Raw genomic sequence first — 72,089 nt, forward strand, 5'->3', positions numbered from 1 at the left:
AATGACCTTCCTACCCACAAAATAATTGCAGCGGTCGGTAGAGGGAGTGCTCAGGAAGCAGCCAAAGAAGCAGCACTAGAGCCTGCAGGCCCTGTTGCCCTTCATGCTGGAGAGTGCGAGAGACCAGAGATCCCGGTAGCACCTGGCACAGTTGCACTGCAGCGTCTGCTCCTGTGGGGGAGAACCCAATGGCCACGTATGTACCCTCTGAGGTAGCAGAGGGTTCAGTGTTATCAGAATTGTCTTTTGCTGTAGAAAAGGAACCTGAGATAGAGGACAAAGTAGTTTCAGACCTCAGTGGCTTTCCAGAACTGACCGAATTGTCTTCAGCAGGAGTACAAAGCCAGGCTGACTTTTGAAAGGCACAGAGAGTCTGCCACACTCTGCAGCTCTGCAAAAGCAGGCAGAGGAACCTGCTCAGGGTTTAGGCCTGTGGGTTGTACTGGGAGAAGGGTCTCCTGTAAAGTGAGCCCAAAAACATCCAAAGCAGGGGCATGCTGGATTTTGTTTTTTCCACAATGCCACAGGAGGTCTCTACTGGACCTGGCTCATGACATTTATTTGGCAGGTTACTTTGGAGTGGCCAAGATAGCTGACATGTTGCCTGACTATTTCTACTGGCCTCATAAGAGTTCACAAATCAAGGAACATTAGTCTGGATGACAAAGGCCCCATTAGTTCCACTACAAGTGACTGGGTGGCCTTTTAAGAGGACAGGAATGTACATTATGGGTCCTTTGAATACCCACACCACCTCAGGGGAAGTGGCAAATGTTGGTAGTGGTTGGCCATGCCATACAGTCCCTTGAAGTAGTCCCCTTGAATAGTATCAATGCCCCTCATGGTGACAAATGCTCTGATAGGGATATACTGTCATGTGGGGTTTCCTCAAGAAGTAATTCCTGACAGGGGTCCAACTGCAAAGCTGCATATATGAAGGTGATGTGGACAGAGTGTGGCGTTACTTGTACCTACTCTAGAGCTTTGCATCCCCAAACTAGTGGGCGTGTGAAGCGATTCAACAAGAACCAGAAAGGTATGATAGGTGGCTTGAAAGAGCTCCTGTAGAGAAAATGGGATGTTTGCCTGCATGCCTGCTGTTCACCTACAGAGAGGTGCCACGTAATGGAGTATGCTTCAGTCCTTTTGAGCTCCTGTTTGGTCATACTGTTAGGGTTCCTCTAAATGTAGTGCGAGAAAGATGGAAGGGTAACCCCCAAAGTCCTTACCATGATGTGCAGAATTATATACTTGGGCTAAAATCTAGAATTGCCCAGTACATCGAACATTGTGCCAAGAATCTAAAGGCTAGCCAGGAGTTGATGAAATGTCTGAATAAGCAGAAGACCACAGTGACACACCAGGCTTTGGGACATTTGGTCTAGGTGGTGAAACCTGTCAAACCCAGTGCACTTCAAAACAAGTGTCCAGAACCCTGCATTGTTTTGAAAAAATCTTCATTGTTAAAGCCTTAAGGCTAACTCATAGGGTCTTTCATGTGAGTCAGCTGAAATCTCATTACAGCAGGGATGGCTTGGTGTTATCTCTGGTGACTCATATTGAGTCTGAAGCGGAGACAGAAGCCGCAGATGGGTCCGTAGAGGAGATGCAAATCTTCTCTGTCATGACAATTCAAGACTTCCTGTGGCAATCATGCCAGTTTGTGGGCCTATTCTAACTGACTCCAGGTTGCACGGGCTGGTGTGTCTATGATATTGATACAGGAAACAGTAAGTTAGTGAAGAGCAGAATTTACTGTATGTCTGACATGGGGCAACATCAAGGAGGAAGTCTCCAGGAGGTTGGGAGGTTGGCCATAGGGGTCATTGAACTGTCCAATTGTCCACAGACTCGTCCTGTGGTGCTAGTTCATAAGAGGTCCAGCAATTGGGCAGTTGTAGACCACTTTTGTTTGGACTACAGAGGACTTGTTTCTGTGACTAGCACAGGAGTATACCTCATACTTCATGCAGATGAGCTAATTGTTAAATTTGGAACTGCCTACTACATGGTTACCTTTGACCTCCTGGTGTCCAGATACTGGCAGGATGCCCTGACTAACCAGGCAAAGGAGAGGTCAGCATTTTCCACACAAGAAGGGCCCTACCAGTTCACTTGTATGACCTTTGTGTTACAACATGCCCCTTTCACTTTTCAGATAATGGTAGTCCAGGTCCTGTAGCTCAGAAGAATTCAGCATTGCCTAGTTAGATGATATTGAAGTTTCCAGTCACACCTCGGAAGACCATCTATCCCATCTGAAGCAGTTGCTACAAACCATGCCAAATGCTGGCTTGACTATCAAGGTTTCAAAGTGCCAGATAGCAGAGGGCACTATGTTGTAACTAAGACACCAAGAGGGTCGCAGTAAGAAACAACCTCTTGAGGCAAAAGTACAAGTGGTCAAGGAAATGGACATTCACACCACTCAGACGCAAGTGAGTGAGTTCCTTGGCCTTGCTGGGTGTTAATGGCGATTTATCAAGGGGTATGGGACTATAGCCCCTACCCTTGAATGATTTGATTTCAAAATGCCAAACACTTGTACTACTGCATGTGGGACGAAGTCAGCAACCTGACTTTGTCAAGAGAGGATGGGTACCCTTTTCCTCTGGGGTGGGATGTCTACCAGGGTGGTAGCCAGAGCCATTCCTGCCCCAGTGGAAGAAGGTTGCAGTTGGGAGGCGCCCACTTCCTATCCGCTCCTGAGTGCCTTTATATTTCTTCACCCTACCAATTTGCACCACCCCATACCTCTTGATAAACATGCTGGTCAGTTTCTTTCTGTTTCTTGCTGACCCAAGAAAGAGGAAGCAGAAGGCTGTGCAGAATGCCTGCAAAACAGCAACCCCCAGTGCCAAAAGTTAAAGAACCGCAGTCATCCAGCAGCTGGGGCCAACAGGGAGTGAGAGAGCTGGTGAATGAAGCAGCAGAGACCTAGCAGAGTCACTAGGGATGCAGAACATTGTTCCCCAACACAATAGTAGACACGGCTACTCCACCTAGGGGAATGTGCCTTGACAAAGCCCAAGTAAGGGTGAAACAGCAGCACGTGCAGAGAAATGTTGGCACAAATGTTTTTTTGTAAATAAACCAAGGAATAGCGCACCAATCACCAGAAAAGTCACAATTAATTTCACAAATGAACACACAAAGTGAACTAACTTGTGTAATAGTGATACCGGTGAAACAAAATAGAATGAGCATAAAGTGAATTAACTTCTGTGAACTACATGAACGAAAAATATACGAAATAAAGTGTGTAACATATATTCAGACACTAACAAGTGCATTCCTCACATATTATTGTACAATTGTGAAAGCTGTGGGGACACCGAAAAACTAAGCACAAAGGCTCAATAGAAAAAAACTCCATCCTTTGTAACAATCAGACCGACTGGTGAATATCGGTCCCTACTAATCCATGCAGCCTCTGACCCCCAATTAAAGGTGTACAGGTCAGCTACAAAGAATAACTAACTAACTAAACCAATGGTTGAGCGCACAGACTGGTATTACTCACCTAAAGCAAGAAAACATTATATTCAAAGGACTGTGCACTATTAGTACCCGGCAAGGGGTGTGGGGAGGCTCAGAATGCAGGCATTACCACATAGTAATCCCGCTGCCCTAAGCCTCCTCGTGGCTGGTGGCCGCCATCTCCCCTCGCCGGGGATTCAGGTAAGTCTTCTCTCACACCCCCACCCCCACGCCCTGAATTCCCTACAAGCCCTCCCACCCCTACTTACCTTCCTATTTTTCAATTTCGAGAGCGGATGCAAAGGAACACTTCAGTCCCCAGTGTGTCCGCTCCCGATCTGCGACAGGCCGTCATGGAAAGTGACAAGGGACTACACATAGTCCCTTATCCCCTTCCATGGTGGCCATTTTCTTTTTTACTATGGCTGCCGCGGAAAGAGAAAACGGACTATGTTTTCTGCCCGCAGCACCATTTTTTAAATCTTTTTAAAACGTTTTTTTTTCCGGCTGCGAAACACAACGCGTCTCGCAGCCGGGAGAAAAAAATATATTAGTACCCCGGTCTAATGGGCTGGGGTACTAATAGCAATAAGCCCCTCGACTGTGGGCCATTAACACCTACGGTAATGCCCCTGGCGCCTTTGTTAACTATGGGCCCCGGGGACATTACCTTAGGCGGTAATGGCCCGCAGTCTCAGGGCTTATTACCACATTATTCATCATGCAATACTCTCTTGCACAAAAAACATAAAATCAATTTTATTAAATATTTCTGCACCCAATTCTTGAACAATACATGTATTCATTACACAGATAAAAATCATACAAAATAGTAAAATTATTCATCTTTAGACATTACACACATATGATTTAAAAAAAAAAATAGAAACAGGTGCGATTTTTTACCCTATTCTTCACAGGTATTAGAGCACTGTACATCCAATGTGTACAAATCTTGATCCTTTACTAGCCCAACTTGCAAGTTTCTGTCCTTCAAGGTATCTTCCGATGGACACTCATTAGGGGCTTATAGTTCCTATGCATGTGACCTGCGTCACTGCTACATGCATCATACTCCTTTCATAGTCCCTTCAATTACAAAATAAATTCCATTAAAAGTTTAACATTAACTTATTTCTTTCAGCTTCATGACATCCCCTAGAATCATGATATAGAAAACAATTGCTCCACATCCTACCAGTGAGCCTTGAGTCCATCTTTAAGACCACAACAACGTTTAGTGTAGTTCACTCTTGTAAATCCACTTTTAGTACGTCCACTTTTTCACCCTCTCACTATTCTACAAAAACAGGAAACAGCCATGCTTAAACCACTAACCAGTACAACAGTCTCTTATTTCTAACTACACACTCTAACAGTTTCCCTTAGTGTAGGAAAACTCCCACAGCTTACTTTAACCCGCTCTCAGGCAGTAGGAAGAATATATCCCTCTATATCTCGCCTCTCGCTAGGACTTAATACCTAGCGCTGGATGGAGAAATAGGAAAAAGAAGGAAACCATTTGGTAATTTCCCATAGAAGCACACACCCTGTGAAATGTTTGTGTACTCACTTATTGAAAGGCGAGTCTTCCCGTAGTAATCTCTCCCATTCACTTTTTTGTGTGAGCGCTAAAACCAAAACGACATGGCCGTCCATAAAGATCTAACCATAGCGCTACATGATGACGTCACTGCGTTAAATCACATACGCGTCCGGCACGATAATACTTTTGTCCTCGATCTTGGAGTTACCATTTCGAATGAATAAGGGGAGGGATAAGGATACTGCCCTCTCTGTTATAGCGCATGGGCTACACTCTGCTTTTATGTATCTACACCTAACAATCAATGTGGAAATCGAGTGCATCATCCACAATGAATTATACGGATTGTTAAAAGAATGTCAATGCCTTATTGCACAATCATATTGCTGCGTTTCACAAGATACAAGATTTTTAACGTGACCAATGGAACAAAAAATCTCTCTGCACAACCTACAGTCACATTGTGACATTCCACATAATCATTTAACACATAAACATGGCTTTTTGTAAAAGAAAATAATGTTCAAAATTCAAATGTTTCTTGATAATAGCCTCTTGTGAGGGTCCTTTAACCTTTTTTAGGATCACCCATTGGACATATGAATAGCCATGACTTTGTTCCATATAGTGTTTCACAATTTGTGCCTGTACAATCTTATTCTTAAAGCAGCTTTTATGGTCAATTACTCTCTTTTTGCACTCTCTGTTTGTTTTCTCAATATACAATCGCTGATGTGGACACATGATTAAATATATTACATTAATTGAGTTACAGTTTGTGTGTTCCTTCAATTCCCATTCTATGACAAGACAGGAGGCTCGCATTATGCTTTACTTTATTTATTACTGCCATAATTAGCTTTTCAAATTAAACTTTTAAAACTACACATTTTGTAATGTTTTTCTGAACTTTCTTGAAAAATGTGCAAATTTTGGGTTTAAAAGTTCTGCAATCCAAGTAAAGTCTCAAAATCTAACTCCAAACCACGACTCCCATGGCTCTCCGGGGTTTGGTAGTCCTGACCTCTCCTCCTGCACCTATCCGCATGCAGGTCAGCCCTTAAGAACCCTCAACCCTAGGTCCTTTCCTCTTTCTTTTTTGCTGCCTTGTAGAGATAAGTACCTCAGTTTACTAAGCTGCTATGCTAATTATTTGTTTGGCTTTTCAAGCCGTGTAATATCGTATATCTCGCCTAGTCATAGTGCGCAGCTTAGGCGTTTTATATGGTGGATGCGCGACATATTTAGCGCGGTTGTAAAAAAAAAAAAAAAAGAATAATAATAATGATAAATACCGTCATTTAAAGCGTGTTCGTCTCGTCACGTAGGCAAGAGTATCGCGTTCGTTATTGCGCGTGTATACAGTTAGCCAATTAGTTTGTCGGTTGTCGGGGAGAGGCGGAGCCGACGCCGTGAGTGAAATTCGCTCGCCTCAGGCAGCCGGCCCCGCTCCCCCATGTTACGTGCTGGCGCCGTCAGACGCGACTAGCACTAGGACCCAGGGGAGCGGGAGAAGGAATAATCTCCCGGCTTTCCCTGCGCGTCCAACGCTCGCGCGCACAGTTGGAAGTGCGTTCGCGAAGCGTCATACACACGGCCTCCAAGCTTACATAAAAAAAAAAAAAGGGGATTTATATTTATAATATACAGCTGCTCACGTTGGTATTGAACATACAACAAACAGAGAAAGCTGGGCTTTATACAGCTCGAGTGAGAGTAGCAGCAGATCCAGACCCCTCGGCTGGCACACAGATTTGGCTCTGCCAATATTAAACATGGCTCAAAGCAGAAGCCCTGGCCAGACACCATCCACTTCGCCAGAGTGGTCTGAAGAAGAATGGGAGCACAGTCCTTACAATCAGGAGACAGACCTCTCCCAAAGCTTTAAGCAGGTGCTGGGAGACTCGCTTTCTAAAGCAGTCTCGCAGGGAGTACAACCTATTGCTAAGAGGTTAGAAGTACTGGAGGCTATTTTGGCGGAACAGCAAGCAAGGCTTGCCAGGAAGAGGAGAGCAGAGAGCCCCGGAGAGGGACCGTCAGCCAGACACCCCACTGGGGTTGAACGTGAGGGGCGTAAAACAGCTCGGAAGAGCAAGAACTCTTTGACCCCCCCGAGCAATATGGAAACGGAGGATACTGCTCCCCAAGAAATGAGCGACCCTGTCGCTAGGCTAAAGAGAGCCTTCCTGGAAAAGAAAAAAGAATGCCAGGATTGACCCCCTACCCCAGGGGTGGAAAATATAGGGGGCAACGACGAAGGCTATATGCCTGACGACGAGGGTGAGAATGACACCTTTCAACAGGTGGAAGAAGAGATCGATCCACAGGAGGTGGATAATACGACTGACATGTTTGATCCGGAGACAATCAGGCACCCGAAATCTTCGGAGTGGGTGCCGTCACCTAGAGTGGCAGCGTATATAGCGCAGCACATCCGCAAACCACTGGAACGAGACGTACGATCTCGTATGAGATCAGAATGCCCCAGACCAGACTTACCGGGAAAACTAACAGAAACACCAGATCTAGACCCCAAGATGGTCACTTTTGTGACTAAATCAGCGAAAGATATAAGGAAGGGAGTAGATCGGGCTTGGCGAGGGTGCCAAGACAAGCTCCTCGACCTGGCGGGACCATTAGCCAAAATAATGGACCTGGCAGAAAAGGCAAAAGATACTGGTACCCCGGTGGACGTCTCCGCACTCGCTAATTGGGCCCAACGAGCAGTGTGTCTCTTAGGCAATGCGAATTGTGCAATCTCCTCCAAGATAAGAAGAGGAGTTCTGCTAAAGATCGATAATAAACTAAGTGATCTCGCCTCCTACGAAGCAGGCGAAAGCGCCAAAGGACTCTTATTCGGTGAAGCATTCGCTAAAGAAATGGCGCAGTTTGTGGGCACCTATTCCGCTCTGGAGAGAGCGCAAAGCTCAATAAAAAAGATCTTCCCGAATCGTGTTTTTTTCGGGGCCGGACGCCAAAGGGGTCGCCCGTCCGGTCGATTCAACTACCATCGAAGACCCCAAGGGCCGCGCGCCCAATACTGGGAAGGGAAACAACAAGATACCTTCTTTCCGACCAGATCCAGGTTTCCCAGAGGTCGTAGAGGGAGAGGAACCTACCGTCAGCCCAATGTCTCAGGAGGTGAGTGCGATAGGCATAAAAGTAGGAGGGAGAACCCTTCATTGTCTGAGCGCGTGGCAAGCGTTATCGCGCGATGCATGGGTTTTACAAGCAGTAGTAGGCCTGCAATTAGATTTCGTAGGGAACCCAGTTCAGAGATCAGAGCCTCACCCCATTCACATGGCAGACGAAGAAGCAGCATTTTTGCACAGCGAACTGCTCAAGCTAAGAGAAAAGAATGCAATAGAAAGAGATGTTCAAGGAGGACCAGGGTTCCTCAGCAACATATTTCTAGTTCACAGAGGGGAAAAAATCTGACCAGTCATAAACCTAAAAGGTCTAAACGAATAGCTAGTGTACAATCGCTTCAAGATGGCAGGTATCCATCTGCTCCGAGATATCCTGCGTACAGGGGACTGGCTAGCCCGGCTCGATCTCAAGGACGCTTACCTTACGATTCTGATAGCTCAGGAGTTTTGGAAATATCTCCGCTTCCGCTGGAACAGGGAGACGTGGCATTTTACATGTCTCCCGTTAGGCCTAGCGTCAGCACCCTGGGCATTCACCAAACTAATGAGACCAGTAGCAGGGGCCATAAGAGAGAGAGGGATTCGCATCATTATCTACCTAGACGATATTCTCGTGCTAGGCCCAGACAAAGAGACCCTCACCAAGAGAGTGCAGTGGACATTTTCTCTCTTAACATCTCTAGGATTCTTAGTGAATTTAGACAAATCCCAGTTGGTACCGATCCAGACTCTAGAATTCCTAGGATTCAACATAGATACGCGCAAAGCGACCCTCGAACTTCCTCTTCGCAAAGTGAAGGCAATAAAGAAGGAACTCAGGCTAGTGATAGCGAGGAAAGTGATTTCCCTACGGAACCTCGCCAGAGTAGTGGGCTTGCTTGCAGTCTCCATTCAAGCGATTTTCCCAGGGCCCCTCCACTATCGAGCGTTACAGAGGTTAAAAATACAACACCTACAAGGAGGGCTAGGTTACCATCAGGTAGTGACTCTGGATCCATACGCTGTGACCGAACTACAATGGTGGCTCCAGAATATGGAAGCCTGGAATGGCCGGGCGATTTTCGGGGATTCCCCAAACATCATCATAGAGTCCGATGCGAGCAGATCTGGCTGGGGAGCACGGTGCGAACACATAGAGACAGGAGGGAAATGGTCGGAGCAAGAGTTACACCTTCACATCACCTGTCTCGAGTTATTAGCAGGGTAATTCGCAGTTCGCGCATTTACGAAAGACAAAATCAAATGCTGCGTGCTGCTCAAGATGGACAATATCTCCGCAGTGCGCTACATCAACAAATTGGGTGGCACAAGGTCCAAGATGCTAGCAGAACAACCGAAAGACTTCTGGCACTACTGCCTTCAGAACCAGATCACAGTCACGGCGGAATACCTGCCGGGCACCCTCAACGAGGTGGCAGACTGGAATTCACGATATCTAGTGGATTCCAGCGACTGGAGACTGCACCCACAAATATTCAAGAAGCTACAAGAACTCTGGGGTCCCCTCCACATAGATCTGTTTGCGTCCAGACTGAACGCGCAGACTCAGAAATATTTCAGCTGGAGGATAGACCCGGGTGCAGCTGGTACGGACGCGTTCCTCCAATCCTGGAGTGGAGTGCTCCACTATGCATTCCCACTGTTCCTCATGATCACAAGGACGTTAGCGAAAGTTCAGAGGGAGAAAGCAGAGCTTGTAATAATCCTCCCTTTCTGGAAGTCCCAGCCCTGGTTTCCAGTAGCGATGGAACTTTCTACGGATTTTCCGAGGATAGTTCCTCACCATCTAGACCTTCTGCTCGACCCGTCTGGGCATGGACACCCATTGATAATAGCGAACACTTTGCAGTTGATGGCCTGCAGGGTTTCAGGAGAAAGTGGGAATTGCCAGGCATTTCACAGCTCGCTGCAGACTGCATCAGAGATTCCTGGGCGCCTTCCACCATTAGGAGCTATAACGCAGCATGGAAGAGCTGGACCTGGTGGTGCTCGGAGCATGGTATGGATCCCGTTTCTGCACCTGTAGTACAAATATTCAACTTCTTAAAGGAGAAATTTCAAGAAGGTAACGCCTTCAGGACGATAGGAGTGCTTAGATCAGCAATCTCAGCAGGACATGACAGAGTAGAAAATGCCGCCATTGGCGAGCACCCCACGGTACTTCGTCTCTTGAGAGGAATGAAAATCAGAAGGCCCCCCGAGCCGAAATACGCGATTTTGTGGGATGTCAAAGAAGTGTTCCAACTTTTCCTGGCATGGCCGGAGAACGAACATCTTTCTCGTTCTCAGCTTTCAGGAAAGCTAGCAATGTTGTTATGTCTCACAGCGTGCCGGAGAGTGTCAGACGTGAAAGCTCTGGAGATCGATAGAAAGATTTTTTACCCAGACGGAGTAGCTTTCACCATAGCTAAGCGAACAAAGTCAGATTCCAGAGTTATCTCATACCCTTACTTTGTAGACAATAAGAAACTGTGCGTAGCTCAGTGCATTAAGGATTATGAAACGGCAACAGTACACCTAAGGCCTCAGGCAGTAACTCAACTGCTAATAGCGCGTAGAAAGCCTTATCATGCGGTAGCTGCAGCGACAATTGCTCGATGGGTGCGAGAGGTAATGCAATGGGCAGGGATAGACCTAGCTCAGTTTGGCGCACATTCTGCCAGGGGCGCGATGGCTTCTAGAGCGTTTTCAGCAGGAGTATCCCTTCAAGATATCATGAAATCAGCCGATTGGTCATCTGAGTCGACCTTCAAAACATTTTTATTTCAAACCTGTATCAAACATACCAAATAGAGTGGTAGCAAGCTTTGAACAAGCATAATGCAAGCCTCCTGTCTTGTCATAGAATAAAGATTGCCCACTCTTACAGCTCAGGAAAGTCTTCATTCTATTAAAGACAAGGAGGTGAGCATTATATCCCACCCAGATTATGGACAAAGATTGTTCTTGCATCGTGTATTAAATGTTCAACTTTGTTGGATACCCGCCCTGATGTGTTGTTTTCCATTTCTCGTAGGAGACGATCAAAAAGCAACCTGATCGTGAACAGGGAGATTAATGTGGACACAAGCACCTTCATCCAAGGAGTTCAGGCTTCAACAGTTCGAAGTCACAGTTACAGTTTGAAGATCGTTTTCTAGTTGGCATTATGACTGTTGCGGTTCATAGACAAGTTCGGAAAAGGGAAAGAAGAGGAAAGGACCTAGGGTTGAGGGTTCTTAAGGGCTGACCTGCATGCGGATAGGTGCATGAGGAGAGGTCAGGACTACCAAACCCCGGAGAGTCATGGGAGTCGTGGTTTGGAGTTAGATTTTGAGACTTTACTTGGATTGCAGAACTTTTAAACCCAAAATTTGCACCTTTTTCAAGAAAGTTCAGAAAAACATTACCAAATTTGTAGTTTTAAAAGTATAATTTGAAAAGCTAATTATGGCAGTAATAAAGAAAGTAAAGCATAATGGTCGCCTCCTTGTCTTTAATAGAATGAAGACTTTCCTGAGCTGTAAGCGTGGGCAATCTTTACTCTCTGGGCAATCCAATATTAACAGAGTCTGTTTTTTTAAATTTTTTTAGTAAAGGGCACATAATGCAATTCCCACATGGATGATGGCCCGTCACAGGTGGTAAGCCTCATAAGGTGCCCTGCTTCAAACATTTATCTTTTCTTCCTGTAACTTCATTCCCATTCTAATATTCCTGATGTTAGTACTTTTCCTAAAGGCCGTAACTGTCACGGGCATAGATTTAAGAAGAACTTTCTTCCAATTACTGGTTCCTGATTTTATAAGACAAGTTACTGAAAGTACTGACAAAAAAATAATCTTTATTCTCTTTTTTCCTTTGGCTGTTGGTCTAATAAGGCTTCCCCATGGTTATTGAAGGCATTGTTTTGCGGATTTCCTCACTAATTTAGTTGGATACCCCAGAGTCTCTAGTTTAGTTACCAATTTGTTAGCTTCCATCTCATGGTCTTATTTTGTGCTGCCATTCCGCTTAAGACTGAGAAATTGTCCAAATGAGAGGGTATCCCTCACATGTTGGGCAGGATGTCTCCCATAATGTAGAAGTACATTTTTGTCAGTTTCCTTAGGAAAGTCTAACCAACAATTTAGCCTCTGAATGATAGATCGTGATATCCAGATAGTTAACCTCTACATTGCTTACCACAGATGTACATTTCAAATACCTACTCTGGGTATTTAGCCATTTCACAAAATTCATTGCCTCTTCTTGTGTGCCTGACCACAACACAAAAACATCATCAATGAATCTTAGCCACCATTTCAAATGAGCTCCAAAAGGATTGAGCCCTGAATATATCACTGTTTCTTCGAACATATTCACATAGAGATTGGCCAGGTTTGGTGCCTTTGCTGCTGCCATAGCCGTACCTTCTGTTTGTTCATAAAAGGTTCCATCAAATTGAAAAAAAGTTATTAGTAAGTGATAATTCAGTGCCCCAAAAAATGAAAGAATTACTGATGGAGTGATCGTCATTCCTTTACAGGAGTGTCTCCTCAATTACTTCCAAAGTCGCTCTCTGGGGGATATTTGTGTATAGAGATTGGATGTCCAGACACATCAATATATTCTCAGCAGGTATGAAAAGGTTGTTTCTCTATCTTACACCAGTGCACACAGCGCGCTAACAGCTGCACTGGCCCGACACAGTCAATATAACACCGACTTGCGGTGAAGCGGTTTCCATAGCAAATCAAGGACTATAATTTAACTATTTTTGATTTCACCACAACGCAGCCCCTCACATGAACTGGGACATTCTGCATGTTGGGCCACCATTGACATAGCATAGCAGTCCTGCGTGGAAGAAAGGGGTAGATTTTTTACTCCTATTTGTAACCATTGTTTGTTGTTACACATACTGGGTGGGGAAGAAAGCACCAGATTTAACAGGGCCAGCAGTCCAATGGAAGAAGGAGAGGGAGAATAAGAAGAGTGACAGGAATCAGGAAAGTGGGGGTTGTTCCGGTGTGTTCAGAAGAGGAGAAGGTGGCAGTAAAAGAGCCCAGCAGGAGGAAGTACATTGAATTGGAGGCGTTTGGAAGAACAGGTGAGGCATTGGTTGGTGAGAACAAGTGATATTGTGTGGTGAATGTGCATGTAAGCTAAGTGAGTAAGAGTCTTAGAAAGATTAAAGAGAGTGAGTGGTGCTTGGAAGAATTACAGGAGGGTGACTAAGTAGAAGATGGGGTGGACTAGTATTATGGAGAAAGGAGTAGCAGACTAGGGGAGGAGAATAGTACTGGTTTTGAGAGGGAAACAAATAAGTGGTTGGGAGAGGGCAGAGGAGTAGTGGCTTTGAAAGAGGAGAGTTCTAAGAGAGAGTGTAGGAGGGAGTAACATCAGAGAGTAGAAGTATGAGTTTGAAGGAGTGCGACAAACACTGGAGAGTCAGCTTTAGGAAGTATTAGGATAGAAGGAGGGGAGGAGTTGGAAGGAGTAGGGTAGTGGGGGAGAGTGAGAGACAGGCTGATGTGATGAATCCTGCTGAGTCCTCCCAGAATCCAAGCCTAAAGTCTCCTCCCAGGTGGCCTGGGGAAGGCAGCCGCTGCCTGATCCTAACCCTAGGGGTGGTATTAGCCGGATGAATCACCTGGGAGGAGAAGGCCACCAAGGGGATAAGGTGACTCCATTAGGAAGGACACAGTATTCATCTTCACCAGGGGATGAACTTCAATAATACCGGAATACCTAATGGCGTGCTGCCAGAGTCAGACTTCCTTATCCAGAAACACTCAGTGTTTATAGTAAAAACCATCATGGTCAGCATGGGAATAGAACATATAAGGATAAGAATGGCAATAGCATTACTTCTGATATACGTGATTCCTGCTTTTATTTGAACTCTGAAATCAAGAATCAACCATTGAATACTTTAAAGCCCTGTTACATAAGTATCTTCCATAAACAAAGTAAGTTAGATAATGTTAATACTAAGACCTTTAAAATAAAGAGACCCAAACATTAGGGACTTCAAGTTCCGTAATGCCTTAGGTACTGGGACAAGGAAGAGATGCTTAGAGTCACAGAACTGCAGTATACAATCTAGTGTTTCTATTGATCCACACCTGAGCGGGACTTATGATTATTTAAGGCCCCTTCAGATGCATGCCATTAGAAACCGGGGTAGAAATTGTGGGAGAATCCATGAGCAGCCGTGTATGCAGAGAGGGCAGAGGAATGAAGACTATGGGACCACCACTGTTTGTATAGCAGATTATGGTGCCGAGAGAGTCACAGGAGTGAGCAACCTAAACTGCAGAGGTCGCACAGCAGCGGTGAAGTGACAGGCTGCCCCATGGGAGAAAGAAGTTCTTCATTGCCTGTTCTCAACAACATTGGCTGGTGAGCCTCCGAGAATGCCAGGAGCAATCCAGGCTCCCTCGGTCAGAGAAATGGGACACAGGAAACTAACTGGAGCTGTCAAAGGCTCAAAGAAGTTGCAGCGGGCAAAGCGGACGTGCCACCAGAGACTGGTGAGTTAGCCTGTAATAGGTGACCCCGGAGTGCTTTGTGTAACACTGCTGACTGCGTATAGTTGTTTTGAATGCCGAACTAATGATAGAAAGTCGTTTTGCAAAAATCCTTATGTAATTATGAAAAAAGAGGAGGTTTACAATTATTGCCAAAGCCAAGAAGGAGCAATATTAAAGTTAAGCTGTAAAATATATTTCCAAAGCCAAAAGGGGGCAATATTGACATCAAACTGCTCTTAAGTTTGCCAAAGCCAGTCGGGGGAAATATTGAAACCTAACAACAACCAGCATTGGTTTAACCAAAGAAAGTATATTAAAGAAAAAACGGGAAACTGTTTTTAGAAGTGGCAATTAAGTAAGTTGAACACACAACATCAAGAGGTGTTGTATCCTTAAGGAAGAAGTTGTAAATCTCAAAGTTACCGAAAGCTAAAGACTGTGCTAATGTTTGAATTTAACCTCATCAGCAAGTACTTATAGTAGTGGTAGCAGTTTTATCCTGGCAGGCGAGTAAACCAAGAAAGCCATTGTTAGTGCTATTCCTGGCAGGTTAGTGGGCCAGGAAGAAGATATTGAAGTACTACATTGTGATGAAAGGTTGTAATGAAAAGAAAGTGGCAATGCCACAGAAGTTTTTGATGAATTGTGGTAAAACCATCTTGACAAAAACATTGTTGTGTTTATAAAGAAAAAGTTATATTGAAATATTCATTGGAAGCATGAAATAAAGACTTCTTGTTTGATAAGCAGGAGCTTGTGGAAACTTATATTGTAGAGTGATGAACTTTCTATAACCTAAATGAATCCAAGTGCCAAGTGAAACAGAGCTTGATGTGGAAAGCAACTGTGTGTTGTCCTTGAAGTGGAACATCACCATTGAAAAGAACTGTGTTAATTGGAACTTTTATTTGGAGAATCCTACATTAATCCCTGGGAAGGGGATCTGACCATGGTTACAAGAATATTTTGGTTATAAAGTTTGCATTTGAAGATAATTGATATTTTGTTGAACTTGAACAGCCATATACATTCCTGTATGATTTTGTTGTATGCGCAAGTGTGAGGGACAGACACCTTTTGATGTTAGAGTATTTTCCTTTACTCTTAGTATTATAGGCAGGGAAATCCTCATTAGGTTAGGGAAAGTGAGAGGTTTATCTGACCCTCATATAACATCAGGGGTTGAGAGTAACAAACCAGAGTGGGGCCTCAGTGTCTGTAAGGCACAGCCCTGCAACCCTTTGAGCACTAACATTATTGTTAGCGTAGGCCTAGCCTAGAAAGTCCCTGAGGGGCATTAGATGGATAAGATGATTGCCTTTAGGAACTCAGTGATAGAAAGTTGGAACACAGATAGTAGGGGTCAATACACTCGATATACTAACATGAGGAATAAGGACACCAGGGTTGCAAGGACAATGCTTCAACTTGTTGAGGGAGTAAGGGATGGCCCTATTACCCTGCATAACAACTCAATAAAAATCCTTGAACCATCTCTGGGAGTCAAAGTGCTGTTGAGACCATCAGTGGCACATCCCAAACAGCTTTAAAGAACATAAAAGAGGATTTGTGCAGGGCCTCCGTTATAAAGTTACTATCCAGAAAGATGCTGTGAGTTGGGACTTGGATCCGTCTTAGCGCAGCAAAACTCATAAGAATGTGAACAGCTAATTGCCTAAATTAGCTAGCTGCTTACTAAGAGAGAGAGGGAAACTGTGTCAACATTGAAAATGAGGCATTTTCAGTAATTTGGCCCATGCACATTTGAAACCCTATATCTTGGGGTCATACTTTACTGTCCATAAAATCACAGGCCTCTCATCTGGCTAATGGCCATGCAGGGAAAGAATCCAAAGTTGTTGTATTCGGCCATATTCGTACAAGGATTGGATATGGACATGTATCACAAACCTTGATCTGAGCATTCTAATGCAAATGTCCTGAGTAGGTGCTGTTGCCTTGACAATGAGCCAGATCCTTAGAAAGAGTGTGGAGGGAGGGGCTCATCAATCATGTTTGCATGGGGGAAGAGGAGTGACATGTTGCCATTTGTCAGGGTGAAACTGTCTTAGCTTTTTTCATTTTCAATATGAAATGATGCAGGTAAATCTATCTCTGAAAGTGACATCTGCTAATCAAACCCCAATTTCATAATTTTCCATGCTTTAAAGAATAATGCAAACACATACCTTTGTTGAGCCTGTCTGCTGACACCTCAGCAGCTGCCTTGTAGTCTAGCAACATGGCAGTTAAAAAGTGACATGTGCTTTTCACGCATAGTCTGATGGAACCCAAATTGCCAGGAGCAAGGGTCTGTCTTTAAGCATGGGCAGCTCTGATCTCAGAATTGTATAATTGTGTGACCCCAGGCCCTGATGGCAGATGGAACTCTAAATATAAGACACGTCTGATTTTGATATGGTGGTGTGTGAGAATCTGCAATTATACTTGACCAAACCTATTTATGTCGTTGTATTTGTTCAGCTTGGTTTTTAGTGACTCAACTCAATGTTAGGGTTTGTGTGTTTCATCATCTAGAACTGTGTTTCTCCCAAAACAATTATTTGGGCTCAGCCCTGGAAAACCCTTTCTGATCTCTTTAGGAAGGCTTGTCACCTTCACCAGACAACAGCAAGTCTCCCCAGGGGGTTAGCTGGGACCCACTGCTTCAAAGGGAAAGCTATGTCAGGATCACAGAGAGCTCACATAAGCTTTGTAATTAACAGAGTATTTAATGCATTGCCGACTGGAGAGAGGGAGGAGTTAGAATAGTCAAGAAAGAAGCAACACATCACAGAAGGGTTCCACTATCTTGGATTATCCCAGGACTTCTACTTTGTCTGGTCCCCATCCCCACATACTGCAGACAAACCACTGGGACATTACCAGGAAAACTGCTGAAACAACAGCCATGATTGGACCTCTTAAAGAAGGCAAGAATGGACCCAATCTTCTGAAGAGGAAGGATTACACCCGAACTCTGGAGGGGTAACAGTTTTCTCCAAAGTCCTCTTCCAGTGAAGAAAGACAGAGCATTCTAAGAAAGGAGCAACCCCTTTCCCTCAGCTATTACAGAGGAACTTTTAATGTGATCTGCTGGCTGGACACGACTTACTGCAAGCTGAGATTGCTGGTACCCAGAAACCCGCTCACTGGCTGTGAAAGCCCCTGCAATTGCTCTCTGGAAAACCTCCTTGTTGGGAAGTGCAGAACAAGAACCCACCTTGCTTCTGGAGACCCTGCATGGGGTGCTTCAGAAGCCATAAGACAAGTACCTGCTCTGGACACTGTTGCCTGCTCTTGGTTCTATTTGTTTTTGCCAAACAATATTGTACCGACCATTTCTTTCCTGCACTTTCTTGACTTGATACCCTATTATTCACCTGATTTGAACCAATCACAGCTACAGGACCACACTGCACCACTGGTCCATCTCGAGCCTACTCAATGGTCTTGATGCCCACGATCCAGTGAAACGTCTTGACACGACCTCCAACAATTGCACAAGGCCTGTCTAGATGCGGTTGAGCCTGAAAACCTTGCATAGAAGGTATTGTAGTGGTTCTGTCCCCTGCCCTACCTTAAAGTCCTTGGTGACCAGTAAGGCTCCCCCACGCCCCTCTAACTTTTTAAAAGACATCTGCAGTGAACTTGACATTATTGCTGGAATAATTGGCTAAGCACCCCTGTGTTCAGTCCCAGAGTACACCTTTTAATTACAAAGCCTTAAAATAGTGTGTCTTCCATTACCGTATTTTTGATTGGTGTGAATTTTTTTTTAAAAGTTTAATTATTTAAGTATCCTTTTTTTTATAGAAGCTTGTTTGGCCATTGCTTTATTTTAGCCCCACAGCAGTATTGTTTATTGGACTGCTTGTGTGCTAGCTCGCATCCCTCCTCAAGAGGATAGCCCACTGTTTGAGTCTCGGCCCACATTACCAAAAGAAGAAAAGGAGCTATACAAGTCGGGCTGTGCCTGTTTCACCTTTAAGATTAGGATCACTTCTGATTTAATAATAATATGGGACTGAGTGGGAGTTTAATCAATTTCTTATCACTCTAGAGCAATAGTCATTTCATCACAGGTCGCTTGTTGTGCCCAATGGCCGATGGTCATTCTCCGGGCAGAGTGGAGTTCTGTGGTCTGATCGTGGCAGCAGTAGTGGAGGCAGCTTTTGGTGCCAGGGGGCACGGCTAATAGGGCGCAAGCTTGAGGTTGGGCGGCGCACTAGGCACCAGGGGGAGTAAAAAGGGAGCAGCTGCCCCCTGATCCCCCTGGCTCTGCCACTGCTTGGCAGTGAAGATTCTTAAAGTAAATATTACTATGTGACCACTGTGTATTTTTCATGCCCCTGGATAGATCATCATGAATTACTCACAGTAAAATGAAGAAAAATACGGCAGAGGAAAAACATTTGTACCGCAGGATGGTAGTGCTCACTTTTAATTTCATTTTAGGGCCAACAAAAAACAAGGCATAAATGTAATGTATAATTTTAAAGAGCAGATTTTTCGTTTCAGTAAGCACAAACTGAGATCTTATGATGAGATCTGCTAAACTGTGGCCGAGTTATAGGCGTTTTAGGAGCAATAACGTAACCCCCCTTGAGTCATACCTTTATTGCCTGGCTGATCTAGGACGAAGAGGTCCTTTAGGGCGAAGTCCCTTACCTGGTCAGCAAGTGGATCTGTGCCCTGGGGCCAAGAGGGATGGCAGTGCAGGGCATGGGCCATCCTACAGACAGGTGTCACTCCTTGTCACTGCACCACCTTTATCGCACTAGTAAGGTTGACCAGTGGTACTTATTGTTATTAATGTGAGGGTGGGGTCATGTGATTGGGATGGTGGGCGCTGCCAGGGAGTTAGTTTAAGTGGCCCAAAGTATTTTAAAATAAAGCAAAAAAGGGCCCGGCGAGGGGGGGGTGGCAGCCTCCCAGCCAATGAGGTGGCTCGGAACGGGGTCTTTTCCACACCGGGAAAGACCCCTCTCCGAGTCTTCTCAGAGCGGGAGGCAGTGGATTAACTTTGCTCAAAATGTTGGGGAGGACATAACATCTAAAGGAAAGGTGCCCCTGCCAAATGAATGGGGACAAAATGGCGTGCCACGAAAGTTGGGGGGGACAAACACCCTTGTCCCCCCCTAAAATTATGCCCATGGCGGGAGGCCGCCATCTTCGCTCGCCGGGTTGTAGGTAAGGGCCTTCTCTCCCTGCGCTGCGTCCTCTTTCCCCCACCCCACCGCCTTTTTCCACATCTATCCTCCCCCTCCCTAGCCCCACCCTACTCACCAGCGCTGCTCTTTCCTTCTCTGCACCGGGCGGAGCACCGATCTGGCAATGGCCACCATGGAAAGGGAGAAAGTACTCTGTGTAATTCCCTTCTCCCTGATCAATATGTAGGTTTTCTAGAGTTGACAAACTTTTACACGCGATTTTTCAACTTGAAAAATGACCTATTGGTACCCTGGTACAACGTGCCATGGTACTAATAGCTATAGAACCCAAGGGGGGGGGGGGCATTACGGGTCTGGCACTAAAATTGAACAAAATTCCTTTCCTGCTTCTGGGAATGAGCAGGGACCGGGTTTGCCGTGTGCCGTGCCTTGCGTGTGAGACTAGGATGCCAAAACACGCAATGCAGCTCCTCTGAGCATTATGGGAGGGGCTGGAGGGTTAGTCCACGCCAAATAAAGAATGAAGGAAGGCAAGGAAAGGGACTCTCCTCACAGCTTTTCTTGACTCAGGGAAACCATAGGAACTTTGCTTTTCCTTTTTTTGTGTTCATGTTTATTCAGATCCTGTTTTGATGGTCACCTTACCCCACAGGATCGTTTGCCCCCATTATGATTTAATCGGTATGGGTAAAAAAGGTGGTATTTCAAATGCAGCCTGTTGTACATTCATGAGGTATTTATAAAATGAATAATTCCAGTAATAACGCATAATTATGAGGTCAAATTCACAATGTGTATCTCCTCCCTAAAGGGGGCTGGTCAAGATAAACATTTTAAGCATGTCCGAGCAAATTTAAAACAATTGGTCCCTTAAGTGAAGGGATGTGTTAGCGCCACCCTTCAACTAAAGGAAAGAAAATGGCTGTGGGATCTCCACAGTGAATGAAAATGTGGACGGTACAGATCCTTCTGTATAGTCTTTAGGGTCATCTCCTACTGTAGATATCTATATCCATCCCCAAACAGGCATGAAAATGCTTTTTATTTTTTAAATGTGGGTTTTAGAATGTCAACATGTTTTGCTCCTGGTACGGGAAAGGTAAAATATGCAGACAGTCTTAAATTATTGCATGCCATAATAATAATTAGTAACCCGTGTGGGGGGCGTGGCGCGCTCCCAGACAATCATGAGGCGCAGAATGGGGACTTTACCACACACTAAAGCCCCTGCTCAGAACTTCCTCTGAGCTGGAGGCCGCCATCTTCCCTCTCCGGGAATAAGGTGAATGCGGCCCCGCCACTTCAACTTCCCCTTCCCGCCACCACCAACCCTTTTTTTTGGACATCTCCAATCGCCTCAAACCCCACCCAACTTACCTGACACTGCCTTGTGCCTCGGCAGCGCCGGGAACGCTTATGTTCCCGGTGCGCTCCGTCATGGCAATGGCCACCATGGAAAGAGAGAAGGGACCACATGAAGCCCCCTTCTCCCGAGGCAGCCAGCTTGATTTGTAGTCTTTTCTCAATTTGAGAAACCACATACCTGCCATTTCTCAACTTTAGAAAAACACTATTAGTACCCTGGCACAGCGTGCCAGGGTACTTATAGCAATATAGCCGTCACGTGGCGGTGTTACTGGCCGCGCGTGGTTTAAAATGCTTAACTACCATATATGTTCATAAAGTGCACGAATTGGAAACACTCATGATATCCTATGTTAATTAAAAACAAATTAGCTGTATGCTCGATACTGAAAGTCACAATTTAGGGTGAAACTGAAAATGTGAAACAAATAAAACCATAATTTGAACTAAAATATGATCTGTTTGCAAGTTCGGTCTCCAGTTGTTGGCACTGCAAAGCCACCTGACTTCAAGGGGCGATTCACAAACAAGTGTGCATTGAACACGTAATGGGTGTACTGTACAATTAATGGTGATTCTTACACATACACAGAACTAAGAATGTGCCATTTAAACACAGGAAATGCTGTGAGAGATTGTTCCTCTATTTAATGGGAATTGCAGGGGAAAACAATGCATTATTGGCACATAAATGCTTACAAAACATTGATGAACAGAGCAGAGGACCATTGTCCTTAACAATGGGGGAGAGGATGTGCAAATGAGAGCAGATGGCGCAGGGACTGTAGAAGTATGAACCAGGGCAGCAGGACATGATATAGGAACAGGATAGTGGAGGAAGTGCGACGTTTTAGGATACAGGTGTAAGGGATAAGTGCCATGGGGTTACCGCAGAGAGGTAGGGGACGGGGAGAACCGGGCGTTGTGGTGCTGTAGAATGCTACGCAAATGGTTCTTCAGAAAGGAGGAGAGCGAGGAGATTGAATTTAAACAGCAATAGAGTGGTGTTAGTGCCGAGAGGGAGAGTAAGGGAGGGAGGAGAGGAAAAGAGCAGAAACGAGAAGGGACGCAATGGGCACGAGAGGTGGCGCAGAGGTGAGCCGAGGGGAGTAGGGAGTGAGACAGGCTGATAGGTAGGGTGAGGCAAGTCCGTGTAGTACATAAGATTCCAAGGATAACCTCTATCTAAATAACTGCCCCCTAGACTCACTGGGCTTCATTACGACCCTGGCGCTCCCGTAATGAACGGTGCAGGTACGGGACCGGCACCGTTCATTACGGGATGCCCTATTACGTAGTCCCCTTGCGGGACCCGTTCAGAACGTCTGGTCAGACCAGACGTCTTTTGCGGGCCTGCAAGGGAACAAGGGAGCTAATAACGGGCCCGTTATTAGCTCCCTCCCCATTCCCATTGATCCCTATGGGGGCTGAAATGGGAATGGGGATGGGTTCCTTCAATGAGGAATTACTGGGTCCTCCAAGGTTGGAATAGCCCGGTAATTCCTCATTGAAGGAACCCGGACCTGGAATCCGGTATGGAGGCAGCCATGCCCTTATTAAGGCATGGCTGCCTCCATACTTATAATGAGGCCCACTGTATTCACGTGTATTTGTATGTAACTGTCCTGAAACCCTGGAGTGGATTTGCCTCTTGAGGACTGGACTTATTGCTACCTTAGAAATACCAAGGCATAATAACATTGAAATAACCATTATTGAAAACTATAGGGAACGGCACTGCTAGAGAATGTATGATTGTGCACATTCTTCTGGGGCCACTGGGTTAGGCTCATTCGAAAAATTCACAGGAACCTATTTTTAGTGATCTAAACTGGGTCTCGTTTTGAGGACATCCGGTTAGTATACAAGAGCCAAACTGCAGCAAAAGGAATCCAGTGTTGAGAGTCTGTGACATTTTGTTAGCATGCAATTTTCTCATTATACTTTTGGCCTCTGCCCTCAAATTAGACTTGTTAGAGAGAACAGCTGTGTTTGTTTTTCATTGCTCCTCATAAAACGTTAACCTTTTATGGTTGCGTTTTGTAGAGCTTGCCCTTTACGTGCGTTATTAATTGTTGATATTCTGTGTATCTTGCCAAAGTTTAAGAAAGTATGAGCAAGAAATATGTGCGTACATATGCGCTAAGAAACAGGATGACATTAGAATGTGCATTAGCTACATTACCTAATACTTCTTCCAGTGGTGGACAAAATACATTAACACGCTTCATTTTAAAGTCTAATTGCAACGCAAGGCTTCCATCTGATTTGCAGAGAAAGGGGTGAGGGGTGCGTTTGAAGGCCGAATATTTAAAAGAGAGTCAATACAGTTGCAAAAAAGCACTTTTCTATGGTACTTACTCTCCTGCTGGCTCTGGGTGACTGAGAGCCCGGAAGTAAAGCAGCACTTGCTTGCAGGAGGGGAAAGGATTTAACTCCCAAAGGACTGGAACAGGAAAGGAACTCTTGACAATGCACCTTGTAGGTCTAAAACCTGTACTGTGCACACCCGGCTGCCATTTATTTAAAAGCATATACTTTGGCTTTTTGGCTTACTGCACAAAAACCCAGACTCATTTAAAAGTGGAAAATGTGGCGTTGCCCGATGACGGGCGAACGCGGCGGCGTGACGCATCACGCCGCCGCGTGGTGTTTAAATAAAGGGGGCGTTCCCGGCCGCGTGAGAGCGACCGGGAAGCCCGAACGAACAACACCGTGTCTCCGTGTGCTGTCTGTTTCGGGGCTTGCGGGACCGCATCGGGGGCGCAGATGTAGCCCCCCAACAGTGGCGACGAGGTGTAGAGGAGACCCGGGCCCGGCGGTGAATCATTTTGCCACAATTTTTCTCGTGGGAGCGGATCGAAGATTCGCTCCGATCAAGGCCGGGTCGCGAGGACGCACACGCGGCCGGCGGCCATTTTGTTTGAAGGCCATAAATCTTTCCCAGGCTCCGGTTTGGAGCGGAATCACTTTATGAGCCCAATTTTTGGACACATCAGGAGCGGACAGCTCAATCTGCACGCCCATACCAGTATTATGGATTTTTGAGTTTTTCTGGGACTCATACGTCGTGTGGAAGCTCGGAGAAGGATTGCCATGACTGGGTTTGCCTGATACCAATCCAATGCTCCAGGCTTAATTTTTGGAACCTTCTAAGTTGGAAGGGACACTACACAGTGGCTACATGACAATTTCTTCATCACCTTCATCATCAGTGTGCTGTGTACTTCTCTTCGTCTCCTTCATCATCAGGTACACCTGAAGTGCTGAGTCTTGCCGGCACTGCCCCATGGTGGCTGGTGGTATGCTTGGATGACCAAAGTGGAGCTGCTGCACGAGCCCCGGAGGGGTCGTGGGTCTGAGTTGCGGCCCCCAACGCTGTGGCCGGGGGTGCCTGTGCGCTCAAGTCCATGGACGGTTCTGATGGTGCTGACAGCGACTCCTCATCAACGTCGCAGCCCCGGGATCGTAGCCAGGTAACTGCCCCGCCGACCTACCAACAGCCGGCTGCTGCAACCCCAGGTCTGCCGCTAGGTCAACCTGCACCCCCCATCATGGCTCAACTCCCAGTGCCCACCGCACATGCAGCTCTGCAGCCCATTCCGGAGTTTGATGCATCAGGTCCACCCTCAAGCATGGGGCCTCGATGGAGGAGATGGGTGAGTCGTCTGGATATGTACTTCAGGGCGGCACACGTAACGGACGACGACAGTCGAATCGCCACTATGCTGTACTCGGCTGGGTCGGCAGTCCAAGACATTTTTGAGTCCACGACGCCTGCCAATAACACGTATGATGCGGCCAAAGCGGCACTCCTGAATCATTTTATCCCCCTCGCCAACGCGGACTATGAGAGGTTTGTCATGCTCTCGGCCAAACAGAAGGAGGAAGAGACGCTGGACACTTTCTATGGTCGCCTACGCCGTCTCTCTCTGGGATGTGCATGGGGTGATGCGGACGACATGATGCGCACCATGCTCATTCAAGCATGTTCGTCCGGGAAACTCAGGAGACAAGTCCTCAGGGAGCCCGGTATCACGCTACCGCGCATACTGGAGATAGGCCGGTGCCATGAGGTAGCGGAAGCCAGGGCTGTCAAGATGGAATCTGGATCTCGATCAGTGAGGTCAGAGGAGGTGTGTGTCGTATGGCGAGGTGGCCGAGGAGTGAGGCGTCCAGGCGGAGGGCCCCGAGACAGGGCAGGGAGAGCCGGTGAGTCATGCCAAAAGTGTGGCTACGACCTCCCTCATACCGCGGAGTGCCCGGCGGCCGGAAAGGTTTGCGGGAGGTGTGGACTGGCAGATCACTTCTCGAGGGTGTGCCGGGCCGCCCTGCCCGTGATGGTGCCGAGAGGTCAGGCTCGGATATGGGCCCCTCGCCAATACCAGCAGCCCAGCGTAGCCCAGGTGGAACAGGGTGAGGGTGATCCTCAGGCGGAGGTGGCTGATGAAGAGGACGAGGAAAACATATTTATCATCTCGAGTGTGGAGATACTCAAAGGAAAGAGCAGAAGGCAGCCACGGTGTATCGTAGAGATCAACAACGCCCCGGTCCCAGTCCTGGTGGACACAGGTGCATCGGTCAATGTGATGGCCAGGGAACATTATGACTCTCTCAGGCCCCCCCAGGGTTGGTAACGCAGAGGGCCCGCATATTTGCGTTCGGTGGTCAAGATCCTATACCACTGGACGGGGCATTTATAGCGAAGGTGGAACATGATGGGTCGCACATCAAGGCTAGATTCTACGTAACACCAATCAGTAGCAACACCTTGCTCAGTTGTGCGGCTGCGGAGGCGTTGGGGATCGTAAAATTTGCGTACGCCGTGCACCGAGAGGACATCAACGACCTCCTAGACCGCTATGCTAAACTCTTCAAGGGGATCGGCAAGATGGCTGGAGAACCGATCCGATTGCATATTGATGAGTCCGTGCAACCGGTTGCGCTGAAACACCGCAGAGTGCCCTTCCACCTCAGAGAACTTGTTGACAAAGAGCTAGACAATCTGGTACAACTCGACATCATCGAGAAAGTGGAGGGCCCGACACCGTGGGTGTCCCCGATCGTGGTTGCCAGAAAGCCCAAGCAACCTGACTCAGTGCGCATTTGCGTCGACATGAGGCTCCCCAATAAAGCCATCCGGAGGGAGCGGCACCTCACACCGACGATCGATGACATCATTGCGGAGGTCCAAGGGGCTCGTGTGTTCTCCAAGCTGGACCTCCGAGCGGGCTATCATCAAGTCGTACTCCACCCTGAGTCCCGGTACATTACAACCTTCACTACTCATCGGGGATTGTACCGGTACAAGCGGCTGAGCTTTGGGGTGTCGTCGGCCGCCGAGGTATTCCAGAATATCATCAGGGGCGCACTGGCAGATCTGGAAGGCGTCCTAAATATAAGCGATGGTATTCTGGTGTTTGCCAAGACCGAAGCGGACCATATGCAGAGACTGGGCAAGACCCTGGAACGCCTCCTGTCGCTGGGCCTCACCCTTCACAGGGAGAAATGTGAGTTCCTGCGCTCGTCTATCGAGTTCTTTGGTTTCATATTTAAGGAGGGTGGGGTGTCGCCAGATCCAAAGAAAGTCCAAGACATTAAGGCGGCGAAGGCACCTGAGTCAGTCACGGAGGTGAGGAGCTTCCTAGGTATGGTCACATACTGTGGGCGGTTCATCCAAAGTCTGGCCTCAAGATCGGAACCCCTCCGGGCGCTCACCAAGAAGGACACGCTGTGGCACTGGGGCCCACTGGAACAAGCTGCCTTCGAAGACATCAAAGGCGCTCTCACCATGGAGGACACTATGGCGTTCTTCGACCCAGCGCTGGAGTCGGAAATTGTGGTCGACGCGAGCCCTTTCGGGCTGGGCGCTGTGTTGACCCAAATTGACATCACTGGGACCATTAAACCTGTGGCGTACGCCAGCAAGGCTCTCACGGACACGGAGCAGAGATACTCCCAAATTGAACGGGAGGCCCTAGCGGTGTTATGGGGCTGCCGCCACTTCCGGCTCTACGTGCTGGGGCGCCCCGTGACGGTGGTAACAGACCACAAACCACTGATCCCAATACTGGCAGGGTCCTCATCTAAACCCCCGGCAAGGATCGAGAGATGGATGCTCGCCCTACTGGAATACTCCGTAACCCTTGTTTACAGACCAGGAGCCAACAATGCGGCGGACTATCTATCCCGCCATCCTGGAGCGAGTGGGGGAGAGGGGTGCGAGGCCTGTGAAGAGGAAGCTGACAGTCATATACGCATGGTCGTGGAGACGGCAACACCTAACGCGATGTCCATAGAAGAACTGGAAGTCGCCGCAGCAGGAGATGAGTGTTTTCAAATTCTGAAACAATCAATGCACAGTGGGTCCTGGAAGTCCGTTCTGGAGGCAGTGGCCGGACGCACGCCAGGAGCGAGAGCATCCCTGGAACAATTGTGGAAGGTCAAGGAAGAATTATCCTTCTCTAACTCAGGGCTGCTGCTCCGGGGGGACCGCATTGTCGTTCCACTGTCAAAGGTCCGTGAGGTAATCAGTCTCGCACACCATGGACATCAAGGGGCCGCCAAGACCAAGGCGCGACTCCGCTTGAAGGTTTGGTTTCCCGAGCTCGAGAGAAAGGTCGACGAGTTCGTGGCAGCATGTGTGTGGTGTCAAGCGGCATCCCCTCTCCAACGGGAACCTGCCATTGAGGCCATGCCCCGGGGCACGAGGCCGTGGGAGATCGTCCATGCGGACTTTGGCTCGACGTCAGTGGGGACCCATTTCCTGGTGATCATAGATGAATACTCCAGATATCCAGAGGTTGAGTTCGTGGAGTCCGTAGCATTCGAACATGTGGTGATCGCTGTTGAAAAAATCTTTGCGGCCCATGGCTTCCCACACACACTCTGCTCCGACAACGGTTCACCGTTTCAAAGTGAGAGATTCTCTGAGCTGATGGAGAGCTGTGGAGTACATCACAGAAAGGTGTCCCCCCTGTGGCCCCGGGCGAATGGGGATGCCGAGAGACTCATGCGGACCTTGAACAAAACATTCCGGATTGCTCAGGGACAGGGCCAATCATTACAACGGGCCCTATACCAGTTTCTCCGTGTGTACCGCACCACTCCCCATGCCGCTACTGAAGTGGCCCCGGCGGAGGTGTTGTTCCAGAGATGCCCCCGGGGACTGCTGCCGGAAGTGGGGGACAGGGAACCAGGGGTCATTGATGATAATCGAGTTGAGAGTGAACGACGGCTTCGGATTGAGCAGGAAAATCTACGACGGGGCCTTCAACCACAGAGTCTCGAACCAGGGGATGAGGTTCTAATCCGGAATAGACGTCCCCAGGGCAAACTCTCACTACCCTACGAACCCGAACCACTGGACGTGGTGGCGGTGAAAGGTTCTATGGTCACGGCCTCGGACGGCAGGTCGGCCGTCACACGGAACGTTAGTTTCTTTAAGAAGTTGGGTGATTCGCGAACTGAAACCCCCCCTGAACCTGATCCTCCCTACACCTCGTTCAATGACAGCTTCCCGGACGAGGTGCCGGAGTCTCCCATCCGAGGTGAAGGAGCCGAAGGACATCAAGTGCCAGAGGTAGGCCGGAGGTACCCCCAGCGATCTGGGCGCGGGAAGCCCGCCTACCTCAGTGAATATGTTGTTGGACAGATAGCCCCTGAGTCGGGGGATCCTAATGGGGGCGGCTGTCATTAAAGGGGTCTACTAGTCTGGGTGTGCAGTGAAGTTTTCATAAGTGTGAGTTTTGAGTTAATAAAGTTGAAAGTGTTGCAATGTTTGTTGATCCTCCCGGAAAAGGAGGAGTGTGGCGTTGCCCGATGACGGGCGAACGCGGCGGCGTGACGCATCACGCCGCCGCGTGGTGTTTAAATAAAGGGGGCGTTCCCGGCCGCGTGAGAGCGACCGGGAAGCCCGAACGAACAACACCGTGTCTCCGTGTGCTGTCTGTTTCGGGGCTTGCGGGACCGCATCGGGGGCGCAGATGTAGCCCCCCAACAGAAAAGGTCGCTTTAATGTGACAGGCCAAAGCTTACAATCAAAACGCTTAACTGGCTCCATGGCCTAACAAACTAAATAGCTATTTGAACAATCAATTAAATAACTTAAACATTTCCCATTTTCCCCCAACAGTTAAATAATTAAATAACCCATTCCTCCCTAATGATCCCTTGGATCCTACCGTATCCTTGCCCCTTTTCCAGGCGTCCCGCTTTCTCCCCAGGGGCCATGCCCCTCCAGGCTCAATACCTGATCCCCCGGGGTGACCTGCTTGTGCAAACAGCGCCACCCCCTCCTTTCCCGTGTCATTCCCCCATTGTGCTTCCCTCCCCCCACATCAAAAGGGGCCATGCCCCCGGCACCCCGACCAACTTTGACCCCCTGAAACTCCCCTCTACACCAAACTCCTCTTACCTGTGACCTGCAGCCAGCCTGACCTGCCACATCAGCAACAATATTACACACACCTTTCCCGATGCCCTGACCTGTCACACCAAACTACCATCCCTACCCTCTTAACAGACCCCTAAACCATAAACCCCCCCTCCCCCTCATAATCCTCTGACGAACGTCCCCCCCCATTACATAACTAACTTCCCTAAACAAAAATGAAGGGGTGGGAGGGCGGGACAATCGCCAAGTCCTAACCGTCGCCTGCCTCCCGAACCTTCCCTGATCCCTTAAATACCCCGAGCGGGGCGCTCTACACCCCCACGGCCACTCGCTGGCCGTGTGCAGCGCCAAAATACTCCCCGGGGGGAAACGCTTCGCGTTCCCCCCGGGGCCCCCCTTTTGGCTTACTGCACAAAAACCCAGACTCATTTAAAAGTGGAAAAGGTCGCTTTAATGTGACAGGCCAAAGCTTACAATCAAAACGCTTAACTGGCTCCATGGCCTAACAAACTAAATAGCTATTTGAACAATCAATTAAATAACTTAAACATTTCCCATTTTCCCCCAACAGTTAAATAATTAAATAACCCATTCCTCCCTAATGATCCCTTGGATCCTACCGTATCCTTGCCCCTTTTCCAGGCGTCCCGCTTTCTCCCCAGGGGCCATGCCCCTCCAGGCTCAATACCTGATCCCCCGGGGTGACCTGCTTGTGCAAACAGCGCCACCCCCTCCTTTCCCGTGTCATTCCCCCATTGTGCTTCCCTCCCCCCACATCAAAAGGGGCCATGCCCCCGGCACCAGAAAAACCCTCCCCCGAGGAGTTCTTTCTGCCCCAACCCCCCCCCAACTTTTCTACCTCAAACTTTTTACCCATTCTCCCAGCCAAGCACCCCAGTCCGCCCGGTAGTGATTATTCCCATACACGGACAAGTGTACCCCCACCTCTCTAAAGATAAGGAGACCCTCATATGTTATTTCCTTATGGTCCATGACCTGCACTGCCACCGAGGCACAACATTTTACCCTTTCTCTGTTTATCCCCTTCCTGGCCCGTTCTATTGCTCCCCCCTTTTCACTCCCCTCCACACTCATCGCGGCAACAACTTAGTCCATCCCACCACTGCTTGAGGCCACATTTCCCGCACCCACACTAAGTCCCTCTTCATTTTCCTTAGCAGAGCCAACCCCGTATCTCTCACCAGGTCATTCTCCCCTGCATGCATAATCACCACCTCTGGAACCCCAAGCATCCCTCATCCCTGCCAATATAGGAAGCAGGTGATCCCACCGCAGGCCCCCCAACCCGTGCCGTCTCACCACCACTTCCTTGTAACTGCACCCCTGTTACCTTCCAAACCCCTTTTTCCCCACTTCTTTCCCCAGCCCACTTAACAATTGAATGGCCAACAAATCAAAACTTGCGCCAACTCCCCTTCCTTTCGCGCAGCATCTGAAAAAGAAAATACAAAATCACTGACAAGTCAAAATATTTCAACAACAGTTGGCCCGGAAAAACCTAACCACCTTTTCAGCATCCCCATCATCAAACTCCCTGCCGTACCCCTTGTATTTCCCAGCCTCCAACGACCCAATCTTTTCACCTTGGCTTCTGAAAAAACCCAGCCCGGTACCCTCAGATGCTGCGCCCATCCTAAAGTAATGAGTCCCAAAAACCTATTCCTTTTCACCCACTGCCACCAACTCCTTCCGCAATACCCCTAGCACCTGAAACTGGGCATAAGACCTTGCTCCCACGACCCAGCCGAACCCAAGAGTCCCTTCCCTCCTTATCCGTCTTAGCCTTTTAATCTTGATGTCTAAACCTACTTCTGTAATTTGAACATCTTCCCATTGCAGTCCCCCTACCCCCCCTTTTCCCCCGACCAACTCAAAAACCCTGAAAGCCCCCAAACAATACCCACGTAAAACAAGTCGCAAACCGCTCCCCTACAAGCAATAAACCATTTGCTCCACTTGTTGTGCCAAGTTTATTCCTTTACATTCCTGCATTGTCCCCCCGCACCCATTGTCCCCCCTGCACCGGGGGCCCACGTGCACCCCCGTCCATGCAGGCCCTTCCATATAACTCTTCAAGCTCCTCGCATCCCTTACCACCTTTTTCCCACCTGCACCAGGGGCCCTAATGCACCCCCATCCATGCAGGCCCCTTTTCTTCCTTACTCCTCTCCACCGCTGCACCAGGGGCCAAACCTGCGCCCCCGTCCATGCAGTCCCTTCCATATAACTCTTCAAGCTCCTCGCATCCATTACCACCTTTTCCCGCCTGCACCAGGGGCCCTAGTGCACCCCCGTCCATGCAGGCCCCTTTTCTTCCTTACTCCTCTCCACCGCTGCACCAGGGGCCAAACCTGCGCCCCGTCCATGCAGACCATTACACATAAATTCCTCTTCCGGCACTTCGCTTCTCTGCCCCACTTTTTTTTTTTTTTTAATTTTAAATTTAGCTGCACCAGGGGCCCTAGTGCACCCCCGTCCATGCAGCCCCATCTCCTCACTTCCCCCCTGCTGCACCAGAGGCGCTCCCGCACCTCCGTCCATGCAGCCTGAAGCCTACTCACCTTGTCGTGCGGCAAGCGCGAGGGCTTCCCCACCGTCGACCCTGCCCTCCCAACGACAGCTACCTCTCCCTTAACAATTTCCACCGTTACCTCCCCCCTGGGCCCTCCCCTACCTACGCATCTTCGTCCTCACCTTTCTCCTGCCCCCTTTAATTTGCTCCCAACAAACCTTTCATCAAACCTTGTGCCCCCCACCTCCTTTACGATAAACTGAGCCCGACCTACCAGCACACCCCGATTTACCTGGCATGCGGACCCCCCCCCCTTTCTTGCCCCGCTCCTCGCCCTGACCCACTGTCCCCTGCCTGAAAACAATCTGTAACCGGATGCCGACCCGCACACCTGCTGCACTCGTGTTTAAATTTGCACATCCACCTCGTGCAGTTTTCTTTATTGAACGCCCAACATGCTGTTGAGGGTTGTCCTCCGCCTCCTCCCCCCGCCCCCTCATGGGCGGGGCGACCAAGAAAGGGCCGGTAAGGCACAGGCAGCCCACTTGCTGTGTGTAATGTCGGGGCAGGCCTCGTTGGCGCCATCCATTGCAGCCAAAGATCCATGTCTATCTCCCCCCAGACCACCTGACTATCCTCCGCCATTCTCGCTCTGAATTCCTCATCATAGCGTACCCAGGCAAAACCCCCAAAACTCGTGAAAGCCTTCCTAATTACGTCCATATATTTAAGCAGGGCCACGCAACGCTCCGGAAATTTTTCACAGTACACACTGGCATAAATAATAAACGCCGACGTCCAATTCTCAATAGTCACCGGGACCCTTGGGCGTGACGCCAGTTCCCTCTCTTCCTCCTTAGACCCCTCCTTTGCTCTCACTTCCCTATGGAGCAATTTAAAGACATCCACAAATTCCCCTGCCTGAATCTTCTCCCTGGTCGCTGCCATCAAGTGCGCCCCCAATGGTTTTGTTATCCCCATGTATGGCCATTTTTTCTCTTTTCTTTTCACTTCACACTCCTTATTCTTTCCAGCTTGAACTTCGAGCACCAATGGCTCCACCAGTTTGTCCGTTTGGACCTCCACTGAGCAAATGTTCTTTCCAACCCCTTCAGCTCCAAACGCCTGCACCCCTACTTCCTTCAACACACCTTGTAGACCACCCCGGTCATCCCCCAACCCCCTATTTGTGACCCCTCTCTGCCATGCAGATGACCATTCTCTTTCCCTCTCACCTCTTTCCACGCCTGCCATCTGCGGCCTGGCCTCCACACTGCTGCTCCTCCTCTCCATTCTCAGAGGGCTCCTGCTGCGGGGACAAAACATGTCAGCACAATCGCCCAGCCAATAATTTCCTCGACCCGTTTCGCCCCGACCCCCTTGTACTTCCCTTTCCCCGTCCCACCTTGAACTTCTTCTCTCCTCCGCCCTTCCCCTTTCCGCCCTGTAATCCTCAAATTCCCATTGCCCCCCATATTCATCCCAACCAACTTCATCACCCCTTAAATACCATTGAGGATGCGGGCTCCTGCCCGAGATTATTTGCAGATCTTCCTCCGAGCCCGGGGCGTCCGCCCCGCCACTCCCCTGACGTCTTCTCGGCGGGGCTGTGGGAACCTCTGCCTGGTCCTCTTCTCTTGGGCGAGGCGTTCCGACCTCCACCCTGACATCCTCGTTGCTAGGGGCCGTGCTGTGCCCTCTAGGCTCTCCTTGCGTTGACTGATGAGGGGCCGTACCAAAACCCTCAACCTCCATCTGCACAGCGGGGGCTGCGCAGCGCCCTCCGCCCCCACTCCTCCTATCCGGGGGGGCCGTTCCGCGCCCCACCCTACCCTCCTCAATTGACGGGGACCTCTCCCTCCTTCTCCCACCCGCACTCTTCTGCAGGTATTTTCCCCCTCTTCCTCTCTGCCCTGCCACACCCACCTGCCCTCCACCCCTGCCCTCACTGTTGTTCCCTCGGTCTCTACCCTCACGAGAACTCCCCTCTACCCTGAAGCTATCATACCCTTCCTCCCTTTCTGGCTGACCCCCTGAACTCATTAAACCCCCATCTGCCCTCCTGTCTATCTCCCTCCTCATCTTCTTGCCCCTAGATTCCCAAATCCCCCCTTTTCCTGCCGTAGGGGTGCAAGCTACCACCGCCGCCAATGCACCGTCTGCCGCCGCTCTGCGCTGCGGCCGGCCCCCACCGCTCCCTTCCTCTCCCGTAACTTCCCCTACCGCACTTTCCAATTGGGCTTTAGTTGCCCTGCTAATGATTTCCAGGGCCTTCTTCAAGACCCCGACATCCACCAGCCCCTTCTTGCTCGCCCCCCGGCCTGTCATTGTGCACACTAAAATGTGTGTGCCCAGCAGATATCACCCTTTAAAAATTCCCCTAAACACCCTAATGCCCCCGAGCCGAGACCTACCCGTGAACTAGTCCTTTTGGCCCTGAAAAACCTCAAACCTGAAAGGAGCTAAGCGCCCCCAAAAAACCCCAATAAACACACCCCACCTAGTTGACACCCTGCAATAAGTCTCCCTACTAGTGCCAATTAATAAAGGCAACAAATTTTAAACTAACCTACCTAAACTGGAAATTTTTTTTTTTTTTTTTTTTTTATTTTGTCCTTCCTAGCTGCTAAATTGAAAGTTATGAATTATAATTTTTTATTTTTTTTTATTTTTATTATATACCTTCCTAACTACCCCTAATTACTTTACCCTCTCCCTCCCCACCACCCAATCCAGGAGCAGGTGTCCTGAACGTCCAGGAGCCTGGCCTAGTTAGCACTTGCTAACAGGCCCACACTGCCACCTGTCTGTGTCCCGGGCGCACCGCACCACAGCAAGCCCAAACGGGACACGGCTCTTTTAACACGCCGCCCAGCCCCCTATGCGAGCGAGCGCTTCTTAACACGCCCTCGCACACGGATCTGACGCTCACAGGCGGCGAGGAAGTAGTACCCAGGCGCCCCGCGGACAACGCTGCTGAGCCCAGACACTCCGCTCCTCCCTCGGCCCCAACGCCCACACGGACCGCGGTTTGGAAAGGAAGTAAACCTTTCTCTAACCAAATAAAACGGCGCCCCCACGCCCCCCCGATCGCGCACTACCGCTTCAACGACGCGGAAGCAGGAGAAAACGGTAAGACGAGGGGTGTCTTATTTACGGCACCCCTCCTACCCTGTTAATCAACCGAACTTTTTTTTTTTTTTTTTTTTAAATACCTAACCTCCCTCCGCTACTAAACTCCCTATCTCACCTGCACTAAACCGCCACTAGGCCCAGGGGACACAGGGAAGGCTCGGGAGCAGGCAACGGGACCTGTGCAATCGCCAAGTCCTAACCGTCGCCTGCCTCCCGAACCTTCCCTGATCCCTTAAATACCCCGAGCAGGGCGCTCTACACCCCCACGGCCACTCGCTGGCCGTGTGCAGCGCCAAAATACTCCCCGGGGGAAACGCTTCGCGTTCCCCCCGGGGCCCCCCTTGTCACCTATTTTTGTGATTTAACATGAGTGTTGCATGTTCTGGCAGCATGTGAAAATATAGCATTTTATACATTTTGCTGAAAAGCCAAAGGGACCACACGTCTTTTAAAAAGTAAATTCCATTCCTTTTTGAGGAAAAATCCGAAAGGAATGGAATTCCAATGTGCCACACTTCGCAAGAAAAAAGGGTAAACTGCACACATAATGAATGCACTCACTGTGATTTGGGTGTGTAGTTTACTGTCCATGTTCTTAATGCTTCTGTCATGCCACAGACACCTGCCATACACATACGTTTGCCAAATAGGCATGGCTTGTCAGGTGGACACTTTCCTGGTGTTTGTTCTGCGGGGATTCACCAGGCACCACCAAAACACCTGCCATGCCCCGTAGAAATCCCCTGCAGCCTGCCTACTGGGCAACTTGTCAGAGGCAAGGCCTTTGGCCTCCCCCAAACTCCTCCAAGCCAACCTTTGCACACACTGGTCATGGCTTGCAGTCATGCCATGGGCACCGGCAAGTAACCTGATGTGCCCACTGGGCATGGTTGGAAAGTATGCCAAATGGCTTTTTGCAGAGAACATGGTCTTCTGTCATGCACTGGACCTCCATAAAATACCTGACGTGCCCAATTGGCATGATCGGGCCAGTGCAAACTTTCCTAGGGGCATTGCTTTTAGGAATGGGCCAGGCACCACCAAGACACCTGATGTGCCCAGTGCAAATGACCTCCCGGATACCCAGAGGACACGTCCTGGGCCTGGCTTCTGGCCATATTATAGACACCTCCAAGCTTTCCATTGTACCCAATGAGAATGGCCATCAGCCATGAAATGCATATCTTCAGGCATCCTTCCTGATATATCCACTGGGCATGGCCTGGGGCTATGCACAGTGGGCACTTTGCCCATTCCTGGTGTTCTGCCATGCCCAAGTAATTCCCAAACCACCCTGTGTGGGCCCAGGGCATGGTCCGCTGCCACTTTACTTGGGACACGGCCTTTAACTAGAGGTCACCCATTGTGACAACTGCATATGATCACTGGCCATGTCCTCTGCACCTCAAGGTCATTTAATATGCCTGCTGGGCCTCCCTTGCAGCCATGCCCAGTGGCCACTTTGCAGGGCATAGGATGCTTCCATGCCCCTAGAACTTAAGTCATCTCATAAACCCACTATACATGACCTTCAGCAAGGACCCTAGCACACTGAGACGGGTCTTCGGGTCCTGAACAGACCCGGATCAAGGCCAATAGGCCACAAGTTGGATCTGATGCCCTCTCCATTCCTTTCCCATCTCTGACCATATTCAGGGCTGTAGACCCGAGGTGGGTCTGTCTGCATGCTAACACAGACCTGGCTCTGACATGGCTGGGGGCCCACAGGCCTGGAGGCCAAGGCTGCTATCCAACAGATGCCCAGCTCAAGGCCCGAAAGCACCAGCTCAGAGCCCACTGACCCCATGCTGGGTACACAGGCTTCCACTGGCCCATTAAACCCAGTGTGCGGACATGGATTTTGATCCTCAGGTTCACTGTGACCCAGCTTGGGGCCAGAAAGCCCTAAGCCACCTTCACATACCTAATAAAACTCACCTCAGGGATAAATGACCACATGCTGGTTCCACACAGCACTGCTGGCTATTTAGTAGGCGGGTGCTAGCAGTTTTGATGGATTTGTGCTGGGTGTACGTCAGCTCAGAGACCTGGCTAGGGCCCACAGAACTGGCTACTACTTCTTGAGACTAGCTCCAACTCAGGAACCCAGTTTGTTGAAACAACCTTTAATTCTCACATACAACGTTGGGATCATTACAGCTCTATACATTCTACTCGCCTGATGTCCCAGAGGTATTCATCTTTTTTTTGGCACACTGGTGCCGTTGCTGCAATTACATAGAAAGGAGTAATGATTTTGTTTCACAATTGCGGGCTGAACCCACTTGAGCTCCTTATACATTCTGGTTCCTGCATTGTGCTTCTTTGTGGCACATAAAGATTTTGTGTACAAAGCCCAATTGGACTCTGATGCATCCTGGGCTCCTTGTGGCCCTTCTAAAATGGCCATGGCTATTTCTACATTACTCATTGCATCAGTATGAGCCCGGTGACCCGCCCTATCTTTCGCCTGATTGGCCGCAGCATTCTTTCATCTGCCCTATTCAGACAGCCGATAGGCTGAGCCGGCCCCTTCTCAAAGTCTTCCCTGTCTGGCCCTGTCTGGAGCTGGGGGAGCACCTCTCTGTGCCGCTACTCGGCAACGTTCCCAAAGCTCTCACTGACTTTGTTCCCCTGTTCACTCGACCACAGTCAAAACCTTGACTTCAATTGCTGTGGTAAGCAATATGGATTGCATTGGTCCACCCACCTCCCCTGAACACTAGGACTGCTCTAATTGTCTCCTCCCCTGAACACTAGGACTGCTCTAATTGTCTCCTGCTCTGTTTCCCACCTGTCTCTAATCCCTGCACAAACTGAACTTTGTATTGTGTTCCACATATTGATGGCTTCTCTACTGCTTTCTGTACTGCTTTTTAGTGCTTTCTGGCACAATTCGAATCTTGGCGTGTTTCATCTGTGCATCCACCTTTTTGTACTGCTTTTTAGAGCTTTCTTCATAATTCAAATTTAGCTGTGTTTTCAACTGTGCACCCATGTTTTGTACTGCTTTTTAGGGCTTTCTGGTATCATTAGAATGTCGGTGTGTTTTCAACTGTGCATCCACCGTTTGTACTGCTTTTTAGTGATTTCTGCCATAATTCCAATTTAGGTGTGCTTTCCAATTTCTTAATAATCTGTATCCTGGGCATTCCTAGAATGCTCATTGTTTTCTTCGGCCTAGTCGCCTGGTGTGATCTTATTGTTGCATAGTGCCTGCTGACCCTCTCCCCTGCTTTCCTCTGATTTCCCCCACCATCTATCTCCGTCCACATGGTGCTCTCCGTCTCCCATACCTTTTCTAACTGCTTCTCCATCACCTATCCTCCCTCTCTCACAAAGTCTAGAAGAAAGAAACTTAAAAAGGCACTCCTTAGTTCCAACCCTGGTCTGCCCATTGCAGGTACCTACATCCATGCTTCCTCCAGGCAGACTATCACTGACATTCTCTTTGCTGTTCCTTCTTCTGATTTATGGACTCACCATATGGTCTCAGACCTCTCCCCTTTCTCCTCCTCACCCATTACTGGTGGAACCAGATGAGAAGTGCTCTTGGCTCACTTCGTATCATCCAAATGCACCATTGATGTCTATCACAATGGCACTATCAAGGTCCAGGGCTCTCAGCCCAACCTCCTTAATTTTGACAGGTGTCTTCCATCTCTCTTCAACTCTCCCCCTTCCACTCCTCCATCCCTCATCCCACCACTCCCCTCCCCCCCTTTTAAAGGGGACAGCCAGCTCCACTTAGCCACCCTCAATTCTCTCTCTGCTATCACTCTTCTGACATCTGTCACCTCCTTGAAGACTTTGACCTTTATGTCCTTGGTCCCACCGAGACGTGGTTTAAGGCCAGCTCCTTCACTGCTTTTGACACTCTGCTCCCAGAGAGCTACATCATCCTGTCCAATCCCAGGCCCTCCCATCCTGGTGGTGGAGTGGCTCTGATCTTCAGTGAGTGGGTTCCTGCCTCCATCATCTCCACTCAATCCTATTCCTCCTTTGAAAGCCTAGTCTGCAGGCTTTCTGTCTCGCCTGCCTTTTCTCTTACTCTTGCTACCATCTAGAGTCCCCCAAGACCTATCCCCCTCTTCCTCTAAGAATGGGCCGACCTGTCCTCATCTCTTCTTGCCTCCTCCCCCAAATATATCTTCCTTGGGGACTTTAACATCCATTTCGACTCTGCCGATGTGTCTACTGTTCTCGTTTGCAATCTCTGCAATACTCTTTCCCTCACTATCCTTGCCTCTGGCCCTACCCACTCTGCCGGACACACCTTGGATGCTCTCATCTCAACTGACATCCCTCTCTCCAACCTTCTTACCACCCCTCTCTCCTGTTCTGACCACTCTCTCCTCTCTTTCCACTGCTGACCTCCCCTGTCTCTGATGATGCCCCCACCCTCACTTCCCGTCTCCTTCTCCGTCATTCGACCAATGAAGCGTGCGACAGTCACTGCATTTGCCTCTTCCTTCATCACTCCACCCTCCCCTTCATTAGACTTTCCTTCTGACTCTGTTCTAGCTAACCTCCATCTCTCTATCTCTAACACCCAAGACATCCTTGCCCCCGTTATGAGGATCCACATGAAGTCTGCCTCTAAATGCAATTCTTGGTATGATTCTGACTTGGCAGCTTTGAAACCCAAGTGCAAAGCTGCAGAGCTGAATTTGCAGGCATCTAGCTCATCCTCTGACAAACTGGCCTGCCGCCTACTCCAAAGGCAATATTGTCTCGCAATCTGCTCCAAGAAGAGGGCTCATGTCCAAGCCTGCATCTCTGGAGCCACCAATAACACATCAGAACTCTTTAAAATCTGCAAGGAACTTGCCAGTCCGTCCCCAGTATTTTCCTCTCGTCTTCCCTCCCAGGCATTGGCCGCACACGTCTCCAAAACTCTGGACATCCTGTCCTCTCTGGCATCTGCTGCCTCCCCTACCCCAAATTTCTCTCACCTCTCTTGGCCCCCATCTCATCCCCTTTACTCTCCTCCTTTTCTGCCATTGCAATAGAAGAGATCACTAGAGTTTTCCGCTCTATGAAAGTCTCTGCTAAACAGGTGCACCCCTGCTCTTGCAGAACCATCAAGGACAACATTGCCTCTCTCGACCCAGCCTTCGCTGACCTCTGCAACTACCAATGTGCCACTGGCTCCTTCCCTCAACCCCTTAAGCACTCTTGTGCACCCACTCTTAAAAAAGCAACCTGATGACCCTTCTTGTCTCTCTTTTTGGGCAAACTCATGGAAAAGTTGGTCATCTCCCAACTGACCCTCCACACTGAAATGGCTGGCTGCCTCCATGACACCAGTCTGGTGTTAGGGCAGCCAGAGGCATGGACACTGCTCTCCTGAACACTTGTGATGTCCTAATCTCTAATCTGGACTCTAATTCTCCCTCTGTTCTAATCCTCCCCAATCTCTCTTCTGCCTTTCACACCATCAACCACTCCATCCTCATAAACCATCTCCATGATACCCTAGGCAGCACTGACAGGGCATGGCTTACCTCCTTTCTTTCAGACAGACCATACCAAGTGCTATTGGGTCCTTTTCTCTCCTCAACCTCACTCTCTACCTGTGGCATCCCTCAAGGCTCTATCCTATCGCCATGGCACCTGGCCCCTTTGGCCCACCTGATATCCACCTTCTACCCCAACTTCCAGTGTTATTCAGATAACATACAGCTCTCTTTCAAGCTGCCTTCCTCTACCTCCTCCCCCTCCTCCCTCATACCTAACTGCCAGACTGCTATAAAGGCATGGTGCTCTGCTGTCTCTCACCGACTATCAGGGAGTGTCACGCCACTTACCTGGAGACCGGGGTCCTCTGCTCCTTCTCGCTCTCCTCTCTCTTGGTGGATCTACCCGCGCTTCCGCCTGCGGGGGTCCGCCATGGGGAGAGCTTCTGGGGTTCCCGTCGGGAGTCCTCTGCGCATGCGCGGGAGACCACGGTCTCGATTCCGCGCATGCGCAGTTGATTGGGCTCTCTCCGCGGCGAGTGCTCGCGTTCCGAGCCTCGCTTTGGATGTGCCGGCACCCAGTAACGAGACGGCTTGCGTTTCAAGCCTCTCTCGGGTGCCGGCCATCCTATAAAGCGAGCCTCGATCAGGGGCAAGTCGCATCTCAACGCGGTTTGCCCTGATCGTGTTTTCGCTCGTTTTGCTACCTACCAGTTCCGGCCTTGCTCTGTCTCCAGCTTCTGTCTGAACCCTTCCCTGGGTTCCTTCCCCTGCAGCTTTTCTGGTCCTTCTCCCTTTTGGGTCTTGGGGATCCTTTTGGGTTCCTGAGTTCTTCCCTGTGGTACTGTTTCGTTTTCCCTGGGTTCCCCTTCTCAGTTCTTTCCAGTCCTGTGCCTGGGTTGGTTTCCCAGACCTGTTCCTGGGTTGGTTTCCCAGTCCTGTTCTTGGGTTGGTTTTCCAGTCCTGTTCCTGGGATGGGTTCCCAGTCCTGTTCCTGGGTTGGTTTCCCAGTCCTGTTCTTGGGTCTGGTTCCCACACTCTGCCTGAGCCATCGCCTGTTTCCTTTGGGGCATTGAGTCTCCCAGCTGCTTCCAGTCAGATCTACCACCTGCCTGCCATCCTTGTTCCTCCAGTGGTTGCGGTTGTTCGGCTCTACCACCAACTTCGGACTTCACAGTCTTTGGACATTCGACATCTGCCTCTCCTGTCAGTGCTTGCACTGTCCTGACGCCACGCAAATCAGGAGAGTGTGTCCCGTGGCGTTGGGAGTCGGTCCATCTTCCACCTTGTTAAAACCTTGGGTGGCAGAGAGGCCGGTTCCTCGCGTCATACGCTCATCGTCAGTCTGGCTGCCACGTCAAGATCTTCTTCCAAGTCTTCAGGTACGCTTCACTCACGTGATACCCAGCTTAACAGATTGAGACGCCTACCTTCGGATTTGGAGATGGAAGATGGTCAAGACATCAGAGATGAACTTCAAGCTCTTCGAGCAGAGATGACGGCTTTATGTCAGGAAAATCAGACTTTACGTCAAATGGTATCGCAGGGGGCTTTGAGTGCATCGCAAAGAGAGAGTTCACTGGCACATACTACTCCAATCAAGTTCGATGGAGACCCCCGACGTGTAGCAGAATTCTGTAATCATTGCCGAGTCCATTTTCTCTTCAGACCATCTCATTTTACCAGTGACAAGGCCAAAATTGGATATATCCTGGGGAATCTATCTGGAAACGCTCTTGCTTGGGCCACTCCATTGGTGGCCACCAATAGTCCAATTTTGAATGACTTCATGGCCTTTGAAAAGGCTTTCTTGGAGGTGTTTCAATCACCAAACCTGGCTTCCGTAGCCCAGAACCAGTTGATGGACATGAGACAAGGAAGTGCTGACATAATAACTTACATAAGCCGTTTCCGTCAACTGCCGACCGACTCCCAGTGGCCAGAAGTAACACAAAGTATCTTGTTTCATCGAGGATTGAGAGATGAATACAAGGACGAGTTACTCCATATTCCCGAGCCCGAGACCCTCCAACGCCTTATCGAACAAGTGCTCCGGATAGACCAGAGACTTACGGAGCGAAGGGCAGAGAGACGTCGGTCCGAGAAGAAGTTTCATTCCAACATGCCTAACGTACCAGTCGGATCTTTTGGTTCTCCGGAGTCTGGCTCTGAACCTATGCAATTAGGGGCCATGAGAGGACCTTTATCTGAAGAAGAAAGGAGAAGAAGAAGAACCCTGCGCTTTTGTCTTTATTGTGGAGCGGCTGGGCATTACCTGGGTTCATGCCCTCTACGCCCTCAGAAAAAGAAGGCAGAAAACTAGGAGACCTGTTGCGTAAAGGAAGGGCAGCAACAGGTCCAGCTTCTCTCTCAGGCCTTTCCGCATCTTGTTTCTCTTCTCACCCCATGCAACCAGCTGTCTTATTGACCCTGAAAATCAGGATATCTTTGCCTGATAAGACTCTGGAAGTTTACGGATTGCTGGATAGCGGAGCTTCTGGTAATTATATCGACGAATCATTTGCCAACATCAACGGTATACCCCTGCTCTCCAAACAGACAGCCCTACTGGTTGAAGTCATCGATGGTTCACCTCTGTCCTCTGGACCCGTCCATCTTCATACCGTGGGACTGGTACTGAAGATTGATGATCACTTGGAGACTTTGGCCTTGGACGTGATCAAGTCACCCATCTGCAAGTTGGTTTTGGGATTACCATGGTTGCAATGCCACAATCCGGTTATTAACTGGAGAACTTGTACCTTGTCTTTCTCTTCCACCTTCTGTTCCCAGAATTGCAACCTGCCAACCCAGACTCTTGTCTCTTCAACACTTTTGGAATCAATTGGCAGAAGTCCGAGACTTTGTTCCATATCTCATGTTCCCCAGGAATATGCCGCTTTTGGACATGTGTTCTCAGAACCAGGAAATATACCATTGCCCCCACATCGCTCTTTTGATTGTTCAATTGATTTGTTGCCAGACGTTGAGATTCCTCATGGAAGGCTGTATGTGTTAACCCAGGAAGAGAGGCAAGTGCTACAAGACTACTTATCGGAATGTTTAAGTAAGGGATATATAGCCCCTTCGAAGTCACCTGCGGGCTTTCCATTATTTTTCGTAAAGAAAAAGGAAGGAGCTTTACGACCCTGCATAGACTATCGTCAATTGAACGATATAACTATAAAGGACCGCTATCCCTTACCCTTGATTCATAACATCCTGGAAACCCTCCACACAGCTCGGATCTTCACTAAGCTTGATTTACGCGGGGCTTACCATTTGGTTCGCATTAAAGATGGGGACGAATGGAAAACCGCATTTAAGACCCCCTTTGGACACTTTGAGTACAGGGTGATGCCTTTCGGTCTAAGTAATGCCCCAGCTATCTTCCAGAGATTCATGGATAACATCTTCAGTGATTTAATAGGAATTTCGGTTTGGATCTACTTGGACGATATTTTGATTTTTTCAAAATCTCTTGAGGAACATGTGAGACACGTTCGTGAAGTCCTTCTCCGTTTATCCTCTAACCAGCTGTTTGCCAAGGCGGAGAAATGTTCTTTTCATCAACACAGCATCGAATTCCTGGGATATGTGATCAATCATACCGGTATTGAGATGGATCCCAAGAAGGTCCAGGCCATCCTAGATTGGAAGCAGCCACATGATGTAAAGTCTCTGCAACGCTTCTTGGGATTTGCCAATTTTTATAGGCGCTTTATTCCTCACTTTTCCCAAACTACAGCGCCACTCTCAAGGTTGACCAGCAGCAAGACTGTTTTCAAGTGGGATTCTCTAGCTTCACAAGCCTTTGCCACCTTGAAGACGGCTTTCACCACCGCCCCTATTCTGCGTCACCCTCAGGACGAATTACCCTATATTGTGGAGGCAGACGCTTCCGATTTCGCCATTGGAGCGTCCTTCTGCAGTGTGATCCTAAGACCTCTGTTGAACATCCAGTAGCCTATTATTCACGTAAATTGAATTCCAGTGAAAGGAACTATGCGGTTATTGAGCGGGAATTACTTGCCATAAAGATGGCTTTTGAAGAATGGAGACATCTATTGCTTGGGGCACGCTTTTCTGTAGAGGTCCGTACAGATCACCGGAACTTGCAGTATTTACATTCCTTACAGTGCCGTACGCCTCGCCAGGCTAGATGGGCTTTCTTTTTTTCTCCGTTTCAGTTCCATGTTACCTACAACCCTGGTACCGCCAATCTGAAGGCGGATGCTTTATCTCTTTCTCTGGAGAGGGTGGAGAGAGAGGTTGGTGGGAGTTCCCCATTGATTTCCCCACACCATTTCTTGTTGGCACTGTCTCCTCACCTGCAAGCCATTTTTGATGCTACCCAAGCGGATCCAGAACGAGCAAACCTACTGCAGCAATCATTGGTGTCAGAACGAGACGGTTTGCTGTTTTTCCAGAAGAGGTTGTACATTCCGGTAGGGCCTATCCGTGATGGCATACTACATGGTTTTCATGACTCTTTGATTGGGGGACATCGAGGAATTAAAGCTACGCAAGAACTAGTGTCCCGACAATTCTGGTGGCCGGGGTGGACCAGTTCCGTCAAGAAGTATGTGGAGAGCTGCCCCGTCTGTGCCCAGACGAAAGTACCGAGAAGAAAGCCTGTAGGACTGCTTCTTCCTATGGAATTGTCACCGTACCCGTGGCACACCATAGCCACAGACTTTATTGTAGACCTACCTCCCTCCGACGGATGTACCTGCATAATGGTGGTAATTGACTGCTTTACGAAATACGCTCATTTCATTCCCTTTAGCAAGATACCCACGGCATCTCAGATGGCATCAGCCTTCCTGCATGAAGTATACCGCTTACATGGCCTTCCAGAAAAGATTATTTCTGATCGGGGATCGCAGTTTGTGTCATCTTTCTGGAGTAGGGTATGTGGCCATCTTGGCATTCACAGGGCCATGAGCTCGGGTTATCATCCGCAGACCAATGGCCTCACCGAACGGACCAATCAGACCCTAGAGGGGTATCTTCGCTGCTTTGCCAACGCTACTCAGTCCAACTGGAAGGCGTGTCTGGACAATAATTCCATCCATTCCTCTACTGGAATCAGTCCGTTCTACTGTTCTTCTGGCCAGCATCCGAAACTGATGCCCTTCCATCCTGTACCCGCTAGTACGATTCCGTCTGCTGATGACCTGGTGTCTTCCATTCAGAGACAACATGAAGTGGAACTTAAGACTTTGGAGTTTACAAGGAGTCGTATGAAGGTTCAGGCTGACAGAAGGCGATGTGTGTAACCAGATCTCCAGGTGGGGGATAAGGTTTGGTTATCATCTAGGAATTTGCCATTTAACAATTTGCCGGTTAAGCTGGCTCCACGTTATTTCGGCCCATTTAGGATAACCAAGCGCCTGTCCTCCGTAGCTTTTCGCCTTGAGCTCCCACGTTCTTGGCATATTCACCCATCTTTCATGTTTCCCTTCTGAAACCTCACGTCAATGACACCTTTGGTCGTTCCCCTCTTCGCCCGGCCCCAGTTTTAGTTCAGGGTGTCCCCGAATTTGAGGTTCAGGAGATTTGTGATGCCCGCTATCGTAGAGGGGTACTACACTTTCTATTGGATTGGAAGGGATACTCAGCTTGTGACCGCACTTGGGAACCACAACAGCATGTACACGCACCTCGTCTAGTGCGTGCTTTTTACGAGAAGTTCCCTTGGAAGCCTGGGGCCCCGGGTCTTCCTGGTAGGGGTCATAGTGTCACGCCACTTACCTGGAGACTGGGGTCCTCTGCTCCTACTCGCTCTCCTCTCTCTTGGCGGATCTACCCGCGCTTCCGCCTGCGGGGATCCGCCATGGGGAGAGCTTCTGGGGTTCCCGTCGGGAGTCCTCTGCGCATGCGCGGGAGACCACGGTCTCGATTCCGCGCATGCGCAGTTGATTGGGCTCTCTCCACTGCGAGTGCTTGCGTTCCGAGCCTCGCTTTGGATGTTCCGGCACCCAGTAACGAGGCGGCTTGCGTTTCAAGCCTCTCTCGGGTGCCGGCCATCCTATAAAGCGAGCCTCGATCAGGGGCAAGTCGCGTCTCAACGCGGTTTGCCCTGATCGTGTTTTCGCTCGTTTTGCTACCTACCAGTTCCGGCCTTGCTCTGTCTCCAGCTTCTGCCTGAACCCTTCCCTGGGTTCCTGCCCCTGCAGCTTTTCTGGTCCTTCTCCCTTTGGGGTCTTGGGGATCCTTTTGGGTTCCTGAGTTCTTCCCTGGGGTACTGTTTCGTTTTCCCTGGGTTCCCCTTCTCAGTCCTTTCCAGTCCTGTGCCTGGGTTGGTTTCCCAGACCTGTTCCTGGGTTGGTTTCCCAGTCCTGTTCTTGGGTTGGTTTTCCAGTCCTGTTCCTGGGTTGGGTTCCCAGTCCTGTTCCTGGGTCGGTTTCCCAGTACTGTTCTTGGGTCTGGTTCCCACACTCTGCCTGAGCCATCGCCTGTTTCCTTTGGGGCATTGAGTCTCCCAGCTGCTTCCAGTCGGATCTACCACCTGCCTGCCATCCTTGTTCCTCCAGTGGTTGTGGTTGTTCGGCTCTACCACCAACTTCCGACTTCACAGTCTTTGGACATTCGACATCTGCCTCTCCTGTCAGTGCTTGCACTGTCCTGATGCCACGCAAATCAGGAGAGTGCGTCCCGTGGCGTTGGGAGTCGGTCCATCTTCCACCTTGTTAAAACCTCGGGTGGCGGAGAGGCCGGTTCCTCGCGTCATACGCTCATCGTCAGTCTGGCTGCCACGTCAAGATCTTCTTCCAAGTCTTCAGGTACGCTTCACTCACGTGATACCCAGCTTAACAGGGAGGTGGACCTCAACCACGTTCAATCGCCTTCCTGACCCATTCAACTTGATAGTAGAGCCTGGGTTATATCTTAACCCAGGCCTCCTCACTCGAGGGAGCTCTTCCTCTTGATACACCGCTCTTCTGAAGTCAAGATTGACCAGACAGAGGAGTTGATCAAGTGAAAGAGCAGGTAGCAACACCGCTAAGGTCCCAAGCTGCAAGGAAAAAAGAACAAGGTTATTGGCAACTGACAGTGCAAAACAGAAAGCAACGGCTGGTATTTTCGTAACCTGATTTGGGAAGAGAGGAATCAAGAGTGGGATATATGACCATGTGTGCTGTTCCTTAGTACTTAGAGTTGAAGATAGAAGTGATCAATACCCTGGGAATGGAGTCTGTCGTAATGGCGCACTCGCTCCTATCTGTGTGATGTCATCATGGGTCTTGATGGAATGTTGGTGCCGAGTTGACGGTTGGCAGTTAGTGATGGAGGTGACTGGAAGAGGAGTGGGGAGCGCAGTGTCCGGCGTCCTATCTGTGTCATTTGTCTTCCCTTGGAGGTGCTGAACTGAGGACAATAAAGCAGGAAGTGTTTACCTACATGATAACGGCATCCCTGCATTAATTACAACATTGGCGACGAGGATTGTAACAGACCGTACGGGTGTCATTGCTGCTGCGGGAGGTGCAGCTTCTCAGACTTCGTCCTCCCATGGTGTTGTTCCCCACACCCCGAGGCTAATGGAGGCTGCTCGTCGGCTTTGCTAGCCAGCCAGACAGCACTGCTCTCCCCTTTTCAGGCTTGTTCCCCCGCCCTTAGGGGAGAGGCAGAGACTGCGAGTTACTGCTGACGTGCTGCTGTTAATTGTTGCTTAGAGATGGCAAGCAACTGTTCCCCGCCCAGTTGTGATCTATTTTGGGGAGGGGAAAAAAAGCAGCAAAAGTCTGGTGTCTTCGCTATCAGTTGGAGGAGAGTCAAGGGGGGCTGTACGGAGACGCGTGGCTCAGCGTAGCTCTTGAGTTGGTTTTTCCCAATGCGCTCTGGGACTTGAAGTAGGGAGGATATATTGCCCCAAAGGAGACCCTGAGACTTGTGGAAGGCCCGCATTTAACCATAACTTTGGAGGAAAGTGAAGTTGCTGTGAACTTTTGGATTTGGGGCATGGAGGCTACGTTCCGGAGGCGGCCTGCACTTTGGGCCGGGGGACCCCGGGACTTGTTGATCAGTCTGCGGGGAACTGAAATTGAAGTATTAAAGTGCTATGAGGGAAATCACGGGGTGCGGTGCCCAGTGTTGGTGATGTCAGCCATGAAAGAAAGAATCAACTGGTGCAGTGGAGGTGATTCCCATGGTGGTTTGGATCAGGAGTTTTCGGTCCAATGGTGCCCTGAAGGTGGTGAAGATCCTAGTTTCTGGAACAGTTTTGGTGACATACAAGGGCAGCTTGAGGATCCTGGAGGAGGCATTATCAGTATATGACTCCTCAAGTGACTTCAGGGAGGTAGGTGTTGTTCGGGCCTTGGTTATGTTGGTGTGCTTGGTCTGTATTACTGTGTGCATGTTTATGTTCGTGTGTGGCCCGTTTGGTTAGGGGTTAGGCATTTTGGGCATGGGGTTCGGGGGGCTAGCTGTGGCAGCTGTTGTCATGTTTGGATGCTATGTCTATTTTGTAGCCATGGGGGGTTTAGGTCCTGTGTTATAAAATAAAATGCATACTGTATGTAATGTTCATTTTTCAGGTTCGGGGTCGGGTGAGGACTTTACCAGAATTTCGGATGGGTTTATGACTGTTTTTCTGGTTTGGGTTCCAAAATTTGGAATAATTTTGTTTATGCATTTTTGGGGGGGGCTTCACTAGGGAGCCGGGTTTGCCGAGGCTGCAGTCAGCGCTGGGGTTTCTGGAGGTGGAAACGCACTGGGGATCGGTAACAGGGTTGCATTGGGCTCTGTCAAACATTAAGACTTTTCCGTGGTATGAGAGTAACGGTTTTGGGGCAGATTTTGGACATCTGGTCGGGGGGAGAGTTCACGATCATATGCATTTTCATGGGTGATTATGTTCAATCCATATTCCTGGCCTGTTGTGCGGCATGCAGGTCAGCGTGGAGCAGCTTGTTGGGCAATGTATGAGTGCTCAGCTTTACAGGATATGCTGTGTTTTGTAGGGCTGGTGCAAGGGGTTTTCCAGGTCATGTGGTGGTTGGCTGGTTAGAAAGTTTTTGCTAAGGTGTTCGCCATTAAAGTTTTTTTGATTGGAGCAACTGTGGGTGTGGGTTTTGTTACCCAGGTGTTTTTATTTTTTGTTTTGGGTTTTTGGTGGAGTACGGTGCTAGTGGTTTGCTGTTTCAGGTGTAGGGCTACTTGGCAATGGTTGTGGATTTCGCCATTGGTGGCGTTGTGGCATCTAGTTGTTTGCGGGAAATGGTTGATTATTATTATTGTTGTTAAAAGTTCCTGTGGTAATGGTAAACAGAGCCCCTATCAAATACAGAAAGATTAAACCCCACCAAACCCTCCTTACCAAGTAATACAATGTTAGGAGAGTCAGGTATCTGGGTGTCCAGGAAAAGGAAGGAGTGGCTTGGGAAACAACGACGGGAGAAAATAATAAAGAGGGAGGTTAGTACAGGAATCTGACCCGGTATGAACGAGGGTCGCTCTAGATCCGGGTTGGTGCACTCCGTAACTGCAGGGCATCCCAAGTGCACGTAATACAAGGAAGTCCACTTGATGTATCCTGGAATCACAGGTAAGGCAGGACAGCACACAGGTAAACAGAGGTGAGACCAGTCACACTGCACAGGAGGTACCTGAATGAACGCTGGAGGAGCCAAGCGTTCTGCTGCAGAGGTGAGACGTGAGGATCAGCTCACCTCACACAGCTGATTGGTAGCAGATGAAGCAGGAGATAGGAACCGCAAGGCTCCAAGGTGAAGCGCAGGAGCAATCCGAGGGAAGCCAAGTCCGGGAATGTGCTGGCAGATCAAATCAGAATCAGAACTCAAAGGAAGTCCGATAGAATGTCGAGTCCAGTAACGTGCTGGCAGACAAAAACAGAATCGGCATGCAAAGGCGGGTCAGTGAAACAGATTGGATTCAATATAAGAAGTAAGCCGAGTAGCTGAAACGAGTAATGCTACTGTAGAACGGAGTCAATCAGAAGTACCCGACAAAAGTTTGGGACATGTATTTAAGCTACTGCGCAAGATGCAACCCGTGGCATACAACAGCTGACATAATCACATTACTGTATTTACTAGGGAGTTGTGCTTTTAGACTGTGCGATAACTGTTGCTCTTAATTTTTTAAATGATCACATACGCATTGGCTTATATTTGGTTCAGTTTTGGTTTATTCTGTGTCTAACAGTTGTTTACTTTGTCCATATTGTATTGGTTCATCATACAATTGGAAATGTTCTTTTGTCCGTATTGTTTGTCAAACAATTCTTTGTTTTGTATTTTTTTGTCATACAATTTATTCAAATATCTTGTTGTTTTGAGACACTAATAGTATCTTGGTACTTCCTTTCTGCACAAAACTTCAATATACATCTCTCTATGCACAAAACTTCCATATACATCTCTCAACATGTGTTTCTCCACAGGTGTGTCCATGGTGCATCAGGAGAGAGTCTTGTGCTTCTTGCAGGAATGAGAAGATACGATTGTCTTCTTCTTCACAGCGCCCAATCCGCATTGTCAATCACATGACCGCCCCGCGTGGACTCTTCCAGGGTGTGCAACAGCTGTGGCCCATCACCAGGGCAACCATCAACGCCGCAAAAACAGTGCTGCCATGTGGCGATGTTGCAACAGCAGTGTCCTTAAGGGAGAAGGGCGGCAAGAGTGAGACTTGGCCTCAGAACCCCTATTCACAACATCTGCTAATGATCTCTGCCTTAATGCCATTAAGACAGATATCCTTCTCAATGGGCCGCCTGGTGCTCCTCTAAGTCATATAGGACACCTGGCCCCCACTGCCCAGTCTCTAGCACTTGCCTTTGGGCCCTCCTGCACTGCCACCTGGCCTTCCTTGCTCTTCTTGGGTATGTTCCCCTTGGAGGCCTGCCTTCCTGATCTTAATTGAGGGCACTGTTCCACTGGGTACACTTCTCCCCCTTCCTCTCCCCTGCACTTCTTGTCTGTGCACTTGCACAATCTAAATGATACTATGCTTAGTAAGATCTTTTGTCTTATTCTCCCCTGTTTCCCCCTCTCTACCTGGCTGAGCCTTAAAACACTTGTGCATAGGCGCTTTATAAATAACCCATCAATCAATCAATCAATACATGCATTAGAAGTTAATCTTCCCCTGTAGAAATGGTACTGAAATGATGTCCTTGTCATATAGAATGGTAAAAGTGGTGAGATTAAAAGATTTGTAGTATGGTTGAATTACGATGATTTACATCTAAAATGTAACCCACACAATAAGAATCCAGGAAATTCAGTTTGCAGCTATCATCGAATATAAGGATATGGTTTCCTTTAAGGTTAAGCCCTGCACTTATCCTACGGACAGCAAATCACTTAGAGAGAATCTCCCATCTCTCATCCAATGCTGTATATATAGATGTGTTGCATGACATCAATATACTTTGCATTGTAACAAAATATGGGCCTTACTGCTATGAGTCAGAGTTGTACTTTAAAGAAAAATCACTTTAAGAAGTGCATGCATTTCAAACAACTTAACATAGATATGTGTATGTCTAATTGATTAAGAAGGGGCATGAAAAACACAAATAATATACATTTAAAATGTTACACACATCCATTTCATTTTTACAGACTCATACATTTCTGAAGAAATGCAACAATTGCAGAATGTCAACAAGAAGGGTCCCTGTTTGCTACACATCCTGACATATTATTTAAGAACACTTCTTTCTTTTCTTGAGAACTATCCCACACCCCTTTTTGTATAAGTTGTGAAGTTTGGCAATAGGTGTCTTAGTATAGGCCCTTTTGTTTTGATACAATGCCACTAGGACTGCCTTATTTTTCATTTGATGGTTGACGCTGCTCCCATCTTAGATTTAGGTTTAGATTAGGTATTTTTCCAACCTGCATACAGCATTCATTGTTCAATAAACACTTTTGAACCATGATCACTTGTGTCTGTCTTACTTGTTGCCACCATGACTTCCTCATAGTGCCTGCTATTGTAGCTGCTTAACTTGGGGTTCCTCTTATGTTTGAGGAAGTTTTCTTCTAAGCCATAGTTGGCAACAATAGTGAGTTGAAAATGTGTCCTTCCGTTGTCTTCTGGCATGTGGTGTTTATTATTTTTATGAATAATGTGTTTTCACTTTAATCAGAAAAGAGGGTTCACATACATTTGCTCACTACAATCCTGGTGGTGCACACCATTGTCACTCTCTGGGGGACATTCTAGACTTTTTTGGTCCTCTTAAATAAACAGTGGCATTCACCCCATCTGCTGGATGAACCAATTATACAATGAATAATCATTATTTTTTAGGTTACATGTAGCTTGTTAATATGCAGAGGCCAGATGTCTATTTGATATTGCATGCATGGCAAACCTGACCTCTCAAAAGAGAATATTGAATGACAAGTGAATGTTGGTAACTGAGTATGCTATGTAGTAGGCATTTTATCACACAGCATGTGTATTGTCCCATGAAGCAACTTCTCGTCCAAGTGTTCCTCCAATGCCATTTTGCACAATATAGGCATATATTTATGAAATGCAGCCACTTTGAGCATACATCATCAATTTAGCGCGGAATACTAAATGGTCTTTTCAGAGTCCAATTCTTGCCTTATACTTGAGACACTGTAAGTGCTGTCAGGATTATTTGTGGCATTTCTATGAAGGACAAGCATCTGCAAGCAGAAGTGGTATGAGCTGTTTAAGTACATTTTGTGAACAATTGGTGGCGATTGGAAGAGTAGATTGATTGCTGCTATATTTGCATAGCAATTTACTCCAGTTGTGTAGCTGAATTTAAATGGACCAGAGAGTTGTGTCTCTGTATCCTTTTTTGGGCCTGTAGTTGTTTTTTGAGAAGGGGCATTTTTCTCTTTATCTTCGGATGGACGTGCAGTTGATTTTGGACTAGACAGTTTTGTGGTTGTATTATTTGGTGGAGCACCAGTAATTTGTTTCTTTAGCAGTATTGTTGGGAGATCTGCTATAGGTTCTGTGTGTATTTGTTTTCTTTTTAAAGATTTTATTTTTGTAGGTACAGGGTGCATATCTAGATGGGGGATGTACAGTGCACGTAGTCTGTTGTAGTCTAGGATGCAAGGATTGTCAGCGTTGATTTTGTTTTTATCAAAGTTAACTAGGAATAGACGATTGAGTGTATGCAGGCGCAAAAGGGCTACGTAACTCAAAGAATGTTGTGAGCGGGCTTCCCCACTATGCTTCTTCCCGGTTCCGGTAATTTGATTACAGTTTCATCTTTAGGGGCAGCACTTGCAAAACACTTTTCAACTACTGGTTGCAGCTTCACCACGCAAGGAGGTGTGAATACCCCATAAGCAGATCTCATGGTAGATGGGGCTCCCGGGTCTACTGAATGGAACTATTTTGTGGAATACCTTTATGCAAGGGAACTCATGCATTGAATGTTTTATACACACACTTAAAGGCTCCATACAAGTGTGGTGGTCCGGAAATAAGAGGGCCGGTTGCACCGTACCGGCACCCTTTACGCATCACCACACTACAACTCTGCAGGCAGGGGGCAGTTGCGCCAGACAGATCTGACCTAACGGCAACCGCCCGCAGAGTTTCCACTGAAGCACTTAGCAACAGTGCCGGCGCTTCCGTGTCCCCATTCCCTTGGAGTCCTACTTTACACCGCCTGATATCCTGGGGCGCCGGGACTTGTAATGTCCCGGTGGCACTGGGATCTCAGGCGGTGGAAACGGTGTTATGAGTCTGGCGTCGGGTTACCGCCTGACTTGTAATGTGACCCTAAGTCTCCCTTACGTGAACAGTGACCAACTCCTTCTAAAAGACTGGTGCAGGGTGGCGTAAGCAAGGGGAAACTCCCAGTACAGCTATGTGGTCCAGCATCATGTAGAAGATGTAGGCACCTGGCATCCACATTAACCATACCCATTACCCCAAGAGTCAGACAGGGGACTTCATGAAAGGGCTCACATTCAAATGCCCCAGCACTAGGAGTTTACTTGAAGTATTACGTATGAGTACACCCCAGATGCTCATTGATATGAGGTCGGTGTGTTGCTCTAAATGCTGTCATAATGGTTACATATGAGTGCACCAGTAGTGCCCATGTGGATTACTTGGTTCATTTGCTTTAAGCACTGTTATAGTGCTTACATATGAGTGCCTCATGAGTGCATACTGGAAAGGTTGGTTCTTTCACAATAAGCCTATGAAAAGTGCCCAAATAATAGTGTCTGTTGTGGCAGTGCTGTTGACATACATGTTTCTTCTTGAATACGGTTGACCATGAGTTCTTGTCGATATATGTGTTTCAGCGAGGGTGCATTCACAGGTGTTCCCCGGATGCTGTGGTGTCTGTCATAACACATCTCAGTGCCATATTACCACTTATACTCTGGCCAGGTTCCGAACGTATCAGCCTGGCTTGGATATCTCAGGCCCCCTACCACTGAAAGATAGAAGGAAACCTTCCATGTACATATCCTTGGACGTGCACATTTAGCTTTCTTTCTCTATATCACACTGTTTGGTTAATAAAAGTACTGTTTTACTGGCTGGTCTCATTCATTATTTATTCTAAATCAGGATATGACGTAAGGTACCTGTTAGCATCATGTTTACCTGTGGCCAGTGGAGGCACTTATTTCAATATTGAAAATAGTAGCAATACCTGCCTATTGATAATTAAGTCTTTCAGAATCCAGGTAATCATTGGTGCACCCTTTCTACCCCAGCATGTAAAGCGTCATAATAGTTACGAGGGGGCTATTCATGCACCCAGAAATAGGTTGCAACTACAACACAAGAGCTGTAAATTTAGTTAGAATCACAACAACACGAAATGGACACGTGGATGGAGAAACCTAGTTTTTTTTTTGTTGGCAGTTGACAAGATTAATGTTTTTTTTGGGGTGGGGGTTGTGGTTGATATATTTGAGCAATTGCAGCTGCACCTGCTACTCCCAGTTCCCTTGTTTCCTTTTCTGAACTAATTTTGAAAGGTGCAGTAATACAAACTTTACCTTTTAATTCTGACACTCGTGTGTTTAGTTAACGTCAGCATTTCTGGAAAGTATTTTGTCTCTAAAAGCCAATGAGCTGTGTACTCAGTAACTGGTTTTTCCAGGTTAAATTGGGGCTGTGTGTTTACCTGACATGGCACTTCCTCAAACTATGTGATGTTTGAAAAGTGAGCACGGGCCAGAATGTGCTGGCAGATCTGCCCAGAGTTCATTGTTTGCCAAGGAAAAGAAATCGGGTTTCTCTTTTGTGCAGCAACAATCGGCAGACATTCCATTGGCATTACCCATCCGAGTGAGCCTGGTTCCTTCTGGTTTGCCTTGCATTTTCCACTGCCCCAATAATGGAAGACTTCTCTAATTTCACAACTTTGAGAGATATATCCCCTTTCCACTCTTCTTTTTCCCGCCCTTAGAGCTATTTATAAAGCAGCTCTCAGGAGAACACAAATGCATTGTTAGCTTCTTTGTCCTGGTCTTCACAACGCTCACATAAACCGCCATCTTCCAAGCAAAAAACAAACATAAAGCAACGGCGTATGAGCGTGCTCTGAAAGGTCAGGCAGGCATTAATTGGAGAAGTACACTTTCATAGCCAGATGGTCATCATCCTGTTACTTCAGCTTTGTTTGAATCGCGTTCCCCATGGCTAGGCATCAAATAGGCACATGCTTTGAAACGGTTTGTTTTATTTATAGCATAAGGGAAAATATGAACCCCGTCTTGTGTTCCCAGAGTTCTATTCTGTAAGGTTACGTAACTGTTATTAACTGACTGGTTCCACAGTGGCGATAGGAGAGATCATCAATGAGGCACATTAGCGCGTGTTTAAAAGTTTATGAATCCAGAGACGCTCATGTTCAAACAGCAGGCAGCATAAATGAATGACATTAAAAAGCCTTGTGTAAGGCTTTTGCGCCATTCATTCACATTACGGCTCATTTTCAATCATTTGTAAGTCGCAGACGAGGGGCGGAAAGCAACTTGCGTTGCCTCTCCACCATACAAATGCTACAGAATTTGCTCTGGCATAAATTTGCATAAAGCAGACGGACCCCATAGGGATTCATTATACATGCTCTCCGAGGGGCATGTCAGACAGTGTTTATTAAGCAATACGCCCCAAGCGGCGGGGGCATTACCGACTCATCTAATGCCCCGGGGCCAATAGTTATAGTTAACGAAGGCCCTGGGGCATTACCAGAATCAGTAATGCCCCCGCCGCGAGGGGCATATAGCTATTAGTACCCCCGGCCCGCAAGATCTGCGTGACGCTGCAGTGTTTCGGGACAAAAAAAAGAAGAAAAAAACGACCACGAAAATGGCTGCCAGGAAAGGGAAAACTGAGTCTGTTTTCCCTCTCCATGTCAGCCAATGGGAGCAGACGTGCTGGGAACAGAAGCGTTCCCAGCGTGTCAGCTCCCGAAAAAAAAGAAGTTAAGTGGGGTTGAGAGGGCAGAAGGGAGGGAGGGGAAAAAAACACAACAAAAAAACGTAGCTGAGACACTGGCGGGGGACGATGGAAGCCTCCAGCCGTGTTTTGATTCGGAGCGGTGATGGCCCCACTCCGAGTCTCTACATGGCTTGGGGCTGCTATTGTCCCCCACCGAGGAAAAATCAGGCTGAAGGTAAGTGGGGTGGGGAGGTGGGAGGGAAGGGAATACAAAAAAATAACATACCTGAGTCCCCAGTGGGGGCAAAGTCAGCTTCTCAGCCGTGGGGAGGCTTGGAGCGGGGATGGCCCTGCTTCGAGCCTCCTCATTGGCTGAGGGGCTGCCACGCCCCCCGCAGTGGAAAAGGCAGCTGGAATCCCGGCTGAGAAACGAGGGATTCTCGGCCGGGTAAAGCCCCTGCGAACGCCAATCAGAATGCTTGTTTCATTCTGATTGCGCCCTAGCCGGGTACTAATTTGTAATAGTGAACACTGCTAACCATGCTTGCATGGAAAGCAGTTTCACAATGATACATAAACGCTGCACAACATGCATGCATGTCAGGTAGCGTTTAATTGCAATTGTGAGCACCACTTGCCATGCAAGCCTGGCAAGTGATGCTCACAATTTAAAGTAAACGCCAGTAGTACAAGGGGCCTCCTTTTTCACAAGTCAACATTTTGACAAGTGGGCACGACCCTGCTTCCGGTCTTAGTCCCTCCCCCTTTTGATGTGTTTTTATATACATTTAATACAAATTTGATATGAAAATTAAATTAAAAAAATGTGATATCGATTTTATACTACACAGCCACAGTAGTGGCTGTGTAGTTATGGTTAAGTTGCTAATCGATAGGAAGAGCACTTTTTGGCCAGCTTCTAACTTCGCTCCCCTTGGACGAATCCTCACCAAACTTTTGCAAAAGAAGTATATGGCCCATTATTCCAAAGTTTGGTGAGGTTTGGTCCGGGGGGCAAAGTTATAGGGGGGTCCCAAAATTTATTTTTTTCCCATAAACTGAATGGGGATAAAACTTTGCTCATGCCTAGAGCCTAAACCACTGGATGGATTTTCACCAAATTTGCGGCAGGAGCAGCGGCTTTGTCCCGAAAGCGTGCTTTTGTAAATTTGGTGAAAATCCATCCAGTAGTTTTTTTAAAAACAACTGAAAAGTAGGTCACAAAAAATGTGTGATATCTATGTCTGCCCTGCAGACACACTTCCCTGTTTGCTCCGTGGACAGGACACTGATTGGCTAATCGGCTTGCGTCATGTCCACAGACATGCAACGTGTTCGCTGATTGACTGGGATGAAGCGTGAGGTGCGTCGGATTGTTTAGATGCGCCCACCATCTTGGATCTGTGTTTGGGGTCCACGGACATCCCGGTAAAAATATATTAAAAAACACAACATTGCACTTGTCAAACTTATCAAATAATCTCTGGGGAGGTGAGGGGTGATGAGGATGGGATGGGATATGGCTGCAAGAAGCAAAAAACGGGTGTTTTGTTGTCACGAAAGTCCGAACAGTTAGGATGTTCGTGAACAGTCCTGTGCAGGAACGGAAGAAGTGGTTGATTAAATCTTTGCCTCCACACAAAGCACTTGAGAAGATTGTGTTTGATAAAACTCTCAAGAGATCTGGCGGGACTCACAGCATTTTGTCACACGGTAGATTTGGACGTGTTCCACAATATGTGCCTAAAGTACAGGCCAAAGAGATTGCATTTCGGTATTCAAGGGATGGAGATGTATAATGTCTTTCTATGGCTCTGTTCGTCTTACCAAACATGATGAATGGAAGAGTATCACTGAAGCTGATCATGGGTATTTGCCTGGGCTCTGCTTGATTCACTCAAGGTGAGAGGTTGGGTGCACATGGGTTGGAGGGTGGTCTTTCTAACCAGTGGCTGTGTCCACCATTTATCCACACCCTCTCATTTGTTTCTGATCTGGTGCTTCTTTAGTGCCTGTGTGTGCCTCGGCATGTGACTGGGTGCAACACAATGATGGGTGCAGCTTTGTGTCTGTGTGTGTCCTGTGCAGTCTCTTGGAAAAACCAAGCAGCATGGGGAAGCCTGGCTTTGGACACATTTAAGACAGATTGCAGAGTGCTAGGGAAGCGAGGACGACCCACAAAACATATAACCGCATGTGGGTGCTGTATCACTTCTCTGCACAGTGCTTTTAGCCTGCAACCTTCACTAATTTTCAAGTTGATTGCATTATTTCAGTGACAACACAGATGGTGAGGCAGAAACGTAAATGGTGGACTTGTAAACGTAGATTGTTGATTCTGCAGTCTGCAACCCCAAGCTTACCTTGTGGTATTACAGAGTAATACTACATTCTGAATGCCCGTTCCTCTATATTGTTTATATTGGTTGCCCAATATTTATTAATATTAAATAGAAGCAATTTCAGGTTATTTTACACTCTTAATTAAAATGCTTGATGTTTATAAATTGATGTGCTTGTGCTACACCTAGAGCGCGGCAAAGAAAGGGCTATTCATGTCTGTGTTAAAATGTAATTAAAATAATAATGGAGTCAGACTGGCCCCCCCTAGAGCCTGGCAACCCAGGCAGCCACCTGCAATGCCTGATGCAAAGACCGGCCCTGCACGTGCATCAGAATTACAGTTCTCGTGGATGCGGTGAGGCAAGTTGTTGCAAACTAAGAATGTATGTTGATTCTGAGTGAAGGTCACTAGCTTTGAATTTTTGCTTGCGAGCTAAGGAAGCCCACGCATCGGACACACAGTATAAGGTTCAATTGTTTTTTTACCTTGAGAGAAAGGGACCATTCTGAAAGGAATTGAATGAAATGAGGTTTGTAATAATGTAAGATATGATAAGGTTATGCATTCCAAAACTGGAGTAAGGAACGTGTAAATTCAGTTTATGAAAAATCGTTGGTGCATACGGAGTCTGTGTTACGGTCTGAGTTACGCCAAGAGAATTGAAATGGTGAATATAATGTAAGTTTGATTTTCAATGATTTTATACCCGAACGAGCATCAACTTATCATTATCTGACCATTATTTCTGTGTTACATTGTACTCGTTTATTCTGTGTGGCATATTGCAATGAAACACAAGTACAATCTTTGTGTGTATTGTTCTGTCTACCGCGCAGATGGGCAGGCCAACATTGAGATACATGTAGACCACTACTCAGTTCTCCCAGGTCAACGCTAATATTTCATTAAAATGACATCTATGAGCACCTAGAATTGTAGCGTCAGCTTCCGTATCCCGTTTAGAGTTGATCATACTACATAGCAATGTCCTCGGAAGCAAATTGTGTACCACTTTCCATGTTGTTTCTCTCTGTTGAGATTGTTTCATGTCTGAGCTAATCGTTAGTTTAAACTCCATCCCGAATTAATAAGTCAATAGATAAATTGTAATAAAGATCAGCTAGTGAGAAAAACTTCTATTATGTTTTCGAAACAGGTACATCCTGCCATTCTGCGAATGTCATAGATTCCAGATGCCAACTGACAGGTTCGTCAAACGGCAGCTGCAGATACTTGTGAACAACTGGATGTATTTGACTCTTTTTTGGGACGATCGCCAAGGGGCCATATGCCCTTACGCTGTACTAGCGATTAGGAGCAACATAACATCCTTTACGGTGGTCTAGCCCCAAGTTCATGCACAAGCCCTGAAATTCACTGTGTGACCAAAGCGCTTCTTTTACCCAAAACGAAAACCTTGTGTATGCAAAAAGAACAACGTGTGACTCACGATAAACATTTTGGATCGCGAGCGAAGAAACAAATTTCCAATTTGATTTAATATGGCAATAGTCGGATTTTCTCAGAGCGTTTATTGTGAAATAAAAGTACTTTACAAATTGTACAGTCTTGTTGTTTCCTTTTAAAGTACGGTTTAATATTGCAAATTGTGATGTGCTGTGTTGTTAGACGATAAGTGTTGATTTTCGGGTTCTGCGTCACGTCACATCACGTAGGTGATTATGGGCGCATTTGGCTACGCTGCCGAGGAACGTCACTGAGAAAGGTGGAGAATAGCACTAGGTTTGGTGATGTGAGGCTCAGGGGCGGGGCATATGATTTAGTGACGTCAGGGTAGTTCACCTTAGGCCGATGCAGCAACGAATAAGATTAGCACAAGATGGCCACTCCCTGCTGCCAGATTTTGCATGTTTGCAAAAGAGGAAAACTAAGGTAAGGTGCATTGGAAATGTTTGTCCGATCGATCCACGTATGTATAAAAATACATGCCCGAACCCTCAGGACAATTATATTTTCTGCACTTGTCAAACTTATCAAATAATCTCTAAGGGAGGTGAGGGGTGATGAGGATAGGGTGGGGTATTTCTGACCTGATTCCGAATGAGTTTACAAAGTTTGGTGGGATTCTGTCATGAGGCAGGAAAATTAGAGGGGGGTCCCAAAATAATGTAATGGGTTATAAATGAGGTGCCATTTGACGAATCTACACTTAATTTGGGAAACTGATAATAGATCTAGATATAAATGTTTTTGCGAAGTTTGGTGGGATTTTGTACAGAGGGGGTAAAATTAGAAGGGGGTGCCAAAATAATGTAAAGGCTTATAAATGAGGTGCCATTTGATGAATCTACACTTCTTTTGGCAAACTGATAATAGATCTAGATATAAACGTTTTTGCAAAGTTTGGTGGGATTTTGTCAAGAGGGGGCAAACTTAGAGGGTGGGTGCCAATTTTCGTAAAGTCTGAATGGATTTTGTGAAGTCGGGGCTAGGTTGTATGACGATTGTATGTGCATTCATTTGACACTTTAAAAAAAATAAAACGTGGGTGGATTTCCAGCAAACTTGGGTAAGGCGCATTGGCAAGGATCTACGAGCATGGTTTTGCAAATGTGCCAGTGTTTTATTATTTGACAAGTGTCACAAAAAATAGCGGTATAGCTTTAGTGACTGAGCCTGTGGTCATGGGCAGTGGGAAGATTGTCCGGTTCATGGAATAAGGTCATGATCTGGACAATATGGCTACTGGCCCTGACCACAGGGACAAAACATAGGATTAAAGTGGCCATGTCCACCTGGGACTGGCTTTGTGGTGAAGTTATTCAAAATTAGGATAGATCTAAAAGGTAAGAAAAATGTGCTTGTGGTAATATGCTCATAGGGTTCTCTTTTTTCCTTCTGCAGACTGCCATGGAAAGGAAAGAGTGCCCTAAATGGAACCCTCGCCTTCTCTTTCCATGGTGGCCATGTTGGAAAAGGATTTTCCTTCCTACACCGGGATGCCACAGGCGTCCCGGAGTAGGAAGCAAAATCCTCTTTTTTAGCACCTCGGGTTCCCGCTTTGGGAACCTAGGTTGCTAATGGCCTTTATCCCCCATTTCAGGGGCTGGAATGGGGGATAATGGTCCAGAGACCTCGTTATCCAACCTCGCTTTGCTTGGGCTGATAACTTGGGCTGCTGGCCCGGTATCCACAGTTCCAGTCCCTGGAACTGAGGATGAACGCCACAATATTCCCATTAGCATAACACAAAATGCAAATGGAAATGTTGGAAAATCTTATTGAGTGTATGTACTTTACTGAGAAATATAAAGTCTATAGGTTTTTTTTTTGTTCTATTTTTTAAATGTGAAAGGTGGTTCCTAAAGGAACATTTATTTTGTTTTTGGATGCATTTTTTTAGTCAGGAGAGCTTAGAAAGCAAGGTGGGGAGGGAAATGAGGGAAGAGGCACCAAACACTAATATGGATGGGTAGGTGGACAGGGCAAAATGTTGCACGTGTGTTATTTCTAAGGTAGGTGGCAGTGTTTCTCATTCTCCTTGATAACAGCAGTGGTGGTGTCTCTTGGGGAGCAGGGATGGCATTAGCTGATTCTATTTTAAGATAAATAGCAGTTTTGCTAAAAGTATGTACTGTGTACTAGATTATTAATGGAGGAGTAGGAATAGGTGTTGGAGCTGTGCAAGGGAAATTTTGAAGTTGAAAGTTCCTAAATCAGTAGAAAAGGCAGTTCTGAATTGTCCACGAAGCACAGTGATGTCATCAATGACATTTGTGATGTCATCTTTGATGTCCTGGTGTTAGTCTTAGCAGTGCATGGTGTTGGCGCAAGTTATGGTTGCTTAGTTTAGCATAACTGGCGAATTTCAGGGGTTTTTCGGTTTTACTTGGAACCATAACGTCCCTTTAACAAAGTTTTTTCGATGAATATGTATATATATATATATATATTCAGTGAAATAATGTTGTTAAAGGGACGCTATGGTTAAGTTCCACTAGTAAAAACTTAACAAATTCAGTGGAAAAACGTTCTTAAAGGTTTATTATGGTTACAAGTAAACTCGAAAAACCCAAGAAATTCCCCAGTTATGGTAAGGTAAGCAACCATAACTCACGCCACCACTGTGCACTGCTAAGAGTAACACCTATGACATCAAAGATGACATGACAATTTTCATTGATGATGTCACTGATGACATCAGAAATCTGGGCCACTTGGTTTTTATCACTGACTGTAAAAATGATTCAATGAAAAGGTTGCAGAAGATGTTAACCTTCTTGTATATTGTAGAAGTACTTGGCTTAGGGTTTGGTGTCAGCCAGCTCATGGTGCCCAGATATAAGCCAATAACCAGGCCATACACACACAATTCATACGAGTACTTCATAATGAACTGTAATGTTATTGACATTTTGTATTGATTTTGTTTCTGTCTTCTGTACTAAAGTATGGCGGTATGTGCCTGTAATTTGTATGCATTGTTGGTCTTTGTATGTATTGTTTGTAGTAACACACATATGTAGTAGGTCCTGACTTATTACCTATGTATTCCATGCTTAACATTACTGAAAACTCGGCAAGGATATATTTCATGATTTTACAAAACAGAATTTGCAGAATAATAATATTCTACTTCTACAGTGTATACTGCACCAATTTCTTATGTGTATGTATGAGTAGCTTCCTGTATTCAGAAGAACACTGTGATATAATGTTTGGTTTGCATAAGTACATTCGTTCATATGTTAAGTAGTTTTGCATAGATCTCAGAATTACCCATAAGAGCTTTTTACCAACATTATAAACAGAACCCTTTGTAAGGATGTGATAATTGGCATGTCATCTTTGATATCGTGGGTGTTACTCTTAGCAGTGAACAGTGGTGGCGCAAGTTATGCTTGCTTACCTTACCATACCTGGCAAATTTTTGGGGTGTTTTGATTTTACTTGTAACCAAAATAACCATTTAAGAAAGTTTTTCCACTGATTTCGTTAGGTTTTTACTAGTGGAATTTAACCATAACATCCCTTTAACAAAGTTATTTCACTGAATTTGATAGGTTTTTATTAGTGCAACTTAACCATAATGTCCCGTTAACAACGTTTTTTCACTGAATCAAATATATATTTGATCTGAAGTGTTATCTAATTTATATCAGTTTTGATATAAAGTGAATGCAAATTTTATATAAAATATATATAAAGATGGTAGCAGCGCTCGACGATTTTGCTCGGTCAAGCACCGAGATTGAAGTGAGCTCTGAAGACACGAACTGCAAATCTAGGGTTTTGCAGAGTGACACGTTTAGGACGCCAGAGCGGGGTTCCGCCCCAAGGTGATAGGAAGCGGATTTAAATTGATGAGGCCCCAAAGTTTTTGATATGAATTTTTTTGATCCCCAGTAAATGTTATATGAACTTTATAGGAAGCGGAAAATGATATCAAACAATTTTGAAATCTTTTTGATATAAAATATTATATAAAAAATGTTATAAAAATATGTTTTGATATAAAGATGTTTATAAAAATCAATATAAAACATTTCTGGTTACAAACATGTATATACAAATATTAAAAATCATATTTTTATATATATACATTTATAATTAATATTAACAATCCTAGTTTTTTATAGAAATGTATATACAAGTTAATATTTTTTATATAAAATATGCATTTAAATTTGTTATATAACCATCCTTGAAAATGTCTGCACTGACTGGCAGACTGCACTAATCTGACTCTGCATGGAAAGAGAATCAGAGAGTTTCACCCCCAGGCTTTTGACCACCAGTGAGGGAGAAGGCAGTGAGCCTAGGATGGAAGGCCGCCAATAGGCTGATGACCAGCCAAAAGAGGCAGAGGGGGATCCTACCACCAGAACCTCTGTTTTATCGCTATTAAGGCAAAGCCATTATTTGCTCATCCATGTGTGGATGGCGAGCAGCCAGGAGCAGCAGCGTTCTGCTGAGGCTGGGGAGGAGGGGTCAAGCCCTACTAGAATTTGCATATTATCAGCATAGGAGAAACACCAAAACCCAAAAGAGTGAATAAGCTTCAACAAAGGATGAATGTAGAGATTAAAAAAAAGAGGGGGCGTGCAGAACCTTGGGGGACACTACAGATAAGGGGATTCCCCACAGAAAGAAAAGGAGGAAGACAGAGAGACTGGGAGCAACCGCAAGAAAGGAAGCAATACACTCAAAGACCAGGCCAGCAAGGACGGCCTTCGACAATCGTTCAAGCGAAATAGCATGGCCAACAGGCAGCAGAGAGATCTAGCAGAATCAGGCAAGCAAAGCCCCCTGATCCACGATCTGAACCTGATCTTCAACCACCGCAACTAGAGCCGACTCTGTGCCACGACCAGGCTAAAATCCGGACTGGAAAGGGTCAAGGCACCCAGAGTCCTTCAAGGAATAAACAGAGAAGGGAAGTAACCAAAGCTTCAAGAAGCTTCATAGGAAACAAAAGAAGGGAGATGGGACGGAAATTAGAGAGAGTGGAAGGGTCAAGACCAGGTTTCCTGAGCAAAGGAAGAATAAGAGTATGCTTAAGAGAGTTAGGAATATGAGCTGAAGAAAAGGAAGGATTATCTGTTGCTGTAAGAGCCTGTGCGATGTTAGGACAGATATCCTAATGATGCTAAGTGGAATGGGGTCGGCAGGGGAATCCGATTTAAGTGAGAGCACAGCTGCAATCATGGCAGACTCCATGAAGACAGGAAAGGTAGACCAGACAGAAAGGGGTAAGCTCAGGTCCTCAGGGCGGGCCGAAGGAAGGCAGCGGCCGGCTGCAGCAGATATTTTCTGAAGAATAATCACAATTTTGTCATCAAAGAAAGGACAGTGAGTCACAGAGTTCTTGAGAGGGGACCACCCTGGAATTAACAGGTGTGGAGGAGAGAGAGCGGTCTACTTTAAAAAGCTCTTTAGAGGAAGTTACTGCGGCTTCCGCCTGAGCCAGGAAAAATGCACATTTAGCTAGCACGATGGCTGCCTGATAGGAGGTTGTGGCTTGCCGGAGGGCCAGGGGGGGCGAGTCACAATATCACTGTTGGGTGTCCAGACCCACGTTTGGACTATTAGGCTGCAACACTTGGTGCTGTGGGATTAGGAAATCCAAGAGGGCGGAAAAGCCCACATTTGCTCCAGAATCCAGGCGAACCGTGCAGTTTGCGCACAGCAAAATGGTCCCCTGACCTGCCACCCACCAGTGCAAAGCAAGATGGTCTGTTCAAAACCTGTTTTTATTAATGTCAAAAATTGCTAATATCATGAGCCCGGAACCACCAAACAAAAATCCAACTATGGTTGAGTGTTTTACTTTACTCTACTACAGATCCACATCAATGCCATGTCAAGCAAGGATCATGTACTATCAAGTAAAATCCTATCCTTTTGAAATGTATTAATTCAAGACAGCTGTCAAAAATAGGTGCAGTACCGGCATTGGACACTGACCGGCACTGGCGCTCTATAAATCCTGACAGGAGAGCTGTCTTGCAGAACTGTGCAGTGAACAGAAGGGGGTCTTATGTAATTAAAAGTTCAAAAGACATGCCTTTGCTGAGAACTCTTAACACCCCAGAGACCCACACCAGGAGGCAGGATATCACATGGCCCTGTTAATTGAGAGGGAGGGGTTTCTCCTCCAGCCTGCAGAATCCAACACAATAGTCTCTTTCAATTGAATGGGATATGCTGATTTGGTTGTGGACTGTAAACAGAGCTCTGCCTGGAAGGAGAGACATGTGATCCCTGACTCACCCAGTTCCTAGGGGCGGGCCAGACACTTTTTGTGAATTGAATTGAAGGCAAATATATGTTTTATAAAAACCCTGATAACTAATTGTAACCAGATGACAGGAATGTACAATTTGGAGATCCTTAAAATAGAAAATGTACCTACAATTTGAGTCTAAACTCAATTTCGTACGATGTTCTGGGACCGAACCCCGCATTGTATTCATGTTGCAGACACTGGGTTTAAGCTAGAGACATGAACATTTACTGGAATATGTGTAGAAAGGCGGTGTACATTTGTGCCATTTTTGGTAAACGTCCGATATTGGTAAACCAACTAAAAATGAAAATAACTTGTCATTTTTGAATGCAAGCTCTTAGGAAGATCAGAGTTGAACAAGAATGTACCTTAAGTCATCTGCAATCTGTACATGTAATTTCAACCACTTGTGTATCTGGGAAATGTGTTTAGTTATGAAAATGATTTTCTAAGGTAAAAGCAAAGGGGAGTGTTCTTTCTGTATGCCATAAAGATTACTCACTCTGACTCACTGCTCCCTTCTCAAATCAGGTCAAAGAGAAATCCTTGACCTATCAAATCGTGAGTGGGTTGGGCACAGAAAGTTAGCATCCACACCCATTTTCAAAAGACATAAAAAGAGCCACTGGAAGCCAGACAGGGACATTCACTTTCCACTTTCTTGCAGGACGCTTTGCCGGGAGACTCCAGACTTCAAATCCATCAATCTCCAGAGACCAGAACTTTGAATCCAGACTCCAGAACTTGTAGCAGAGATGCCTGAATCCACAAGCTGAATCCTTCTTCAGCAGGCCTCAAAATAATTTGCAAATTATTCAAACAGCCAGGCTGAGCTGTCAGATTCTGGCCTAGAACCCTGTGCCAGAAACACCCCAAAAGCAGAGCTGTACCCAGAACCCCAGACCGGACCCATACCAGATCGCTGTGCGCAGAACCAGTACCAAGTGGCGAGAGAACCGCAGCCAATCCTGACCCGATCCGTGACGAAGTCGCATTCCTGTCCAAATTATAGTGTGAGTACTCAGCCTGACTGTGCAAAACCCAATCTCTTAGTTTAAAATAATCTAATTCAAACTATTTTAACCTATCTAGAACTACCTCATAGAATTGTGTGTCCTTCTGTGACTTTAAAGCTGCAAAACTGTCATCTGTCATTCTAAAACTTTAAAATTTCATTTTTGAAAATCTACCTCCACTAAATCGTCTGTATCACTTGAACCGTTTGTGCTAGAAGCGAGACTTTCATTATAAAGCTAAGATTCTAGGCTTTCCAATGAACCCAGAACCGACTTCTTATTCATTATACCTTTTCCGTAATCGCGCTTGACGCACTCGGAAAAAGTGCAGCGATTTGCGATTTTGCTCAAATTTCTTCACGTGTCAAAGTAGCAGCTTCTTGCTTTCCTTTGCTGAAATTCGTTTGCAACCTGACAATCATTCATAGAGCATTGCTAAAGTGATCCTGAACAAATTTGAAGTAGCTATCACCCACCCTGAATCTCTTATAGGGAATTAAAAACATTTTTAGCATATTTTTCCCTTCTTTGCATACCACCTTTAAAGTACTTTGCCTGTGTTTAAAATCATCCATGTTTCTCTAAGCTTGCTAGGGGGGAACTGAATTTGTATTGTACATTTGATTGTATTCCTGAGAACCATGTGCTCTCCCTTCCATCTTCTATTGCATGGGGGGGGGGGTGAGTTTCCAAAAGGGGAAAAGTGATTCTATTACCTTTTGCTGAAATCATATCAAGTTTATTCCTGTGTTGCTTCTTTTCCACCTTGCATTTCCTTGTACCATATAAAGCATTCTCAGCTACCTTATCCTCTATACTACTCCTAAGTAATTAAACCAGTGTGCTAGTATAACATCATCCAGTGTTGATCACTGTCATATGTCTAAGTGTGATATCAAATATTAATTTATTATAAAAGTGTAATATATATCTATTGTTTAATTTTTCAAATAAACCTTTTTAATTTGCAAAACAAACCTACTTCTTGGCTCAGTGGGGTCAGGGGGATTCTAAGAGAGGGGCGTTATACAAGGGTTCATCATCCAGATTATAACTTGTCATAAAAATATATAAATAAGGGCTTCCCTTGAGCAATCCCAGACAAGGCACTGACTTAGTGGGAATGCTTGATTGGAGTCATTAACATGACATACGCCACTTGTGTTCGGCTTGCCTATGGCCAAGCCAAAGCTTGGCCAGGTCAGCTGAAAACCAATGTTCAGAAGGCAGAGCACAGGTTCTATCATCCTTGATGGGTGCCAATAAGTCTGTGGCAGCTGTCAGAGCAGCGATAAAAGACTGAAAGTCATCAGCAGTATCAGCTGACTGCTGTTGAATAATAGCTGCCGCAATGTCAGGGTGATTCATCTTCCCTCAGTGCCTTTTAGAGGGGCAGGGAGAATTTAAGGGCAGGGACAGGTAAGAGAGTTCACAGCAAGCGGAATGATCTCATGATCTGACCAAAGAATGGGGAGGTGGGCAAAAGAGGTGGCTTGTGCAGGGAGGAGAAGAAATAAGGTCACGGGTGTTACCTAGCTGGTGGGTAGGCCCCAAAACCACCTGGGAGAGACCCAGCTCTTCTAACACGATGATGAAGTGAGCTGCCTGAGCGTCGGTGGGGTCATTGGGATGGAGGTTGAAGTCCCCCAGGACAACCAATACCCCCAGCTGAAGTCTAAGATCAGCCACAAGTGCCGGAAAATCAGCATACCAATCGTATATCAACTGGCTTATACAGAGTGCAAATAATGAAAAGCAATTTACTTTATAAGTAAAGTGTGCTTCCCAGAGTCCGTATAAAAGTCAAACTACTGCTTCTATGGTGTCTACAGCATCTCATGTGCGGCTTGCTTACATGTGTCCCTCGGCCGCGCTGTCACCCACCTGGGAGCTGTGAAGCAACACTGCTGTTTCTTTTAAAAATCTGCGACAATGCCTGTGGAATCCCAGGAATGTGGTGACACACATAGCAGCATTCTGTCTACATCAGCAGAAAGTACAGGGCTCTTTATATTTAGCTAAACGGAATACAGGATATTTTGTGCTGGCTGTATAAATAAACTACCCATGAAAATACACACAGACAATGTTTATCAACTAAAACCAACAGTAGTTAGCAAGGCTTTTTTTTAACTTATGACTGAAGGACGACTATAAGGATACAGGAAGATAACTATTCATCTATGGTGCCACTCTCTAATTCTTGCTGAGTATGCATGAAATAGAATGCTGTGCCTCTATTAAAAAAAATGGCACTGGACACAGGGAACATCTGCAAGCTGAACTTAATTGTAGATGTTGCTATAAGGATGTTGCAGACAGAGCATAGACACATTTGGTTTTGCAGTATACATTACAATGTAGCGAATATTTTGAAGTACAAAAGGATTGCAGCACAATCTAAAACATGCACTGGTACAGAAGATAACATTTATACATCCCCAAAAGTATCGAGCCCAGTATAACACCCTCGCATTTGCCACCCTTAAAAATGACATCAACTTTATTACTTTGTACCAATTAATCTTGGCTATGATGTTTGCGCAACATGTGTGATCTTTGACATATACTGATCCCTCTGTGCAGAATACTTTACACAATGCAAATATTTTATTGGCACTGTGAAACTAAAACAATGCATTGTGTGCATGCAAATACACTGCATCACAAAAACGACCAGTGCCCCAACACACACACACACACACACACACACACACACACACACACACACACACACACACACACACACACACACACATCTCAAGTAAGATTTAACACCCTGACACTCACCACCCTTAAAAATGTCATCAACTCTAGTACTTTGTACCAATATAGCTTGGCTATAGCATTTGTCAATCATGTGTGATCTTTGGCGAAAACTCAAAAACTCATGTCACATTGCACACAATATTTCACCAACTTTATTGGCTCTGTGAAACTAAAACAAGGCATTGTGCACGTGCAAATATGCTGCATCACAAAAGTGCACCATAAGTGCAGTCAGGTTTATTTAATGTTTAATTAATGTTTGGAACGGCTGTGATGGCGGCAAGGCCCAAGCTTTAATATTTAAGTGCCTGACTGATTTTGTGTGTATCTGATTGATTGTGTAAGTGTCTTATTGATTGTGTATCCGCGCTATAAACACTTACAAAACCCATCAAAAATCTCAAAAACACACACACCCAGAAATAGAATTCAGCACTACCAACATCTATGCGCTATCCTAGCTGACAAGCATAACCACAGAGCATTCTTAACAAACCTGTACATTTATAAACACGCCATTAAAAGTACATAGCTGTTTAGTTTAAAATGCACAGACTAGTGCCTTTGAGCACCTTCTCACCCCCAGCCTGTCTCAAAAAGGTCCTGTCTCAGAAAGGGCCTGTCTCAAAAAGGTCCTGTCTCAGAAAGGGCCTGCCTATCAATACATACAGAAGAAAAAGCCTTACCAAACTTGAATAAAACCACATAAATAGGACATTTTTAGAAACATACAAAAACAATACTTTAAAGTACATTTCTTGGCATACTGCCAAACCTACCTTTCTTTAGCTGGTATTGAAATTAAACTCTGTATAAGCAGCATGCTTGTCCACAGAGCCATGATCAAATCCAGCCAAGAAGTAAGGCCTCCCCATGCAGAGTTGCAGTCAGCTCATCCAAGTCAATTAGTTGACACTGCAGGGGATCATCAGGCTGACGCTCTGCCATTGGGTTTGGCAATACCCCTGATGATCAGAAGGGCCCTTTTAAAAGGTGAAAACTCAATGTTGTTTCATCATCAATAATGCACAGATTCATGTATTTCTGCTTACTTTGCAATAATTATAGAGTGGTACCATAGATTG

Source organism: Ambystoma mexicanum, chromosome 6p (assembly GCF_040938575.1).
Source record: "Ambystoma mexicanum isolate Mex_15411 chromosome 6p, UKY_AmexF1_1, whole genome shotgun sequence".
In the NCBI taxonomy this organism is placed as follows: Eukaryota; Metazoa; Chordata; class Amphibia; order Caudata; family Ambystomatidae; genus Ambystoma; species Ambystoma mexicanum.